This window comes from Elaeis guineensis, chromosome 8 (genome assembly GCF_000442705.2).
Source record: "Elaeis guineensis isolate ETL-2024a chromosome 8, EG11, whole genome shotgun sequence".
Taxonomy (NCBI): Eukaryota; Viridiplantae; Streptophyta; class Magnoliopsida; order Arecales; family Arecaceae; genus Elaeis; species Elaeis guineensis.
In genome coordinates this window covers 127,468,674-127,523,430 of record NC_026000.2, presented here as the reverse complement: position 1 = coordinate 127,523,430, position 54,757 = coordinate 127,468,674, and the positions used below count along the sequence as shown (strand labels likewise).

At 35.8% G+C, this 54,757-nt stretch overlaps 2 protein-coding genes and 1 long non-coding RNA gene across 10 annotated transcripts; 1 reads left to right on the top strand and 2 right to left on the bottom strand.

Annotated features, from left to right (window-relative positions):
• Window positions 1–3,500: 3,500 nt before the first annotated feature.
• On the top strand, window positions 3,501–26,487 carry LOC105049668 (uncharacterized). Of its 8 annotated transcripts, XR_012143348.1 has the most exons (9): window positions 3,519–4,094; window positions 4,183–4,328; window positions 4,414–4,493; window positions 8,446–9,101; window positions 9,339–10,532; window positions 10,641–10,850; window positions 25,360–25,419; window positions 25,497–25,535; window positions 25,673–26,487. It is a non-coding gene; the product is annotated as an uncharacterized lncRNA (long non-coding RNA). The 8 variants fall into 8 exon arrangements; XR_012143345.1 differs by lacking the exons at window positions 8,446–9,101; window positions 9,339–10,532; window positions 10,641–10,850 and having other exon boundaries at window positions 3,501–3,632; window positions 3,937–4,094; XR_012143350.1 differs by lacking the exons at window positions 9,339–10,532; window positions 10,641–10,850 and having other exon boundaries at window positions 3,528–4,094.
• A 2,917-nt stretch (window positions 26,488–29,404) lies between these two features.
• LOC105049669 (auxin efflux carrier component 5) lies at window positions 29,405–33,057 on the bottom strand. Its single transcript, XM_010929402.3, has 5 exons — window positions 32,312–33,057; window positions 32,010–32,095; window positions 31,738–31,895; window positions 29,770–29,846; window positions 29,405–29,669 (listed from the first exon to the last, which is right to left on the bottom strand). Exons 1-5 carry the CDS (start codon window positions 33,001–33,003, stop codon window positions 29,597–29,599), a joined length of 1,086 nt encoding a protein of 361 aa, XP_010927704.2. The 5' UTR covers window positions 33,004–33,057; the 3' UTR covers window positions 29,405–29,596.
• A 3,812-nt stretch (window positions 33,058–36,869) lies between these two features.
• On the bottom strand, window positions 36,870–48,157 carry LOC105049670 (stearoyl-[acyl-carrier-protein] 9-desaturase, chloroplastic-like). The gene is made up of 3 exons (XM_073261536.1): window positions 47,912–48,157; window positions 38,191–38,692; window positions 36,870–37,688 (listed from the first exon to the last, which is right to left on the bottom strand). The coding sequence occupies exons 1-3, from the start codon at window positions 48,028–48,030 to the stop codon at window positions 37,128–37,130; spliced, it is 1,182 nt and encodes a 393-aa protein (XP_073117637.1). The 5' UTR covers window positions 48,031–48,157; the 3' UTR covers window positions 36,870–37,127.
• Between the last annotated feature and the right edge of the window lie 6,600 nt (window positions 48,158–54,757).

The window sequence follows — 54,757 nt, the reverse complement described above, 5'->3', positions numbered from 1 at the left end:
TAATATTTTTAATAATAAAATATTATTATTTGAAGTCATTTTATTATTATTTTATGCCCAGCTCCATTTCTCCTTTCCGTACTTAGAAAAAAACTCTTTATCCTAGTAGAGCCACTCTACCATAGGATGACTCATATAGTCGCCTACTATAGGACAACTCTTTTTTCCTATTGATAAATATTTTAAAATACTATCAAGATTCAATACTACATCATTAGAGTTTGCTGGTTTGATGCTGCTTCATTTTCAAGCTCTTTTAATAATTTTGAGTTTTTTCATCCTCATCCTCATTAAGCATCGCTAAACCCATTGCGCCTTGTGACATCAGAATGCGGCCACTTGTTGAATAAATTATTTATAGTGAGTCATTCTTTGAAAGTGAGACTTTTGAATAAATAATTATTTCTAAAATTATTTTAAAAATAATTTTAAAAAAATATTTTTTAAAAAAATATTTTTAAAAATAATTTTTAAAAATAATTTTTTAAAAAATAATTTTAAAAAAATATTTTAAAAAATAATTTTTTAAAAATAATTTTTAAAATATTTTTTCAAATTATTTTTAAAAATAATATTTATTTTTAAAATAATATTTTAAAAAATTTTAAGTGATGGGCGAGGTGTTTGGGTTTTTTTTCTAAGTGATGGAGAGAGGGGGGAAGCACTGAGTCCTAAGTCGCCCTACAATTATAATGATTAAATAAAATATTTTGATTATAATATTATTATTTTAATTTATATATAATAATTATAATAAAATATAAAAATATAAATTAAATATATAAATTAATTAGTAAATAAAAAGTTGCTCTATCATAAGACGATTCTACTCATAGAGTCGTCCTACATATGGTGACTTATAGCATTTTTTTCAATATTATATGGTTCTTTGGACTAGGGTGTAAATGGACTGGAATGGATTGGATTATACCTAAATCCAACTCAATCCAAAATATTTTGGACTTAAAATTTGGCTCTAAAATCGAACCAAATATTCTACTAGTCCTAATCCAGTCCAAAAAGTTCGGATTGGATTGGACTAGATTTTTGAATTTTACATATATAATCTGCAATTTGGATAATAATTCAAAAGCAAGTTATATGAATTCAAAACATATACTGTTTATAGGTACTCTACAATATTCCTTACATCTAACAAAAATATTGTAATAGTAATAGATAAAAATAAAAAATATAAATTTAATACCAGATCTCAACAAGTCATGTTATAATAGTATCATATCAAAAACATAAGTTCTAGATTTTCAAGAAAAACTACGTCGTCAAAATATAATAAGTTCTATAATATTTGAAAGAAACTAAAGTTGAAACACACACACACATATATATATATATATTATTATATATTTATGTATGTTGTGTCTATAAAATCCAAAAGTCTAACTAGAAAATGGATTGGATTTGGTTTGAACCCATAGTTTAAACTTTAGATTGGATTTAGATTTTATTATATTAAATCCAAATCTAAGTCCAAAGTCAAAATTTTTAAAAATTGACTCAAAATCAAAATCGAAGTCAAAAATCCGATCCAATCTCTAGTTCGATTTGGATCAGTTTAAATTTTGATTTTCTCCAATCCACTTACACCCCTATTCTGGACCTTAAGTATTTTTTTCAAAATATTTTTTAAAAATAATATTTTATCATTATTTTAAAAATATATTTTTTTTAAAATTTTTAATTTTAAATATTTTTTAATTTATATTATTTTTATTATTTTTTAATACTTATTATTATTATTATTTAAAATAATATATATTATTAATTTTAAAAAATATTTTTTAAAAATAATTCTTTTTTAAAATAATTTTAAACTATTTTTTAAATTATTTTTTAAAATAAATTTAAACAATAAAAATAATATATATTTTAAAATAATATATTATTATTATTTTTATTTTTTAATACTTATTATTATAATTTATTTTTTATTTTTATTTATTTTTTTCTTCCTTTTCCTTCCTCCGCACGCCACAACCCCCCCCAACCCCGCCGCTCCACCCCCGACCCCCAGGCATCTGCCCCTGGCTGTCGCGTCTCTAGCATCATCCCCGACCCCCAGCCATTCGCACCACCCCCTAGTCCCCTGACGAACCCACACCTCGTGCCCTCCTCAACCCCTCCATCCGCCCATGCGGCCACCCTTACCACCCCCTCGGTCTCCTATGGCCCCCACATTGCTCTCTGGCCACCCGCACTGCCTGCCAGCTGCCTGCACGCACCCCACCCCCTTCGCAGCTACCTCCATCCGCCCGTGCTACCGCCCTTACCCACCCCTTGGTCCCCAGGGCCCCCGCATTGCCCCCTGGCCACCGCACCGTCCGTCGGCCACCCGCACGCACCCCACCCCCTCCCCCCACGTCACTTGAAGTGGTGATTTCTAGAAATCGCTATTCACCTGGCATTTTTATGAAATCGCCACTTCAAATCGGATTTCATTTTTGTCTACCTCATCTCGCCAAGTGGACTAAAGATAGGCGTGGATGGCCGTGATATCGCCACTTGAAGTGGCGATTTTATGTGTGGAAGGTAGTTTTGGAAATAAGTTGGAGGAGGAGGTACTTTTAAAAATAAATAATAAAAAATAATAAAAAAATCTAATACCATGGGCAAGATGTTCCAGTTGGACAGTGCATTCGAGACCTAGGACATAAATGGAGCTCCTCGCTTGCTCCCTTCTATTATTTTTATATATTTAACTAGTTTTTTATCCTGCACGTTGCATGTGGGTTATAAAATCACATCATTATTATGTGATAAAAAAAAACTTATTAAAAAATATTCTGGATGAATTGTAAGAGCATGTCATTCATATTTCGAAGATCAATAACAGCAGACGATATCGTCTAATTAATAGACCAAAATGAATTTTAATATTATTCATTAATGATATAATGTTTGCATTTAATGCTGGAAGAATGGTTGGATAGAAAGTCCTAATACGCAGCATATGAAAAATAGTTTTGATCCATATGCATTCATGGATGAAAATTTGCTCCTGATGTGGACAGTTACTTGGCCACTCTATTTTCTCTCATTTTCTACTTTATATATATATATATATATATATATATATATATAAAATTGAATTAGCTGGAAGTTTAAGCGTAATTTGATTCAAAAAAAATTGATTAAATTGTCTGGACTTTAATATCTTAGGTTTGTATTTGACTCAGTAAAAAATCAAAATATTTGAACTCAAATTTGGTTCAAAATTATCCAAATTTTAATATCTTAGATTCATTTAAAAAATAGATAAAATTTGTGATCGATTTAAATATCAATTAATTTAAAATTAAAATTTAATCTGTAATGATATATAAATTAATATATATTATAAAAAAAATAATATTATTAAAAAATATATAAATTTAAGTAGATTTGTAATCTTTGGAATTGAGAACTTCAGTTCGATTAAAAAAATTATGCGAACTATTCGAAATCGATAATAATTTAATTGGGCTAAATTTAAATCCGGATGGAGCTCCACTAGCTCGCGAACAGATAAACTCGTTTACGCCCTTACTTGCGTTGGACGAATACGCATTGGCCCTGGAGTGGGTTTGCGCTCGTGGTGGGAGGCCAGGGAGGTTATGCCGGAAGGCGTCAAGGTATATCCCTTTCTCTCTCTCTCGCTCTTTCTCTCTCTTACGCCACTCCTTTGGATCTTGTCTTCGTGTTTTGGATCTCGTGTTCATCTTTTCCTGATAGGCGGCGCTGTCCCCTACGATTTCTTTGATTTCGAGGGTTTTGGGTTGTTGATTTTGGAATTTGGGTTATTGTTAGATCCTAGGTTTTTGATCTGACGGGGAATCGGAGTGAGTTTTAGGATCTGTTTTGTTTTTAATCCCTTTTTATTTGAGTGTATTGTTGCTGGTTCATTGATTGATTTTATGGTGGTGTGTGGATTTGAAGCGCATTCGTGTTTGATGTAGTAGTTTATTTAAAGGGGGAGCTGAGAGGTGAAAAGAGAAAGTAGACTATCAGAGCTTTTGGATGACAACGTTCTGAAGCTTCAAATTTGCACAAAAATATAGCAGTCTCAATCAAGGTTAGGACAATGGTGGAACAAGGTAAGCAGCATCATACTGGAAATTGCCTACACATCTCCCCTAAATTTCAAGAGAAAGATTAATTAGCTGTTGGCTGCCTGAAATTCAGGAACATGTGTTGGCAATTGGAGGCAGCACAAGGATGGTTGGCTTGCAATTAAAGGGGCATGATGAAAATATGGCAATGCAAATGTGTGGAAATATTTCACTGACCTATTTGACTGTCTGCCACTTGCAACTCTTATATAGAATGAGGTGCAGGTTTTATATTTGCACAAGATTTTTAACTATAGTTCAGTCTATGATTTATGCTAACAAGTGCTTGCAATTATCCTTTTAGATATTCTGTTTACATGGTGGTCTTTTTCTCCATCTCTGGATACACTAGATAATATTCATGCTCTTGACCGTATACAGGAGGTATGCATATATTTCTTTTCTTCTTCTTCTTCTTCTTCTTCTTTTTGCTTAACCATTGTATCTATTAACTTAATACTAGAAATATTTTGCTGACCAATGACAATATGGGCAGAGGAGGAAGCCCTTAGGCTAGATTTCAGGAAAAAGAGTGGGTTGAGGTGATCTGGGTAAAGGTGGGTTGATCCCTCGCCAGTTTTGGTGGGAGAACTAGATTGAGGCAGTGGGGTTGGAGGAAGGTGAGAAGAGAGGTTGACTGAAGTGGGTAAAGGAAGGTAAGGTGAATTTGAGGGAGAGAATGAGTTTAGCAGGTGGAACATGGTTGAATTGGTGACGTAACTTAGCCAAGTTTTGACACTTCAGTCTGATCTTTTATGATCAGTGAGTCACCCAAACTCTGATTATCATCATGTATGATTTGCATCTATGTTTTCACATTGACATTCAGACAGCGAATAATTGATGGTCGATTGAGATTATTTTCACTCTAGCAAAAGTGACTAGAATAGTTCATATTTAAATTATCAACAAATTCTAATTCTATAGAATTTTGATTTTTCTGCAGGAAAGGATTAAAGATTGTTATTTTGGTTATGGTTCTAAGTGCAGTACTGGTGTGTAATGTTTTCAATATTATTAATTGATCAGATGTTAGACTTAATGATAGATCCTTCACAAATAAATGCTCATTGTGATGCTTACCATAAGGTTAGTGGCAATGAACAAATGATGCTTACTTGTGCTATAATGGTATTTTTCCCTCCTTTAAGAAGAGCAGTTTGGGTACTGAGATCTTGATGTTTTAGTTTAATTTTTTTTCTTATAACAGTTGACTGCTGAAGTGACTTGTTCAGTATTCATCTGTCTATTGCACATCATATTTTTATGCAATAATTGCATTAACTGAATGTTATGGTCTAGTTTTGTCATATATTTGTGCAAAAATTGCTGAAGTAAAACCTATGCTTTCCTATCGGATCAAGCATAAGTTTTTTTATTATAATTCGATATTTAAAAATAATAGATATTATAAAATAAAATATTTCATAAAATAAATCATATAAACCAGTCATATATGCATAAATCATAAATATTTCGTAAACATGATTATTCATAAGTTGTTTGGTCATGTGTTCACATCATGTTTCAAAATTTTGCTTGCAGATATTCATGCTATGGTCACTTTATACCTGTGATAGGATCAATATTCTTAATCGACAAAGTTCTTATTTCGTATGCCAACTTTATACTTGCTGGTAGATCTATTGTTTTTATGGATGCTAGCTCCGGATTTTGATCTTCTCAAGTTTAGATATTCGTTATAGTTATATGAGAGCTTTTAAAATTTTCATATATTTTTTTTTAAAACATATATACATGTAGGTGAGAAAAAATAAAATTCATACTTCATAAACATATCATTTTCATAAAACATATTCATAAAATCACTTGTCAGAATAAAATATATTTTTTATATCTCATATACTGTTCTTATTTTATAAAAAATATGATTTCATTAGTAACAATCAATTGCATACAAAACATGATAATTTAAAATAAATAAGGAGCATGAGATCATTTACCTGTTTGCCCTAGATCTTCAGACTTCGTTAAAAAAATCATATTATCCTATTTAAAATATTAAATCATAATCAATTTTTTTTCAATTAATTAAATAATAATAACATTAGGCCGTTGACCAGATGATTGGTCTGATAGACTATCTGAGTATCAAAGCTATTCGAGATGTCTTGCTTGGGTCAATTTGGATCCTTAGAAGAGAAAGGGGGACTCTATCTTGAGTGCATAAGTCTTTTTAGAGAGAGAAAGTGGAGAGAATCGTCGTATACCGTAAAAGAGAAAATTATGATCGAGATCATCAAGGGTCATGCTAGGGTAACTTGGTGGGGATTAATGGTGATAGATCTATGAATATCTGACGAGGATCGGGTTGGGATCCGACATATTGCATGGATATCAAAGCAATTTCGGGCTTCCTTTTAAAAGAATTCCTTGGTCCATAATAGGGGAGCACGACAACAAAATTGGGGTTCATGGATCAAATAGAGAGTGTTAGAGAGCATATTTAACATGTATTTTTGACATATGTTATTTCCTATTATTTCTTTATGTTTATAGTTTTCTATTTCTGTCTTTTCTAATTAGACTTTTTCTTATTGTATTTTTTTTAATAAGGTTTCTTTCTTTAGAAAAATTCTATTTCTGTATACTCCTATATATAGGAGTACAAAATCATGGAATATAATATATTAATTTTCTCTATTTTTTGTTTTATGGTATCAGAGCTTAGAGTTCTCTAAGTAAGATCCACCACCATCTCTTCTCCTATCACCTTCTCTACTCGTACATCGCCTCTCCTCTCTTTTCTCTCCTTTCTTGTTCTTCTTTTTTTGTTGATCTAGACAGAGGAACTTCCTTTACTAAATGATTTAAGGGGGAGGAGTCGCTTCTTTCTCCTTTTCCGTCTACTGGGATCGGGTCTATGGCTCGTCGCATAAATATGTTCTGCGGCTTGCCATCAGTTTAAGTATCTTCTGTGCCTGCCTATATGTGATGATTTTGAACTACCGAATCTACCACATTGACTGTTTGCCTTCATACTAATTTGATGGTTGATACTACTCCAATGATGCCTTCAACTGTTGGATCTTTGCCTCCCTCATATTTGCAAAGTCTTACCACAATTAAACTTAATGGTAAAAACTATCTTGTATGGGCTCGAGCATTCAAGAAGTTTGTTAGTGCATATGGCAAGCTCCACATTTTGATTGATGATCCAATTCTTTTTAATGATGTGAAGTATAAAGATTGGCTCACGGAGGATCATGTGTTTACATTTGGTTGTTGAACAGCATGGAGTCGGATGTTAGTGCTAATGTGGTGTTTCTAAACACTGCTAAAGAAATTTGATGCTCTTAAGGAGATGTATTCTTATGGCAAGAATTTATCTAGAGTATTTGAGTTGTCTTAGCAACTATTTTTCTTATGCTATACTGGTGGATCCTTGGTCAACTTTTATGCCAAGTTCAAAGGGCTCTGGAACGAGCTCAATATCTATCAGCCATCAACTACAGATGTAAGTGTAATAAATAGCAAAGCGAGGAGTTCCAAGTGTTCAATTTTTGGTTGCCCTTCCTCCTGAGTATGCTCTGTTCGTAATCAGATTCTTGATAGTGACTCCTTGCTTTTCCTATATTCTATTTTTTCTTGTCTTCAATCAGTTTTGGCTCCACTTTCAAAATCTAAAACTACTTTTGTTGAGTTTTCGACACTTATTGCTGGTAGTCATGGTCGCAATTCCTCGTCCGACCACAGTCGTGGACGTGGCCAAGAGAAAACCGTGGTCGTGGGACTAGTTCCAGTGGATGAAAATGTACTTACTGTGGCCGCACTAATCATGTGGAGGAAAAGTGTTGGGAGAAGCATGGTAAGTCCGATTGGGCTAACCAAGTTATTGCTCCAGAGTTGGGGGGAGCTGAGACTACTGTTGCACCCACTAAAATCGCTTTTGATACTTTAATTATTTCTCGGACGAACTTGGAGCAATTGGTCCGCCGGACGATTCAACTGTCTTCTGCTTCTTCCTCGACTCCTCTCGTAGCATCCTTTGCCTCAGGTATCACTGCTCTCTTGTCTGCCACTTGATTTGCGCCTTCCTCTTGGGTCATTGATTTAGGTGCTACATCGCATATGTGAGGTGACTCTAAACCGTTCTTCTCTTTATTTTCTCTTTCAAACATCATCCTCCTATCTTTTAACTGATGTTAGACAATCATTAGTATCTAGTTGTGGTTCTATATCATCCACTTTCTCTTTGTCACTTTTCTCAGTTCTTTATGTGCCTAAATTTTCATTAATTCTTTTGTCAGTCAATTTTCTTATCAAGTTTTTAAACTATTCAGTCACTTTTTATTCTTCTTATTGTGTTTTTCAGGATCTCTTGACGAAAAAGAAGATTGGTGGGGGCCATGAAGGTGCTGATGGCCTGTATTATTTGGATGTACCAAGATCGAGAGCTTTTCATTTGTAGCATGTCCTCAGCAATCATACTATCAGCTTGGGCATCCATCTCTTCAAAAACTGTATCAAATTGTCCCTCTTAGTCAATCGTCGGTCCTGTTTAATTGTGATGCTTGTCAGCTTGAAAAACATCACAGGTTAATGTTTTCAAGAAGAGTTAATAAAACATGTACAAGGTTATTTGAGTTGGTTCACTCTGATATTTGGGAAACCGTGGTCGTGGGACTAGTTCCAGTGGATGAAAATGTACTTACTGTGGCCGCACTAATCATGTGGAGGAAAAGTGTTGGGAGAAGCATGGTAAGTCCGATTGGGCTAACCAAGTTATTGCTCCAGAGTCGAGGGGAGCTGAGACTACTATTGCACCCACTAAAATTGCTTTTGATACTTTAATTATTTCTCGGACGGACTTGGAGCAATTGGTCCGCCGGACGATTCAACTGTCTTCTGCTTCTTCCTCGACTCCTCTCGTAGCATCCTTTGCCTTAAGTAGCACTGCTCTCTTGTCTGCCACTGGATTTGCGCCTTCCTCTTGGGTCATTGATTTAGGCGCTACACCGCATATGTGAGGTGACTCTAAACTGTTCTTCTCTTTATTTTCTATTTCAAACATCATCCTCCTATCTTTCTAACTGATGTTAGACAATCATTAGTATCTAGTTGTGGTTCTATATCACCCACTTTCTCTTTGTCACTTTTCTCAGTTCTTTATGTGCCTAAATTTTCATTAATTCTTTTGTCAGTCAATTTTCTTATCAAGTCTATAAACTATTCAGTCACTTTCTATCCTTCTTATTGTATTTTTAGGATCTCTTGACGAAAAAGAAGATTGGTGGGGCCATGAAGGTGCTGATGGCCTGTATTATTTGGATGTACCAAGATCGAGAGCTTTTCATTTGTAGTGTGTCCTCAGCAATCATACTATCAGCTTGGACATCCATCTCTTCAAAAATTGTATCAAATTGTCCCTCTTGGTCAGTCGTCGGTCCTGTCTAATTGTGACGCCTGTCAGCTTGAAAAACATCACAGGTCAATGTTTTCAAGAAGAGTCAATAAAACATGTACAAGGTTATTAGAGTTGGTTCACTCTGATATTTAGGGTCTTTCTAGAGTCAAGAGTTGTATTGGTCATAGATATTTTGTGACCTTTATTGATGATTTTTCTCGTACCATCTGGATGTTTCTGTTAAAGAAACGGTCTGTGGTCTTGTCTATCTTCACAAATATTTATAAGAAATAAAGATACAGTTTTCTACTGATATTTATTCTATTCACACTGACAATGCTCTTGAGTTTGTCCAGCAGGAGTTAAATGCATTTTGTGCTCAAATGGGATTCAACACCAAACTTCTTGTGCGTACATCCCTCAACAAAATGAGGTAGCTGAGCGCAAAAATTGCCATCTTCTTGACATTGCTCACATCATTCTTTTTCATTCTTGACATCTTGGGAAGATGCTTTTTGATTGCTTGCTATCTTATTAACCATATGCTATCTTCAGTACTCCAAGATAAATTTTCATCCAATTTCTATATCCACATCACCTATTATTTTCTTTGCCTCGTATATTTGGATATATAGTTTTTGTCCATGACCTCCGACCGGGCTTGGATAAACTATCTCTTAGAGCCATCAAATGTGTTTTTCTTGGCTATGCTAAAACTAGAAGGGGATAGATGCTTTGATCCTGTGAGTTATAATGTATTTGTCAATACTGATGTCGCATTCTTGAGGAGCAGCCTTACTTTTCATCTATAGGAGCATCTGTCTAGTGAGTTACTGGTTCCACCAACATCTATTCCTACTCCGGTTTTTCCTTCCACTTTAGAAGAGCTGTAGTTATGCTTGCTGCTATTTCTCCACCACCCCTGAAGGTGTATACTCGACGTCCATGAAATTAAGTTTCAGCACTTTCGCCACCACTATCTTCACCCTCAAAAAGTGATCCAATATCTTCGCCACCTGTATCAGATTTTCATCTTCCTATTGCCATATGGAAGGGTAAATGTTTTCTATTCAATATTCTATTGCTTCATTTGTTGTTTAGGATCATTTTAGTCCTGCCCTTCAATAGTTTTTCTTGGCCCTTTCTTCTATTTCTATTTTCAGAAATGTAGAGGCACTATCTCACTCTGGTTGGCGACAAGCAATGGAAGAGAAAATGTCTGTCTTAGAGAGCAGAGGCGCTTGGGAGTTGGTCTCTCCACCAACTAATTGTGAGGTTGTTGGATGTCGTTGGATTTTCTCCGCCAAGTATCTGTCAGATGGCACCATTGAAAGGCTTAAGACATGATTGGTTGCAAAAGGATATTTTCAGATGTATGGTATTGATTATTTTAGATATTCTCTCCTGTGGCATGTTTCTACTTTATTCAAATTTTGATTTCTGTTGCTGTCAACATGGATTGATCTCTATATCAACTTGATGTGAAAAATGCCTTCCTTACGGCGATCTTGAAGAGACGGTGTATATGGAGCAGCCTCCGGGCTTAGGGGGAGAGCTTTAGAGTATATCATCTGAGAAAAGTGATATATGGGTTGAAGTAGAGTCCAAGGGCTTGGTTTTAGAAGTTTAGTCAGATTGTTTGTCAATTTGGCTTTATCAGAACTCATGTGGACCATTCGATGTTCATTATGTGCACCTCCATTAGAGTGGTCATCTTAGTTGTTTATGTGGATGACATTATTATCTCAGCAATGACCAAGCTAGCATAGAGGCAATTAAAAGGCACTTGAAGCAACATTTTGCTACTAAAGATTTAGGTCGGCTGAGGTACTTCCTTGGAATAGAGGTGGCTCGAAATCATCAAAGATTTGTACTTTCTCAGAGAAAGTATGCTCTTGATCTACCATAAGAGACGGGCATGCTTGGTGCTCGACCAGCAAATATTCCTCTTGATCAAATAGGAGCGCTCTAGAAAGAGGATTTTGAAGAACTATCAGATAAACTACATATAGGAGACTGATTGGTAAGCTTATTTACTTAATAGTTATTGGATTTGATATTTTATTTGCAGTTGGTGTTGTTAGTCAGTTTATAGACAAATCCAAGAAGTGCCATTGGGAGGCTGCATATGGCATTCTCAGGTATGTTAAGAAGGCTCCCGGACTTGGACTGTTTTACAAAAAGAATAACCATACTAATATAGTTGGTTATTCTGATGCTGATTATGTTGGTTTGAAGATAAACAGACGATCAACTTCTGTTATTGTACATTTATTGGAGGAAATTTTTTGACTTGGAGGAGTAAGAAGCAAGACGGATGGCTAGATCTAGTACAGAAGCAGAGTATCGAGCTATAGCTCATGCTGCTTGCAGTTAATTTGGATGCATTCTTTGATAATGGAGTTTGGATTTCAGCATAATAAATCTATTCCTATGTATTGTGATAATCAAGCAGTCATTTTCATCACTACAACAAAATAAGATATTAGCGTCGAAAAAAATTCGTGCTAATAATGAATTTTCGTCGCTAATAGTTATTAGCGATAAAATTATCGTTACTAATATTTAGTCGTAAATAATGACGTCGTTAATAATTTTTTACAACGAAAATTTTTTTATCGTAAATAATAAATATTATCGATAAAAAACTTTCGTCATAAAAAAATTATTTTTTGGAAATCTATTTACGATGAAAAATTTGAGTCGTAAAAAAAGATAATTTACGATGAAATGTTACGTCACTAATAAAAAAATAATTATTTGGGATGAATTTTTTTGTCGTTATTAATTTAATTAAAATTTTTATAAAAATTAAATTTAAAAAAGTATTAGCGATGTAAATTTTTCATCGCAAATATGATAATTTTTGATGTAATTTTTATCGTTAATAAATAATAAATTAATAGTGATGAAAATATTTTCGTCGCTATTAATTTAATTAAAAATTTTTATGAAAATTAAATTTAAAAAAATATTAGCACATAAATTTTTCATCTCAAATATAATTATTTGCGATGAAATTATTTTCGTCGCTATTAATTTAATTAAAAATTTTATAAAAATTAAATTTAAAAATATTAGCGACGTAAATTTTATGTCGCAAATATTCTAATTTTCGACATAAATTTTTTCGGTAATAAATTTTTAATTATTTGCAATGAAAATAGTTTCATCGTTATTAATTTAATATAAAATTTTGATATTTTTAAATTTATTAAAAAATTTATTTACGATCAATTTTTGGTCGCTAATATGTTTTTTGACGATCAATATTTCATCGGGGATAATTCCGTCATTAATAATTTACACATATTTTTTTAAAAAATAATTTATGAAAATATATATTTAATTTATATTTATAATATTTTTTATAAATTAAAAATAAAAAAATTAAATAAAAAATTCACACATTAAATTCATAAATAAATTTTATTATTTTATTATATTAAATTAAAATTATAAGAGATCTAAAATAAAAATAAAAAGCTACACAAATAGGCTGTCAAGTGTCGGCATCTGTAGAAGGGAACGGACTGGGAAAGGGAGCACTCGGATGAGCTCGGATCGATCTGCTGCTGCCTCATCAATTGCATCATCTGCTCTATCTGCGCTATCCGCTCTATCATCTGGATGTGGAGCCGTTGGTACTCGTCGATGCGTGCAGTCAACTCATCAGCTCGCTGCTCAATCTGTCTCTACACCTTCATCAGTCGAGCATTGTAGGCAGTATAGATGTCAGCTCTGGACGAGCATGAGGATGAGAGAGCAGTGATCCCATACCCTAGACCTCTAATATAACATGATTTGTACCAAGCATCTGATCACAGATCTCGTCATCTGTGGGTGCGATCAAGCCCTCAGGGATAGGTTGGAATCTGATGTCTATCATACGGTCTTGAAAATTAAAGTTATAGCTATTTTAATTTCGTACGAAAAATCAAACTGTGAACGAAAAAAATAATTGAAAAAACTTACAAAAAGCTCCTGGTTCTCCATGTCCACTCTCTGACTATCGCTGGTGGGTCCGCTGGTAGATATCGATCCTACCAAGAAGTTCACCACTCTCAGTATCTCTCTGCAATTTGAGAATAATTAATTAAAAAAATTTTAAATAGAGTTAAAATATACTAATTAGAAATTACTTACATCTACTCCATGTGACGAGCGAATGACCTCGAACCTCCACAATGCGGTACGATCTGTCTGTTCGATTCACGGTGTTCTGGGCATATTTTTCTGTACAGTTAGCAGTCAAATTAGTAGGTAACAAGCTAATTTAAGAATAAATGATTCAATCATTAAACTCTAAAAAAAATTTGGATGTGTAACCTGATATGTCGGATCTCGTAATGCCGGCATATGACAGTCCAATCATCCATAGTGATGCTGTCATAGGGCCGCTGCCGCGCTGCTTCCATCCCATGATTTGCATCACATGGTACCAATGCTGATGGATGGGTGGCGATACTTCTTGAAAGCAAAGATAAATGAGCGTCCACAGCTCGCCGCACGCGATCCTCCTAAAATAATAATATCAAATACACCCTACCAATAAAAATATCAGAAGAATACTATGCTAATTAAATATTTACAGTATAATTTATTTTACCTGTAATGGATGTAGAAAATTTCTCTAGCTGGTATAATGTGACGCCAATCGAAAAGTTACGGGGGCATAGCTGTAGCATATAATGCAGCTCGGTCTGTCATGGCTCGCACCATCCCCTAATGGGCTTGGTGTAGCCAGGTGGTATCTCGATACGGAGACGTTGTCTCAGGTGCTTGCATCTCCAATGCTCTAGAGGAGGTTCTTCGATGGACTTCGCCCTCGTCTGACTACTGGTAGAGACTGGTCTGAAATAACAATAAATAAATCATTAGTATGATAGCTACCAAATAAAAAAAATTAAATTTTATTATATAAAAATATAATAATACCACTCGGATCTGTCTCATTCGGACCCGTCTCATTCGCACCTGCCAGTGCATGACCCTCTGGCGATGGAGCTGGTGCGGCAGTGGAAACGATGAAGGGCCTCAGCCTTCAGGATAGACTGCAAACGCAAACGTCGTCATCTGTCTCCTGATGCCATATCTACAATTTTGATATATAAATGAATATAATATTGAATAATAATAATAGAAAATAAATTACATTCTAATGAATAGAATTATATCGCATACCATTATTGCAAGAGAAGATTGAACAAAGAATATAGATCACTCATCAATATTCGTATCTTCTCGATGTTTAGATCCTCCTCCGAATCACAATAATCGACATGTGTCGTCTTCTATCTCATCGTCATTTATGAACAGATGTCGTCTTCTGACTCATCAAGATTAAATACAAAATCAGCTTCAACTTCGTTGGGCGGCAGATAGCCCTATTCAAAGAGTTGTTACAAGTTCTTTATCAACAAAAGCTTGGCTAATGTTTGTTCTTCCTCTTGAAAAATTTTCTCTTCATGTAAATTTGAATTTTCATCATTTCTAATGGGTTGGTATGTCATATACCTTTTAGGTGTTATTTTTTGTACGACATGCAATTACCTCGATACTTTAGATCCTTCAAATATATTATTTGTTTCGCTTGAGTTGCTAAATATACGGCTCATTCTGGTATCATGTTCGTGCAAAATTTACATGATAAAGTGTAGATCGATATGAATATCGATTTTTTATCGCTAATATCCACCATTCACACTGAAACAAGAATACAGAATTACTGGACCCATACTTCAATTCTATGATATTATCAGTACACCATAATATTCAATCTCTTCTTCTCCTTATATCCTATCTTAACAATCTCACTTTCTGGGTTCGTCGTTGCATCTCAAGCTCTTTGTGTGAAATCTCATTCCTCCGATGATGCAAGATGCATAGTGGTTAACTCTTCGATCGGGACCATATGCTAAATCATATAACTCATCGATCGCACCTTTTTCTTTATTGAAATACTTATATTTCATCTACACCATAACATAAAAAATTATTGGTTAAATAATTATTTTATAATTATTAAAATAACGTATTACTAGTGCAACTTACAAGATCACCAAATCATTTTGCAAATTTTCTTTATGTCGATCATCAGCATCCGTATTATTTTCTCTGCATGGTATACTTTTGTGCTTACTGCAACAAATCATGATTTTTAATTTTACATCGACATGAAAAAATTGCTTAAATATTAAACAGTATGCTAAGATGGTATTACTCAATGAAATCTTAATTTCTTCACAATTATTTAGAACGTAGAAATGTGCCTTGGATAGCTCATTTACGTCCATAAATTCATATCTCTTCCATAATAGGTCGAACCGTTTGTTTAAATATAGACAGCATCGGTTCATTTCATCTATTAACGGTTTGCGTTATGATCTGTACGATTGAATTTGTTTCGATATCGTTAAGATATATCGAGCAGAATGTGACACTCCGTAGCTACGTATGCTTCGCTATAGATCCTTCAGGCCACACTTTATTGCGCACATACTTTTTTAGGATACACAAGAATCTGCAAATAAAAATAAATTTAAATTTTAAAAAAATATTTACATCTTATAACTGATATGACAAGTGTGTACAATTTTTTTACCTTTCAATAGGATACATCACCGATAATGTACAGTCTGCCAAAAGCTCTAGAAAAATACAATACCAACATCAAAAAATGGTGAAATTTTTTTTTTAACTTACAAAGAATGAGTACGATATCTTTCTTAAACTTCTCAAGTAAGTTAATTTCAATTTTCGAGCACAATTCTCGGAAGAACACTTTCAACTCAATCAATGTAGTTTGAACATCACACCCAAATAGCTACGCATGACCACAAGAAGCAAGCGTTGCATCATCACATAGGAGTCATGACTTTTCATATCAGAAATATTCCGTTGTTGTTTCAATACACCACGATATGTTTGAAGCATATGCGTCAGAAAATTTTACGGTTTTAAACCATCCACAGAAATTTTTTTTCCTCACTAAACAACGAATAATATACAGGTGGCATAAAAAATTTATCACCTCGACGAACTAAATGCAACTCCGATCGGATTTTATTTTCTGCAAATCAAGACGAGCTTTTATACTATCTTTTATTTTTTCTGAGGTTCAATACAATACCGATAATATTATCAAAATATTCTTCTCAATGTGATTACATCCAGATTATGACGAAGTAGTAGCTACTTCCAATACGGTGTTCGAAAAAAATATTTCACTTCGTCCAATTCAGCTCAGCTTCAGTATGCTTCTGCTTGTGAGTATCCGATGTTTTCAAATTGGACGTTTTCAATGACTTCAAGTTCTAAAACTTCTGCTCCATTTAATTCCTTAGGTTGGACGTCAGTCAGACTTACCATCAAATATTAGTTGTAAAGGTTCTCTAAGAATGATTATCAGGTAGAAACCGTCGATGACCTATGAAGCATATTTTCGTCCATGCTTTAAATATAAGAGAATGCATCCTTGTTGCATATTGGACATACCAGATATCTTTGGTGCTCCACCTAAGTTTCCATATGCAGGAAAATCATTTATGGTCTATAAAATCAAAGCATACAATTTAAAATTCTTTCAACTCACAGAATTATATGTCTGTACTCTTTTTTTCATAGCTCCTTCAGATCGATTAACGGTCGTAGATATACATCAATTTCATTACCCGTGCTTTTGAATCTGGAATTAATAGTGACATAAAAATAAATGGTTCTTTCATGCACTTCCAAGTGACATATTATATACAACCAGCATCACAGGTCACATGCTGTAGAAGTACTCAAATTGCCAAAGGAATTAAATCCATCTATCGCTAGACCAAGCTGGATATTGCGTGGGTCACTCACAAATTGCGGATGCTTTACATCGAATCTTTTCACACTACAGAGTCGGTCGGGTGGTATGTTCTCCTCCGGAACTTGCTGCTTATGATGCCATCTCATTTCTTCTGCTGTTTTGTGGACATATACAGCCTTTAAGTCTTGGAATCAATGAAAAATACCTCAAAATCTTTGAGGTATTTTCTTTCTTTTCTATTATCGATTTTATACCTAGGCTCACTGCATTTTGATATTCAGTTGTCTGTTCGTTATCCTTATAAAATAATATACAGTCATTTTTGCAGGCATGCATAGAAATATAGCCAAGTCCCAATTCCTGCATGTATATTTTTGCTTCAGAATACGATTTTAAAAGTCTTCTCTATCGGAAAGACTGTTTTAATCAATATCAAATTTTGATCAAATAATTTTTGACTCCATCGGTCATGATTTTAATATGAAGCAATTTTATCAAAAATTCTAACTTGAAGAACTTTGCACAATTTGGATAGAGTGGCTCTCGTGCATCCTTTACAATTTGCAAACTGTTCAAAAGTCTCTTCTATCTCAGGTGGATATTTGTTCATAATCAGAATTGCCTTTAGATGCACTAATACTTATGCGTACATTTGAACAAACATCTTGATGTAAATCATCCAATAGTTCTCCTATACCACATGTTCGACAGGTTCAGCAGCATCACTATCATCTTCAGTATCGTCATTGTCGCGCACAACTTCATTCGGATCACCCCCCTATGCTATATCTAGCAAGTATACTTTCATCCATACCATAACGTAGCAGATGCTCCTCAACAAGTGTTATGTGATGATATACTATATTGACATATCTCTTGCGTGGACACTTTATCCGACTAGCACTATTAGCCTTATGCCGTACAAAGTCAATAAAATCTGAATATCTTTTCGATATTCAGACAAAAAAATGTCTCTAGTATTTATCCAACTTTTGTTGATATCCATCTAACAACAAACACGAAAATCATTAACAACAAAAAATTTTCAGTGGTATTCATCCGAACCGGATCCATCCAGATTTGGATCGAATCCCGATCCAAATTTCAGATCAAATTCGATTCAGATTCGGACACGGATCATTTTATACAAAACAGCATGCATTAAAAACACAGACTAAACAATAACATAAAAAATATTCTTCCACCATTTTAATGAAGCAAAAATGCATTTCTTATCCATTTCAAATCATTATAACAGGTGTGGTCTATCCCTTTCAGAAAAGTAATAAGCTTATTATTGTTATTAGTCGATATTTTATTTCATTATTGTAGAAATTTCGCATCATCTCCCTATGGTTCTCTAAGTATATGAGTGAATATGGTGCTACGCACCCTATCACCATATATCCGGAGAACAGTGGACAAATAACTGCTGAGTATCACATAATGAAACAAAATATCAACTATTAACAACAATAAGATTATTATTTTTTAAAAAACCAATACGGGACATTCAAGAGTCAATCTCGATCAGATTGACTCTTGAACAAAATCTACGGCTCAATGCAATTTAACTACCATATCTGAACGTACATTCAAAGATGAATTTGTAAATCATCAAAAAAAGTAACTCTGTATTGAAATTTTTTCATTAAAAATTTTAGTAGAGTTTTCTTTAAAATAAAAATATTTTTTATATTTAATTGTAATAAGCAAAAGCATACAAAACAGCACATAAAATAATTAAATTGTAATAAGCAAAAGCAATGTGCATTGTGCTAGTGGAACAAAAAAAAATTATAAATTTCAGCAATAACACTAAAAAATTTATGCAATAAATATAAAATAAATTATAAGTAGTTGAGCATATAAAATAATATTAACGCAAAATAATAACACAAAACTAATCTCGAGGGCCTATGATTTTTTTATTTTTTTAAAATATTTTTTACTTAAAAATAATAAATAATTTTTTTATTTTTTTAAAAATATTTTTTATCTAAAATATTTTTTTCTAAATATTTTTTTCCCTAAACGAGCTTCTGACTCGATCGCCCACGGCCTCGCTCCCACGGTGTCGGCGCCGTCCCCCACCTCGCACCGTCCAGACTCGATTCCACGACCCCGCTCTCGCGGTGCCGCCGCCATCACCCACCCCCGTGTCACCGTCGCCCTCTCCAACCCCCCGCGATCCGGATCCCAACTCGGATCTGATCAGATCCCGATCTGAATCCCATCCGAATTGGGATCTGATCTGGATCCCAATCTCGATCCAATTCAGATGTGATTTAGATTTTATTTTTATTAATCAAATAATAAAATATTTGATTAATATTTATTTTTTTTATTTTTTTTAATTTTTTTATTTTTTTCTCATTTCTTTCCCTTCCTCCCAGCAGTCACCCAACCCCCTCCCGCAGTCACCCACCCCTCCCCGACCGACCCCCTTCGTGCCATCACCCACCCTTCCCTGGTCGACTCCCTTCCGGCCGACCCCTCCCCGACCTCGTGGCGCCGTCGTGGCGTAGCCGTGTCGCCCTCGACCCCATCCCCGCCCTGTCTCTCCCCCGGCCGCCCACCCCCACCCTACAATCTCATCCCCGACCGACCCCCTCCCCCGGCCAACCCCATGGCGCCGCTGTGTCGCCTCCGACCCCATTCCCGCCCCATGTCGCCCCGGCCGCCCACCCCCTCCCCGGTCGACCCCCTCCCGGCCGACCCCCTCCCCGGCCCCGTAGCGCTGTCGTGTCGCCCTGACCCCATCCCCCCCATGTTGCCCCCACGCCCACCCCGACTCTGCAAGCCCCTCCGTCGGCCGACCTTCTCCCTAGCCTGTGGCACCGCCGGCCGCCCACGGCCATCCTGGTAACCCCCTCTGCCCCCCGGTGGCCGATCAACCCAAAAAAAAGGGTTGGAACTTACCTCCGACGGACGGCGACGGCAACAACGGCACGGCAACGGTGTAGATGGCGCGATGGAGACGGGCTCGCCGGCGGGAAGAGAGGTGGGAGAGCACGGAGAGGGAGAGGGGAGAGGGGAGAGCTCAGGGAGAGGAGAGGGGAGAGAGGAGAGGGGAGGAGGGAAGAGGGTTTTGCGTGAAGGGACATCGAGTTGACGTGCATTGAATGTAGAACTATTAGCGACGAAAATTTTCGTCGTCAATAATTTCTGTCAAAAAAAAATTTTTACTAAAAAAATTCTCTCAAAAAAATTTTATCCAAAAAAATTATTGACGATAAAAAAAATTCATCGTTAATAAGATTATTAGCAACGAAAATTTGATTTTCATCGTAATAATTTTTGCAAAAAAAATTTTTCACTAAAAATTTTCTTCTAAAAAAATTTCATCCAAAAAAATTATTAGCGATGAAAAAAATTTCTTCGTTAATAAGTTTATTAGCAATGAAAATTCGATATCCATCGCCAATAATTTTCGTCCAAAAAAAATTCTCACTAAAAAAAATTTTCTCTAAAAAAAATTCACCCAAAAAATTTATTGCGACGAAAAAAATATTTTATCGTTAATAAATTTATTAGCAATAAAAATTTTATTTTTGTCATCAATAATTCTAGTCAAAAAAAATTTTTTCCTCTAAAAAATTTCATCAAAAAAAAATAATTCGCAAAAAATAATTCCAAAATAATTTCATAAAAAATATTTTTTTAATAATAAAAAAATTATATAAAAAGTTAATTTACGATTTGTCCTTCAAAAAAAGCTTTTTCCTCCAAAAAATTACGTACATAAAAAATATAATTTTGATGAAAAGTTCAATTTACGTTGCTAATAATTGTTATAAGAACAGCTCTTTGACTTCTGCAATGGAATGGGCATTATGGGAGATTGATAGCTTTGAGGTCTTCGATCTCCAAAGAGCTCGTCTTCTTCTTGGAGTCCTTGTTCCGAAAGTCGGATACGAGAATATTGCGAAATTGTGTGTCTCAAAGATTTAGCAATTAACCAGAATCAAAGCAGACCTGTGGATAGTGCAAGTTGTGTTATAAAGCACAAGCTCATATTTATGCTTTATATTGCTAGGAAGATGAATGCTCGTATTGTATGTCTTCTCATGATTGGACTCCTACAGAGATACATTTGAGCGTCGATTAATGCGGAAAGTGCGGTACCTTTCGAGATCGTGGAAGTCATGTTAGAATGCCTGTTTAACTATATATGGTTTCTGCATGAAAGAGGTTCTTTCATGCAGCTTAAGGTAGATACTCCTTCAGAAAAATTCATTGATATCACTAGTAACGGTGACAGCGATAAACAGATAAATTTTACGTCACAAATAAATGTATAGCTCATTTCATTCAAAAGGATCTATTCATTTTAATTCGTAAATAATAATTAATTTTTGATTTTTTTTATTTTTTTAACTATTGATGACGAAATTTTTTGTCGAAATAATTATTATTTACGATGAAAATTTATTTTCATCGTAAAAATTATTTATTTACGATGAAAAATTTTCGTTGCAAATAATTACCAACTTTTGATCTTTTTTAAAATTTTTGATTTTTTTTAATTATTAGCGATGAAAATTATTTTCATAAATAATCGATATTTACGATGAAAATAAAGATTTCATCGTAAATAATAATTATTTACGATAAAAAGTTCTGTCGTAAATAATCTATAATTTTTAAATTTTTTAAATTTTTTATTTTTTTAAAATATTGACGACGAAATAATTTGATCGTAAATAATTGAGTATTTACGATGGAAATCATTTTTCATCATAAATATTCGATTATTTACGATGCAATATTTTCGTCGCAAATAATTTATAATTTTTAAATTTTTTTATTTTTTCAAAATATTGCAATGAAAATTTTCATCATAAATAATTGAGTTTTTATGATGAAAAATAATTTTCGTCGTAAATACTCGATTATTTACGATGAAATTATTATCATTGCAAATAATCGATAATTTTTGAATTTTTTAAATTATTATTTTTTTGAAATATTGGTGACGAAACAAGTTTCGTTGTAAATAATTGAGTATTTACGATGAAAATTATTTTTTGTTGAAATACTGGATTATTTATGACGTAATATTTTCATCGCAAATAATTATAATTTTTAAATTTTTAAATTTTTTTTTAAAATATTGGCTTTAAAAATTTTTATCGTAAATAATCGAGTATTTACACGGAAATAACTTTTCGTCGCAAATGCTGAATTATTTATGACGCATATTTTTATAGTAAATAATTTATAATTTTAATTTTTTAATTTTTTATTTTTTTTCAAATATTGGGATGAAATTTTTCATTGAGAACAATTTTATTGCCATGAAAAAATATTTTTCATCGTAAATACTTAAATTATTTATGATGAAAATATTTTCATCGTGAATATTTAAAAATTTAAAATTAAAATAAATGATGCATTATTTACGATGAAAATATTCATCGCAAATAATGCGTATTTACGACGGAACTTTTGTTCGTCGCTGATAGGAAAGTATTTGCGATGAAAAATTATTTTCATCGTAAATATTTTATTATTGACGATGAAATTAATTTTTCGTCGTAAATACTGTTATTGTCGACGAAAATATTTTCGTCACAAATAATTCCATCGCAAAAACACTCTTTTCTTGTAGTGATTGCAACAATCCAGTATTTTATGAAAGAACAAAACACATGGAGGTTGATTGTCACTTCATCAGAGATCAAGTCACAAGCAAACAAGTATGTACTCCATACAATCATTCTGAAGATTAGGTGGTTGATGTGTTCGCTAAGCCTTTGGAGGTAGTAGGTTCTCTTTGTTGCGTGGCAAGCTAGGAATGTTGGATATCTATGCTTCCAACTTGAGGGGGAGTGTTAGAGAGTATATTTAACATGTGTCATTTGACATATGTTATTTTCTATTATTTCTTTATGTTTATATTTTTTCATTTTTGTCTTTTCCTAATTAGACTTTCTCTTATTGTATTTTTCTTTATAAGACTTTTTCTCTTTAGAAAAATCTATTTCTGTACACTTCTATATATAGGAGTACAAAATCATGGAATATGATATATTAATTCTCTTCCATTTTCTGTTTCAAATAGAGAGTAGAAATAAAGAGAGTAGAAAGGAATCTTAGAGAGAGAGAAGAGAGAGAACTCTTCTCTCTCTTTCTCTTTTTTTTTCTTTTCTTCTATTCTTCTTCTTCTCTCTTTGGCCAAACAAGGAGGAAGGAGGTCGCTGGCCAAAGGCCAGCGGGGGTGGCGATATAGGTGGCCAGTGGCGATGGAGCAGAGGACAGCCGATGGCAAGTGGCCGGCCGATGAAAAGAGCAAGGAACAGGGCCAAACCAAAGCCCTTTGCTCGGTTTCCTTGGGTCCCAGCCCACTTGCTAGCTGCTGGGGACCAGGTGTTCGCCATGGCTCGGTGCAAGGTGGAGGCCGAAGCCCTCAGTGATGATCGCCGGCGGTGGAGGCAGCCTGAGGAAGGAGATAAAGAAGAGAATAATGATGGAAATTGGGGATTCTGATTTTATTGATTTCCGACGAAGCCGGTGGCCGGCGATAGCACCCAAATCCATTGGAAGAAGGGCAAGAGAGAGAGGAAGGAGGACTAGGGCTTTACCTTAGCTCCAGTGGTGTCTCCGGGTCCAATTTCCCGTCGCCATGGGTCTAGGGAAATAGTTAAAATAGGAAAGAAAGGAGGAAGAAGAGAGGGGACTGGGCTAGTCGTGGACTGCTTTGGAGGGAGGGGAAGATGGCTTTATAGTGGATCTCCTAGGGTTTTGGCAGCCCTAGGAGTCTGATTACATGCCGGACTCAGTAGAGAAGAAGACTCCCATTGGGAGTCTTCATCTCAGTTTTTTTTTTGGGCTGCCGTTTGGGTGGGGTTTGGGCCATCTTGGTGATCGGCTGGTCCAATAGACCAAGCCATCACAAAAGTAGCTTGTTCTTACTTTTTTTTTTCTTTTATCTTAATGGAAGATATGCAAGGAAGCAAATAAATATGGTAGAAGATTTTGACCTTCCTCATTCTTTAGCATCTTTCATTTTTCTCTGAGTCATTTTCTACTAAATGACAATGAAACGAGGTTGTCATTTGATCTAAGGTTGCTAATTCATTGATCGATTATAGGTGAACCAAAGTTTATAAGAAGAAATGGTAGAAAATGGTAGCTTGCTGACAAGGAAACAAAAGCATTGGGGTGCTTAAAAGAGAGCCTACTAGAAACTTATCTATTTCATTCGAAGACCGATGGAATAAATGATGATTTTGATAGCATTTTGATAGAATATTGTGGCATTATAATATATAGATATTTGAATTACTTTGTAGAGTGGCCAAAAATTGCGGTATCTCCAAGCATTTAAGATTAACATGTTTCCCTAACCTGTCCAACATGGGACTATCCCCTATACGCACTCTCACATGCAGATCCCCATGGTTGAAGCCCGAAGAGGGGCGACAAGTGTATTAGCGAGTGGAAGCATGGAGGCATCGGTAGGTGAGAGGGATAGCTGTCTCTAATATCATGTCAAAGACCAATGAAAAAAAAATTTAAGCTATTTGGTGGATGGGCCCATGAGTATGCAAGACGAACTAGAGTCTGTAACCTGTCCTTTCATCTCATTCATGAACCTTGTGAACTTCTAAATGTTTTCATCTTGTAAAATGAGTAAATCTGTTTATCAGTTTGCCTATTTACTTTCAAGTAATGCTCCAGGGCATTTGTTTCATGCACATAAAAAGTCCCTCCTGCTATGTTGCATGAGAGCATTGTTGTGAGTTGCAGGAATAGATGCAATAAATGAGGGGTCTTGAATACTGAATTGCCATGCCCACATAGGTGGGTCTGACAAATTTATCATCTGAACTTACACACAATTGAACATATTTTCCTACATTTGTGTGCCCGAACAAATGCCTGAGCAAGATAGAGTGAACAGTTGCTGCTGTGTGAATGTGTTTTGTTCTTATCCTTCCACATTGGACAAGATTCTACTTAGATAGTTTGTAATGATCTATCAGATGTTATATATTGAAACTTTTAGTCCATTTATGCCTAAACTTCAAAAGTCAAGTTGGCATTCCTTGATAGCATTCTCTTTTATGCAGCACAACACGGATAGTCCTAGTGGTGCATTTCAGACAAAGCCTTCTAACTTGGAAAAAGTGGTAGGTTTGCTTACTAGTGCTTGAGTTCACATTATCAATAAGTTTACTGAACTGTCTGCATATTTTTGAATTGGCAGGTGCATCATAGATCTTCTACTTTAAAAGACAGATATGCAGTAAGTATTTTACAGCTTGTCTTTGGCCTATTCATTTTATCACTCACCTTGTTTGATGTTCATGCCCATGTTTTAGTCCAAATAATTGACAAAATTAAAGGCCCATTACAAATTGATCTTCTACTTCAAATTCACAGATTACCTTTGGCTTGTGATCGTTATATGAATGCTCCGGAAACTAAAGCAGTGCCTCCAATTATAGGGGATTATATTGAATGGTTTAAATGAAATCAAAGTATTGAAGATGGTGATTCTTTCTGAAAAGTCAGTCGAATGCACGGATCGATGTTGAGCTTGTAGACTTTAAGGCAACCTGCATACACCTACAGCTTCTAGAGTTTAAAGAGTCATTTTTTTTTTTTGGGCATTTGCTTTGCTCTCTATAATAGTGTTTAATGGGTTGAGCTCTTATGCAGGTGAGGAAGCAGTCTTATTTCATATTGGATCTTTTCAGAAAGAGATGGCAAAGGGCTATCACATAGGACAAGTGCTGGATCGACCCATACCCTGAACCCTCAAAGAACTCAAGTCAATAGTGCAGATTTTTGTGTTTTTCCTTTTAGAACTTTCTCAACATCCTTTGTGAAGTTTATCTCAATTCATACAGTATGAAGTTAATCTCAATTCATACACTGGTGTTCCATCCAATCAGGGAACCACAGGGCACCCGTTGAGTACATAGATACTATCTACAGGCTGGCATATAGGGATTGTTAGTGTCTGAAATTTTCAGTAGAGCAGACATCTACAAGTATGAAGTTCCTGAGATCTACACCTAGAAGGCTAGAATACATAAGCAAAGAATGTAATAATATTTTTCATTCTTTTTTAATAACAGCAAATATATCTTGGAAAGTTGTGGAATGTTGCTTTGTACATTCCGTTGTATTTTTAAAACATTGTTTAACATAACTTTGTTTATGATGTCTTAAAGTAACTTCAATTTTGAGCATATGAGTGCAGCCAAGGAATATCTGTCATATAAAGGGCCGTTTATGTGATTAATAAAGTTTGATCAGGAATTTTATTTCTTATTTGTTAGCCAAGTGTGGGATCGGGTGAAGAGCATTAGCTTCTGTTATTACTCCATTTTTGTAACTTAGCTGTATCTAAGACCAATTTGTGGAATAGCTTCATAATATTTTGCACTAAAGGCTCGATTCATTGCCATTTATTTGGATCTATGATTGGTGGATGATTGAAGATGTAAGAGTAACATGCAGTCATGTTACATAACTTTTATATATAAACTCTTTTATTGTTCTTCTGTTGAAGATCTTTTTTTGTCTATCAGCTTCAAACAAAGGGGCAGATGTGAGCAATTTCAAACTTTATAAATTCCTCTTCCAGCCTACCCGTCCCTATGGGCAGAGGCAATCTTCACAGATGTCCTAGTCTTGCTTCCCATGTTATTGCTACTGTTACACAGGAGCCATGCAGACTTTGACATCCTCCAATCTTTTTCTGGAATCAAGTCGGCAGTCCATGGCAGTGGCAACACCTCTTTCTTGGTCTTGTAGTGGGTAGGTCACCGATGAATCTAGCAGCAGTTCAGTGACAAGTTTTGTCAGAATAATTATTTTATTATGATTTAATTTATTAGCTAAGGTCATATTACTTTGCTCTTATCATACATAATGTTATGGAATGTAGACCCCAAGGCTTTGAATTTTGAGCCTTCTTGGTTCCAAGGTTAAGAAGTTTAAACCAAGGCATGAGCAAAGTTTCTCCTTGACAAAAAGACATGAGAAAGAGTCAATGAGGCTTAATTGTCGAAATTATTGTGCTTAATAGAGAACAAATGATTCATAGATACTTGAACAAATTAATAAGAACTTTATCATAGGACTTATATATTCTCTTCTATTCAACTTGATTTGTCGCTTCTCTTCACCTGTCTCATTCAAGTTTGTGCAAAGAGCCTCCGAGCTTTTACAAGAGCTTTGAGGACACATGATCCTTAGTTTATACAAGAGCTTTGAGAGCTTTTGCATATTCTAATGAATTCGTTTTCAGCTATTTAGATGTGAAGGCATAACCATCTATAATTTGGAAATCACTTGTAGATAAGTGATTAAATGTGGACTTAATCATCTATTGATCAATATTTCTGTTACAGATTGTGTTGTTATCTTATCCAATCAGTATATGTTTGCCATAGTAAAATGCCTTTTAATTATACCATGCCGGCAATTCCTGATGGAACACCTACTTATTTCTTCTTAGAATTTGTGCTTTTCTAGTGAAAAATAATGCATCACTAAATGTTTTTTGTATCATAAACCTGTTATTATAATGAAGCTTAAGTTTTTCTTTTTTCAAATGTTTTTTGACCATAATAATTTTTCCTGTTTAGTGCTATAGATGATGAAGATCTGGAATCTTAATTATTGGGGATCTGTTATGCTAAAAATTCACCCATCCATTGCACATAACGACAGGATTAATGTGCAAACAGTAACCTCTATTTATTTGGCCAAGAAAGGAAGGTTTATGTTTGAATCTTCATCCACAGGTTTCAGCTCCAATATGAGAAAAAGTTTATGGGACCGAGCCATGGTTTTTGATTTGTTTCTTTAGTTGCAGCAGTGCAGTGGAGCCATCACTAAGGAAAGTAGTGATCCTTTTTTATCTGTTGGATTGTTTGTGGGAAAAGCAAACATCCTTCTAAGAGGACAAAACAAGCCAGAAAAGCTCCATTCAAGCATTCTATTCAATTTGACTTCGCCTAGAGCAAATATACTTCATGGCGATGGAAGATGGTCATACTTTATTGGTAGAAGCGCTGCACTGTTTTTAATATGTTCCAATAGATTTTTCAACTCCATTGGTTTTTGTGGAACAGAAATTATTTTTGATATTGTGAAGTATTTTTAGTTCTCTTTGAATGAACTTGGATGTTTGCTTGTATCCTTGTTATTTAATAGTTACACCTTATGCTGGAAGATCTGTGTAGGGGTATAATTGGATTGTATATATTTGGACAAAATGAGTTATAATCTGGGTGTGGTTTGTACATAAACATAGTAGTCTAATTTCTCGATAGGTTTGGTTAAGTACAGTCCAATTCAAATCACAAAGAGTATGATCTAAACTTCTACTTTTCTTCTTCCATATAATCCACCAGGTTGCAAGAATATGAGCAGTTATGTACAAAAGTTAAGCCAGAGAATGCTTTTACTTGTAAAATAGAACTCTGGGTTATGGTCTCCTAATTAGTCGAATGATTCCCAGAAAGCCAGTATTTCTACCAAAATTTGCCACCCAATTGGTACTCTTACTGTTAGATTATTGCTTGTGGAAGGTCAAATTGTTGCTAGTATAAACAAATAGATGAGTTCATAATAACCTCTAGAAGCTGTTTGCTTGCCTGAAAATCATTTTTTTTATAAATTTTTTTTTGGGTACAGATGCCAAACTAAGTTTAGGTAAAGTAGGAGACATGATTTTTAAAAATAATTTGCTTAGCTGGTCTGGAGCTTTTACATGCTCCACTAAATGGCATGGTATATGATGCAAGCTTGGCATGTCCCTCTAACTAGTCTGCTCATAGCATGTTGCAGGAAAGAAACTTGTTATGGTTTATTGGATTATGATGTGTGAAGCATATGCCTTACACAAGCTTGTTTATATCCCTCTGAATTTGTTATCCATGCATCAACTCAAAATGGAATATATTCGTCCATAATTCGAACTGATTTCTCGAGAATATATAACAAATTGGTTTGGAATATGCGCAGCTAGTGTCCTGATATAGTCATGAGCTCAGGTTGTTGGATTTGGATTCTAAGTGAGATCAAAGGAATGGTTCCTCTCACTGTACCAAGCCCCCAAACTCTTCATCATACTTCAGTGATAAATTAAAAAAAAAAAAAAACACACACACACACAAAGCTTATAGTATTACTTCATGTACATGGTTCCACTATACTCACCAAAACTCATTGCACTTGCAACAAGTGAGGGAACGTGGGTATAATATTTCTCGAAGGAGTATTCCAAAAAAGAAAGAAAAATGTATTCCAAAAGGAGGGGAAAGAAAAGGAGGTTAAAGTATGCCATTAATTCATGAAGCCTAGAACAAAATAGTAAGCAACCAACAGTGGCAAGGAGACCAGCATCCCAAATATGACCCTGCAAAAATGATCAACATCAACAAATTGGGTTAGAAAATACATCAATTGATGCATGCTATGCAATGCATGGTTTTTTTGATGTCATTGGGATGACTTACGCTGTGCTAAGGACGTCAGCATGCAATCCATACTCCCTGGCAAAAATAAATGAAGTGATAGATTGAGGTACTGCAGCCTGCACAACAACATTAAAAAAGCGTTGGACACCCCATTCTTGTTACATTTGGATATATTATAATACTATAAGCTTCGCAGACTTTTTGGCAAAGCTCAGACCTCTCCCACATTGAGTTGAGAGCATAAAACAAAAGAAGCAATTTAATTAAACAGTGAATTGAAAGCGATTCAAGTGCTTCTCATGTTAATTTTTGGATGAAAGAGTTGTCATACACATGAGTTGGCCTTAGAGCAGCCGATCGATCAGAAAACTATGAAAGGAGGGTATTAGTTTTTGGCCTCCTAGTGCATGCCAACAAAAACGAGCTACTCCCTATGGCACACCAATTTGTTGGTCTGGTAACACTTTTGGCTCCAATTATGGTATAAGATTGTGCCATCTCTTACTCGCACCCAATTATTCAGATGGAAGGAGCTCTCGAGTCTAGATGGATGACTACATGGATGCTCATGGGGGTGGAGCAATCCATATCCCATTCAATTTTTGTACAAACGTTAACCCGATCCAACCCAACTGACCAAGCCAACCCAAATCTAACTCAACTTCATAATTTCTAACTCAAACATGATCACTTGAGTTTAAGCCATATAGCCATGTTGAAATACGGGCCAAACTCGAACTAGTTTAAATTGGGAGAAAAGGGAGACAGAATTGGGGAGGGTTCAAAGGAGGTTGGTTTGCCCCAACCTTTGAACGAAACCTAGATCAACTTTACACTAAGTTAGCATTTGCCAACCTAAGCCCCATTTGCCCAAGCAACATATAGGTGGAACATGATGCTAAATAGGAGATGGGCTTGAGTTCCATTGTTAACCATTTCAAGTAGTTATATTGATCATGATTCTTAGGTAGAGTAAGAGGGCAATTCACTCCATCCTATCAAGTACTTGATCCAACTCGATCCTAATGAGATGGGTTTTTATCCGATGTACAGCAAATTCAGGGCAAGTATAAGAAAGGATAAAAGATGCAACTCCAAATCTAATCTGGATATTTATAATTCATAATTTTTCTCTCCAAAAGAAAAATTAATTTATATGCAAAAAAAAAAAAATAATTTTATAGTTTTACTCGGCCTGATCTATCCAACCTACCCTATCTAACTCTACTAACCTCATCACATCCCAAGGTAAGGATGGGACAGGGAGGTTAATAGCCGATCTAACCCATATATGACCTGTTGTCATTCCGAAGCTGGAGATCCTATTTGAATCAAGTGGGCCTCGCTCACTTGACATCTAGGTAACAATTTTTTAAAGTTTCAGTGGGTTCCCACATGTAGAACAATAGTATTAACCTTTAGACACTTATCGGGAATTGCTTGAACCTCCAATGTATTGGCATCCGATCCTCTCGCAAGTGAGGATAGAGGAGGAATCGAGTTCCACGTATGAAAAAGACGTGCCGATCCATTAGAAGGACAAAATAATCTTTAATCATCCACTAAACAATTATTGACAACCCCTTGAAAACGGCTACTAGTGATGCCAACCGCCAATATCTACAGCAAGGTATTCCTACCTTATTTTTGGGCTTTCTTAAGCCGATTCATCCTGAGAATTTAATAAAATAATTTCAAACCGTTTCCACCAGTTATAATCACTAAGCTGGAAAATAGATAATATTTTTATCAAGAAAGTTATATGTTATTTATATTGTTTGATATATCAAAATATGATGGCTTCTAGCTAACAACAACAATAACATATTTTAGAATACAATAAAAATTTTAAAAAAAATTACTAATGTCATATATTACTACAAACTGCATGCATGGCGTAAGCCTCATCTTGAAATCGTTACAGCAACCATTACAACCAACGTATGGAAAGCCATAAAGACCTCAGCAACCATATATAAGAAACTATTGAGTGTACACAAAGGTTACCTGTATTATCGCCACACTCAGAAGATCACCACGAAGTCCGACGGTGATGGCTCCGATCGCCATGGCTGCAGGCCCTGCAACGAACTTTAATGCCATTCCAAATGCCGTCAAGCTTGGCCCACATGCAACTATCTTCTCTTTCATCCCCATGAACAACCCTACCCACAACGTACAAAATTAAAACCCGGATGCATGGTTGGTTTTTTTCAATAAGGATTAAAGTATATATTAGTAGTTAGTAATGTGGACTTGAAGATTGTATGCATCCTTACCCATGCTAAACATCGCCAATCCAGTCCCCGTTTTTGACATGATAAGAATCGAACCCTCCATAATGTTCGGCATCTCAAAGTGCCACCTATCCCAAAAGAAGATCATCCTTGTAAAATAATTATAATAGTGCACAATGTCATATACTACGTAGTATTTAGTTTATTTGTTTACAATAGTACACGATATAATATAGTTTCTGTATAGAATATTTCTAGAGAGAAACTAAAGATTAATTGTTACTATATATACATATATATATATATATATATTGTGGTGTATCAGGTTAGAATTCGATGTTTACCGATTGGCAACAAAAGCCCAGGTGATGCCGGCGATGCTTGCATATGAGTTAGGATTCAGTGCAAGCTTGAGCCACACAGTCTTCATTAGTGACCAGAAGGCCGGCCGGCTCGCCACCACCTCGGTCATGTTCCCTTCGACATCCTTCACTGGCTGTTGGTCAACAGAACCACCACCACCACCACCACTAGAGGTGGCAGCCACCACAGCTTCCCCCATCCCTGCCTTCCTCAGCTCGAGCACGAACAAGAGTAGTGTCAGCCACATGATGGCTTGCACAACCGAGAGTTGCACCACGAGGTCCTGCGCCCACCGGCCATACATCTGGTTGACCAGCGGAGCGCCGACGACCAAGGAATTGGTGAGAGTGCAGAGCGAGAAGCTGGTGATGGACCAGCAGTAGCTCCCTTTGCTGCTGCACTTGGCCCATGCAGCTAAAACCAGCACGATGATGAGTTTTGAGATGACATCGGCTGCGATGACGCGATAATTCATGGCGAAGGGGTCGGTGTGGAGTGTGAACTCGAAGGTGAAGAAGGGAAAAGAGAAGTAGGCCACCATGCGGTTGATCGCCTCGCACTGTTCCGGTGTGAAGATCCGCCACCACCTCACCGAGCCATAACCAAGGCCGAGCGCCACATAGAGAGGCACCATGGCCACCACCACCTTATATATGTCAGCCCAAGCTATCATCCTTCTCTTCTAATTAATATAATGGGTTGCTAACAAGTTGAAAGGGTACTGTATGGTTATGTGTGAAATTAATGAGAGTGTTGGTATATATATATATAGGAGGAGGGGAAGGGAGGGAAGAAAAGATGGGGGGAGACAAGGAGCATGAGGAGCAAAAGGACGTGATGTGGATGATGAATTAGATTCTAAAGCTGTGGATTCCCACTTGGGCACCAGTGGGCAGAGATGGTTGAGGTTTAAGAGGGCAGTGAGGCGAGGAAAGGGGATTTTGGATGAAGCCATATAGAATATGGAATGGAATTAAGTGGTTATTCCACCCATGTTGGCAAGGAAGTGTTTAACTTATTGTTTGGTTTATTCCTTAATATGCTAATCCAATGTTGGGGCCGGCAAAGCACTCGATTATTGGAATACAAAGCTTTGCAAATGGTGGGAAGCTTGTTGCACTGGTGATTGTTTTATATATCTAGTTTTGCCAAGTAGGAAGATTCAATTATTGGGAAATGATTATTACATGAAATCCCATATATATATATATATAATCTCTGTCCATTGTTTTGTATAGAGCCAAGAGGTAGTAAAGTAGTTTCCTTATGATGATTGACTTCTCTTGCATCAGATTAGCCTTTCTCTAAGATCATGTTTGTTTCAGTCTTTGATACTTTGCCAGACTGAAATCCTTTTCCTTCCAAAAACAAAAAAATTAAAACATAGAAAACATTTGCTTCATGCACACACAATAAATTAAACTCATACAGCAGATTAATAATGTGGGGGTATTTATTGTACGTGTCCTTATTAATTGATATCGTTGTTTCTTCCATCTATCTGATGATTAGTTAGTCTGCAAAATCTCATCACCAAGTTGTTGTTTTATTCCTCCTCAAGAAAAAAAGGTTGTTTTATTTATTTTATCTAAATTCAGTTAGCATAATGACATCTCTCTCTTAAAAAGGCCACTTCTACTTTTATGAAATCAAGCGTGCAATGTTTCTTTTGATTCATTACTTGCATTGCAAAAGGATTGCACTCAGCAAGCTTTCTAGAGCACTACCTTAATCTAATAAATTTTGGAGTAGCGTCTTCTTCTATTCATGAAATTAACATGATTTTCATTGATCAACATTCACTTGATGCCATCATTTTCTTTTTCCTCTTTCGATGTCGTTGACAACTTTTAGAAATTTTCAACAAAAAAAGAAAATCCATGCATCCAAAATCTTTTATTTTATTTTTTTTTTTTATTTTCAAGATGGAATATCCCTTACCAGCTCATTAAGCAAATGAAAGGGCCCAAGTTAAGAGTGCGGCTTTCAGGTCCCATTTTTCCTTGCAGATAATTTGTCTTCCAAAAAAGATTGGATTTTGAATTGGTCCATTTCACAGCTGATAGCCTACTCTGATATTATTCTGCTTCAAGACTTGCTTAGGGATAGTATGTTGATGCTTGTGTCATCTTTTAACATATAATTGTCCACTATTCATATTCCCCATGAGCTCCTAGAGGTTCAAGGAATAGAGTTCCATTTGTTGGTTGTGTTCTGACGCAAACCCTTGAATGAGACACTGTCTCTTCACCTCCCTAGGCTTGAAAAAGGGTACTTCTTTTCAAGATTTTGTCTCCTGATGCTCCATTTGCCCTTCCTTTCAAACACCAGGTCTTTAGGCCAGGTGGATTCTGACCAATCACCATTATCCATCTTAGTGCTACACCTTTAAGCATCTACTTTCATGCCTTCTTTTAATCTAAACAGAAGCTAATTCTTTTAGCTTCTTTCATGGTATATGTCCAATGGAACAGCAGAACATTTTGGGGAAGACAACCACCCAATGCTATCAAAAGGCTAACTAATGCATGGATATGCATCATACATGATTGATGTGGTGCCATTCCAGGTCATCAAACACCATCATGTAGTTTGTTCCATGACATGGCCATGAACACCACCAAAAATACCATCAGCGCCTTACCATTAACTGAAAGGGAAGGCTGACAAGGACACGAGATTCTATTAATTGATTTTGTTAGTGGTTTAGAGTGGCCTGCTCATCAGAGCATTGAAGCACTTGCACTTTGGTGGGCAATTTATAATATGTAACTTGAGGGGACCATTAACTAATATGTTGCACTAATAATGATCCCTATTTTGCCATGTGTACTTATTATATACAATCTACATCAAAAGACATGGTAGCATATAATCAATAAACTAAATTCAAATTGGTAGAAGGGGAGAATGGAATCAGAAAGAGCTAATTCTTCGAGCAGCGAGCCCATAAAAGTGCTTGAAAGCAGCGGCAGGCAGAACAGAGGTTTCACATTACTAACAGCCAGATGCCAATACAAGGTTGCATCAAGATTGTGAGCCAGCAGCACAAGCATTTTCAAGACCGGAACTACCAGGCTTCAAGTTTTGATAAAGCTACAGAGGAGCACTCAAACCCCTCAAAGCTAGCTAGAAAGCTCCAGACCATGTAAAGTAGAATCCTAACCTTCCCGAGGGAAAACTGGAGACATCATTAAAATCCTGAATAAGAGAATCATAAAGCATCAAGACAAACACTTAAGTTCATTATTAATCAAGATTCATTATCTTGGCACTGGACCCATGCTAATACCTTCCTATTACACTTAAGCATCAATACAAAAGACGATTTAGTATATCAAGTATTGATACGCTCTCTATACCTTATACCAATTTGACATCGATACGGTCCGTATATACTGATACCAGTCAGAACAGTAAATCTTGCTATTAATAAACAAACTGCTACAAAAAAAAAAAAAAAAAATCCTAAATTATGATACACAGAAATGCTTTATGTATAATAATGATGAGATAAGATCTACTATTACATTTTTATTCATTTCTAAGCACCTGTATATTATTTAGTTTACAATCAAATAAAAAGCAGAACCCAACATTTTTCCCTCAAGGGACTCAAAAAATTGTACTTCCTGTATCATTGAGAGAGCTGCCAAGGCAAGCTGCAGAAAAGGCATGATATGATGCCATGATAAGATGCATCCTTTGCCGAAAAAATACGGCAGGGAAGCGCTGATAGCAATATATATGAATGATGATCTCCCATACCGGATTCAAAGCTCACAACAGCTCTATCCATTTATCAAAATTTTCCCCATATTACATCAGCACTGTTTTGCATTGTCTAAAAGTTGTCTAGTTTCTAAAAGTTGTCTAGTTTTAAGATCTTTCTTGACATACAGAAACCAAACATATTCTTGAATTTCCCAATAACCAAACACATTGCAAACAAGTTTTGACTTTTCTAAAAGAAATCTTTGAATTAAAATTTTTCATAACATTGTTGATAAATGGTCAAAAGCTTGTTTCTATACAATATGCAGTACAACAATAGGGCAGCCCTTCCTGATGCCCCAAAAGGGGAGAAAGGAAAAAAACTAACAAAAGAGGGTTTAATCCAAGGCATCTAGTACAACCTTCAGGAGACTTTACTAACATGCAAGTTAGCATCTCTGATATGAAATAGTATTAAGGTTAATATGTTGACTGTTTTAGAATATATACTTGTCATGATGAAGGTTTTTAAGTTATTTATTACATGATACAAAGAAGAAATATTTGATTGTTGGGTTTTCACCGTGTTTCCAATCTGTAGATTAAAAGGAAAAAGAAGGTAAAAAAATAGCTGAAGAGATTCCTAAGTATAATTCCTATCTGTAAGATACAGAGCAAGCTAGAAGAAAAACATTCCCTCACATGCCTTAAGCTTCAGAGACTGCGATTTGATCATTCCAAAGCAAGCATAAAAACATTTCAAAAAGATAACAAGAACTAAGTTCCAGATACGTATATCAGGCCATTTTGCTACATAGGAGCACATAAAATGAAAGAAGACATTAAAACGGGAAGGTTTATAACACCAGACACCACTTCAACAGCAGCCCTCACCTGCTCATAAGATGACATCGACGATAGTTTTACAGCCTCCCCCATCCTGACTCACCCATTAACAAAATAAACATGGATCTTAAGCTTTTTTCTTTCAAAACCCTATAAATAGCAGACAGACATGCAGATGTAAAATTTTTGCCAACCCAGAAGAACTGCCATTTTAATCAAAACTATCATTCATTATGCTCAGAGTTGTACTTCCCGGCCATAGATCCAACTGAAAGGTAAGCGTGGTGCTTGCTTGGCCCTTCCCTGAGCTCTTTCTTCAAGCCTCCTGATCCTGGGAGCAAGAGTGCAGACAAAGTCCTGGGCCCTCTTACCTTCCCCAGAGAGGCCAGTTAGCTCCCCCACTTTCCACCTATCAACGAGGAACTCAAGTATGTCAGCATAGTCCTTGGCCGTGTACACACCCAAACGCTGGGCCACTGCTGAGAAGTGCTCGAAGAGGTTATCATCCTGACCATCGTACATCAGATGGGCAGGCATCGAGATCTTCTTCTTCATCATGTCAGCAAAGGCAAGAACAGTACCATCTGGGTCAATCTCAAACAGTTTCTCCACTATCTTTGTATATGCTGTCTCATGGCGTTTCTCATCTGAGGCAATTATACCACATATCTGAGCCAACTTTAGGTCCCCATGTTCCTTGGCATGCCTGGCAGTATTCCCATGGGAAATGAAGGTCGCCCGCTCTTGAAACGAGGTGTATATAAAACCAAGGTATGGGCTGTTCTCTGTCCTAGGATCCTAAAGATGGGAAACAACTAACTCATTAATTGATGCGATGTAGTTGATTAAATATAAAATATCATGACTTCAAGCAAGCTAAAGCATTGTGATCGCCTACAGGCCACCCAAATTGATAATGGAAGTAATCACCGCATAGAACTATTTATTAACAAATACAAAATGATATATTTTAATATGTTCGATCCAGATAAATGGAACAATTAACCAAGAATGGCTAAAGAGACCTCAATGAACACATCAAAGAACTCAGGCATAACTTGGTATCAACTGAACTGTTTTTGGAGTGAGACAGAGTTGCTCAAGCAAGAAAGATGCCTGTATCTTCAGATAACAATTATATCTTGGTGAAGTTTCTCCATGATTGGTGACATATGAAGCCTTTTCAGGCAAGCATAATGCACCGTCACTATATATGAATTTGATAACGTTATAATCATAAGCAAGGAAAATATTACGTAAAGAAATTGAGCAAGTACCAGCATGTGGGGCGAAAACTTACCATTCCGGAACCTATCAGATATTGGATTGTTTTCTCAATTTGCTTCATGTCCACTCTACCAGAAAGGTATAGATACTTGTTGAGAAGGTCTCCATGTCTGTTCTCCTCAGCAGTCCAAGCCCTTGTCCAGATAGCCCAAGAAGTAAGGCTTGCCCCTGTCTCATCTCGAACTCCATCAAGTGTGTTAAGCATTGTTTGATATGTAGGAAGAGCTTCTTCAGTAATCATATCTCCAACCAGGCAAACATAATAATCATCAGGGATCTCCTTGGAGCGTTCTCTCAGTTCCTTAATCTCTTCATGAAATCCTTCTGATGATGGATCAGGCAGAAAATCCTGGGGCTGCCAACACTTCTCAACAGGCTTGAGATGCACCAATATATTATTTTCTGCCCAGTCCTCTAATGACTTAAAAATCTCAATCTTCTGGGGTGGCATAGAATGTGTAACTTGAAGATGTACCTCACGTGGAGGCATGAAGGGCTTTTTTGGAAGCTCAATCCTGATATGATAAAAATATAGCACACTTTTTAGTTTATACAAGAATACTTCTTAAAAAAAAAAAAAAACATAATATTCACAGACCAGAAAGCTTCATCTTGTGAGATCATAAAAATTTAATACATGAAAGTATGATTGTTATTCATGATGCACACATAAATGCAGCATGTCAGATAGAAAAAAATTGGTAATTGAGTTAATAAATTAATATGAGAAGCATTCACATATAACTCAAAATAAGATTGTGAAACAATGAAAGTTTAGAAAATAAGAAATAACCAGTAATCTAGTAATTTAGAGGGTATCCTGAGAGGAAAAGAATATTGGAGCTGACAACCTTGCACGAGAAAGTGAATCAGAAATACAAACACATAACACATATCCTTTCTAGATTTTGTAGTACAAGGTGAATTTTTTCTCTACAATGACATCACAGTGCCAGGGAAGGGAATCCATCTCTCAGTCAGACACTAACTAAGGAATATACTCTAGCAAAATATTAAATGTACATTCTAGCCCTGAGCCAAAGGCTAAGGTAAATATAAAAACTAATACTTCAGTAGTTCCACAAAATAACAAGATTGATCCACATTGTTACAATATCAAACACATTTGTGAGAGATAGATAGGTAGGTAGGTAGCTTACTTCTGATTTGCAGTTTATGTGTTGAATAAGCTGGAATCCAACAACTCAGAATCATAAAATATAGGACTTGTTTCCACTTCAAAAGTTTTTCCCATGGTAAAATGCATAAAAAACTAACATATACCATCATAGCCACTCCTTGAAAACCAAGCCTTCAGACAGGAAGTAAACATGCACTAACCACACCAGTTCTATATACTGCAATCATAAATTCATGGCAGCTGCTCAATTTCTTGCTATCAAATGAATCAAATGTGATCAACAGAATTGATTCAAATAGAACATATGCCAATATACTATTTTTCTAGAAATAAAATTCTCAAAATTAAACAGAATGGTGGTGATGAGATTGCATGGAAGTGTATTTGAGACCACAAAGGCAAAGAACAAGTAGTTCTCCAACCATGATATGATGAGAATTTTTTGATCAAATCACATGACATCATCAAGTCATGAGTGAAATTCAAGGTATTTCCTTCCCAACAATGGCCATTTCTATATAATGCACCCCAATTGTGATCACATTTTGCTATAATCTTTCTAGCAACCTAAGGTTTGCCAGTATTTTTAAGACAACTCAATCGACTATGAACCATATACCATGCACAATCAGTGGCCAACAAATTAGTTTGCATGATCTTCCTAACTGTAATAACTGGAGAGAAATCAGTACCAACCACATATAAGTCCATTGTTTCCTCAAATGTCAAAGGATCAACGGTAAAAACATTCAGCAATTGCACATTCACTGAGAACATATGCAAGAAATTGACCTGCCCTAAGTTTTCATTTCAGCATCAACTGGGTCTAATCCTTAGGATACATTTATTAAGGGTATCATAAATAATCACCAGATACATATAAGCATGCATACATACATACATACATACGTGTGTGTGTGTGTGTGTAATAAAATAAAAAAATAATATTACAAAAATAAGCTTGATGGTCGGTCATGGTCAGCGACCTTTATGACTATATGGCCTTTTAATGATGAAAGGAATACTTCACCTATGCATATGAAATGTTATGAGAAATAATAGGAGCAATGCCCTTGAAAATACACATAATTGCAAAGTCAATAAATGGGCAATAAATGGTTGAGCCCCCATCTAATGCACACGAGCAACCCTGTCTTCACTTACCTTCTTGTTAGAATGAAAAATACTCAAACAGGTCGTTGCGTTCTTGTTCAAAGTTTAAACATAAGACAGCAAACACATATGATCCTCATTTTTTTTGAAACATGTGATCATCATTAAATTAATATGAATTTTTCTCCATCCATAAGAATATCATAAGTATTTGTCCTCCAGAATGAGCTTCCTATCCAATAGACACGTATATAGCTAGAATATTTGCGGTCATTACTGCAATCTGATCACTTAAAACTTTTATGAAATATAATTAAAATTTGATGCCACACAGAACAGTTACATTTCCTCAGAGCTATCGTAAATCCTATTGCTATGAACTACTACATAACAAAAATAAAAAATAAAAAAAGAGAGAAGAGAAGAGCATTAATGCAGTCAAATACATCAACTACAATTCTATTGCTTATGGTGCTTATTGTGCTTACCATGCTCTGATTGTGTTGCCCTTTCATCTCCCATCCTCATATATGAAAACTTTCATATTCTCCCATCCTCATATATGAAAACTTATAATATAAACTCAATATATGGCTCTTATCCTTAAGACGATATTCAATTTGTAAAATAAGAATCTTTCATGGTTGAGATGACTTGTATGATTTGAAAAATAAGAATTTTTGAGGTCAAAACTATATAAATAAACCAAAATAAGTTCATTGCTTTTTCCCAAAATTTGTTTGGTCTACAACTTGTAAAAAAGTTCATTTCTTTTTCCCGAATTTGCTTGGTATATAGGAAAAGATTCTTCTTTCTCCATCAATTTTCAGCTTAGGAGAAATATCAGGAAGTTGATCTGAGCTGTAATAAGCTATCAGACAGAGATGTGGATTCAATTGGTTGACATTAGGGTCTGCAGTTTCGGTGCCGATACTGAGCCAGTACCTGATCGTTATGATATGGTACCTAACTTGACTGTATCGATACTCGGTATGAAACTTGTAGCGATTCAATACTTGTACAGCATTTTTTGACTGTTTTTATTTTTCCCATTTTCTTGTTTTCGAAAATTATTTTAAGGCTTATGCATGTTTAAAAATTAAAAGTACTGTAGTGTACTTTTAAAGTATCAAATAAGCCTTGGTTAATGTCCACAGTACCCAATTAAAGTTCATAGATGTTCAAAGTACTTTGTTCAACCTATAGTACACAAATATTTATCTAGTCAGGAACATTTTTCATGGATATTGCCCAGAGTCATATCAAGTGTTCAAACTATATTATTTGTTATTCCCAGAATCATTCCAGTGATAGTTGCAATCTTTTAAATTTGAAGTATTAAGCAAATTTTGCAGCACAAAGACATGCGATTTGGTTTCATTGTGAAGAGTTCAATTTCTATGGACTCATCAACATATAATAGCATAGTCTCTTTAATTTCTCATTGTTTTTTTTTTTTTTGTTAAATCAGATGACCAATTTGAAGTAAATCCATCGACAAGTTTCTATTTTGTTATGAGGCAAAACTAAACTGCCATCTTAGGTTTATCATCAACATATTTAAACAACTCTCTAATCTTGTCTTTGCTCTCTTTTTTGCATGAAACAGTTTGATGTAGGTCTATATGTGTCGGTGAAGCATTGTTTTTAAAGGATTCGAGGTTCCTACATGATATTTTTCTTTATTGAACCTGAACTTTTTATCTTGCTTTATGAAATAAGTTACATAAAATTGTTATTAAGACTTATTTTTCTGATCTATTCTCTCCCAAGGCCATTCAATGATGGACTCCTCCCTTGAGAGTGAAGTGATGCATAATTGGCAATATGCTTCATATAAGAAAGTAAATTACATGTATTCATTTGTGTCTAATGTTATTAAGACCTTGTAGGTGTTGATAAAGAGATAAGTAGGAACAGATACTATTGGATATAAGAGCATAAATGGAGGACGGTGGATTGTAAATTTGGAATTACGAGTTATATGAAGATGTCATGTTGGAAGCTGTTTCTGCTACTGCAAATACTTTTGAAATAGTAACATGAAGTGGTTCCATAGATAATTAATGTTTGATATGCAGCCTTTTTGAAAAATATTATGGCATTTTATTCCATGCATAAAGAACCTATCCAAGCGAGGAAAGAAGAAAACGGAAAGAAAGAAAGGAACGAAAGAAGAAGAAAAGGAAAAAAAAGAAAGGAAAAAAAGGAAGGGAAGAAAAAGAAAGGAAGGAAAAAAGAAGAAAAGAAAAGAAAGGGAAGAAGAAGGAAAAAAGGGAAAAAAGAAGAAAGAGAAAAGGAAAGAAAGAAGAAGAAAGAGGAAAGAAATGAAGGGAGAAAAAAAGAAAAGAATGAAAAATGGAAAGTAAAAAGAGTAAGGGGCTCAAACCGTCCTGAACCGAGTGGAACCAAGCAGTTCAGCCTGGTTTGAGCATGTTCAGACCCTTTACCAACCCAAACTGCCGAACTGGCCCAATGCCACGCCGGTTCGGGTCACTATGCCCTAAATTGAGCAGTTCAGGTCAATTAGGTGCACTTTGGCTAACAACATCTACAATACCATTGCACTAATACTGTTCAAAATAATTTGGATATAAAGCCCTTATTTAGGACAATCCCTAGGTTTCCTAATAGCAGGAATTTGAACATAGACTTGGGCATCTAGATTCCAGAGCATGGCACATGCAATGCACGTGGCCATTAAGCACATCTACTAGCCACCAGGGCTTGACAAATGCTCCACTCTAGAGTTTTATGACAGAATAGATAACCAAATGTCAATATCTTTTCAACCACATAACCTCAACAACACAAACTTCATTACCATGACTGGTCAACTGGACACCTCCAAAGACCATGGTTAATAGCCAAATAGTTTCAAGTTCAACCTTGATAATGGCCATAGGCCTAAAGGCTAAAGGTGTTTCATATCCCAATATTAGCATAAGTTAGGACTTCAATCATATAATTCAACTTACTGAAAATAATAAATTATGGCTTGAAAACCAACTTTAAAGGCCTGCATTACTGCTCTGGATTTTCTAAACTCAAAGTATGAAAATTCAACAGATGTAGAGGGGCAATAGCATCAGAAACTGAACTCGTTGCCAACACCAAGAACATGAACATAACAATAATGAGAATTTATTACATGTATGAAAAGATAAAGAACCACAATTTAGGTACAACAGAGTCAGCAATTACCAATGTGAAAGTCTAACAGAACAAAACGTTAGAACCAATACATTAGATAATTTGAAATTTCTGACATAATTGAAACAAGATCAGTAACTGAAAATAAAGTAATGTTAATATCATAAATAGATAAGATGAAGGATCAGCGGACAGCTGCATTTTACTGGGAGATCAACACAAAGGGAAAATGTGAAACTGTCAATATCCCTATCCATTGAGAAAATATTTCAGCAAACACAAAAAATTACAAATAAACAGCAGGAACAATAAAAAAAAAAATCAAATGCATCATCAGGAAAAAAAATGTAAGTAGCAGCATGCAGGTTAAATCACATTGGACAATTGTGATTGTGGCAGTTAGTGTATATACAGCCAATACAAATTGAAGAACTCAAAAATTCCTAAATATCATAATAAAAAAATAAATGATACTCTTATTTTCTAGATGGTAATATCACTATAATTAGTATACAAATATTTAACCTTGTGTTTAGTTTTCTCAAGCAGAAACGGGTGGAAGAACTACCTTCTTCAAAAGATACTTTCTTATAGGTAAGTGAAATGCATGAACCAGTGGACAAAATTCACCCATGCTAATATTGGCGATGATTGCTTAAAGAATGTCAGTTACATTGAAGCAACTAAGCAGAAGGTAACTATCTAAGCCTATAAAATATGGCATGAGAGTATATATAATACAAAGCATATATCTAGCTATCTTACATAGACATTCACATCCGGCTCCAAAAATCCATGTCAAATACATAACCGAGTCGGATTCATATCAGACACTTGGATACTTATGAAGTGCTATGGTAGCCACTTTCAAAGATGAGTAGAGAGTTGAACTCTTCCAACAAATAAGTTTGACTCTCCATTTTCATGTTAGAAGTGACCATTCATTCCCAGCCAAAGATGTAGGCATTCAAATAACTTTGCAAAATATTATTTCTCTTACATCCTTAAACTAGTTGGCAAGTTTGAAGGAGAAGCATGTATATTGAAAGACCTTAACAAACAATATCTTCTTAATATTTACTTCTAACATTTAAAAAACAACACTAAAGAATAGATGTGTGTGTGTGTGTGTATAATTTAGTTAAAATTATAATTATTTATCCTATATCCCCATATCTCCTTTTCTCTCACATCCTAAGTGAAACACTTGGATATGCATCCAAATCTGATTCTCATATCCATGTCCATGCAACAGTGCATTTAGGACAGCAGCCAATGGAACCTGGTTTAACAGTACAATATCCACATGTACGAGTACTTCAAGAGCCCTATTATGCAAATTAATATGATTCTTAATAATTAATGATATTTCATATTTTTACATCTCTTTGACGAAACTTTAGTAAGTTGATAACATCATAATGGGGTAAAATATATTAACTAACATTATGACCCTCCTATGAAGCCTTAAAAAAAAGTGAAATATCTTGGATTATTTTATGCCAAAGGCCTAGATGTTTGATCTTTGATCCATCACTGATTTAAACTGCACCAAGACCCTTTTTGATTTTACAAAATAGGGAAGAATCCTGCAGTATTAATGTCAAAGCAGAATTACTAAGATATGGACAATATTGCCACTATACCAGGCAGAGACTTACTTTTGACAAATTCAAATGACAACAAGGATTTTGAATCTATTGGTAGGAATGACTGCCTTTTCAAAGTACCACTTGAGAGTTGTAAAGTCAGGTAGAATAAAATGACTGCAGAATTTAAGCTCCAACACATGGTAACAGCTGAAACTCAATATTTTCTAAAAGAGGAATATATATATATATATATATATATATATATATATATATCAAAGATGCTTAGTTGCTTCTTTGTCAATTAGAAGTCAAAGATGCTTGGTTGCTCCTTTGTCAATTAGGGATTAAAGTAATTGACTAGTAGGCTGTTAAGGATGCTTCCACCACACAAAACTTGCATTAAAGAACCCATAGCATAATCTTGTGCAGAAACATGAACTGGTGCATCATATAGAGATTTGGTCTAATCACTTCTTCTAGAACAATCCAGATGGCCTCTTGACAAATCTAAACATTAAGAAGGGGCACCTTTCTCATCAAAAAGACAAAAGAAAGCTGTTTCTACTGGGTTTATTCTTCATTTTAATGGATCAAATAAATTGGTTGGATCTAATGAAAAATTGAACTATTTGAACCCAATCTATAACAAAAATTCTTAAAATTCTAAAGATCCACAATATTGCTTTCTCCAGACCTTCATTTCTGTATATGAAGTTTTCTCATACATAGAAAGGTATCAACTTTTTCCGCAGCTGTCAAATAAAATAATTTCAATCGGCAGTACTATATATGTATAATGGTCAGAGGGCTACTAAATATATGGTCAAAATGGTAAAAAGTATAAGACTATAGAAGCTTCTGGATGACTGATTGTGAAGAAACTGGACTTTTAGATGCTCCAAATAAGTGCTGAGGTGCATCCAGATCCTATTTTTTCTGTTTACAGAGGGTTTTAAGTTCTTAATTTTTAAGATTCTGTATTTTCATTTCAGCTCATTTGATTGACTATTTGCATCGAATCAGCCAGAAAGCCTCGTATATTCATGCTTACCATCTTATCCACAAGTTTGAGTTTCCCCCAGGCCTTTGTTATCGATGTTTTTTTGCACAACCAAGGGGAAATAACAAGAGGCATGTGATGATGAAGCTGAAATGCTGAATGCCAAATTACATATTAATCTACCACGTATGTTACAATGACCTTCCAGTAGTACTTCATGGGGAACATCCCATCCTGTATCCACAACAAGCTCTCTTACTTGGATCCTGGTTCCTCAAATACATGGGATAAATGGTGAACCTCTGGGTCTTGCAGCTACAATCTCTCCCTCCCCTAAGATGGCTAGTGCCCAAAATGCATGGGACAGGGTGCATTTCTATAGCCTTTTTATTCCGAGTTATAAATTCAACAGGAGATCTGTTCTCAACATTTTAATACATCACATGCATACATTCAGATTCACCAACAGATGTATTGAATTTCATTTATCCAGTAGTTAAGTATTTCCACATATGTTAATGAACACAGTTTATAAAATGAGACATCCCCTTTCCTTCCCTTGCAGTTTTCCCAAAGCCTGGTCTCTAGACTTGTAGTTGATTCATGTATTCTCAAATGCACGATGAGAGGATACAAAAGAATCATATCGCCAGGTACAGATATAAGAATGAGACAAGCACAAATACAATGAGGACGCATTCCTGTGAACCAGAATCTTTTATGCATCTCTTAAATGCCATTGCCGTTCTTTATTTGGTTACAGGACTTCATATCATAGAATATCCAACAATAAATGCTGACGAGACATGTTAGAGATAGAGTACCAGTAAACGCCTAACCAACACCTTCACTAAGCAAATCAACAAAGCACACATCATAGATATATAGCAAGGAGAACGTATAGTCTAAACCAATTCACAATATATTCAAACCCAAAGAAAGAAACCTGCAACCAACATACAACAACCATTCTCAATCTAGATGACATGCAGGCATTACCACACGGCAAGAAAAAATAAAACCAACTTGACCATGTGTCACATAACCTCAACACCGGAATATGATATTAAATTAAATAAAAAAAAAGGACTTCTTTTTACACAGCCAGGGTAAGCCAATGACAATATGTCAAAATTCGTCAAACGGTAGAGAAAATGAAACTTTGAAAGCAAAATGTAGCTTAATAATAAATCAATCCCATTAAATTATTTCTATACCGGACTGGTTCCAAAAAAGAAGAACAAGAAGAAAAGCATATACTCCACATACAACAAAAAAGGGCTACTTCCTCCACACACACATACACCAAAAAAAAAAAAAAGAAAAGCAATTTTTTTCTGAGAATTAAGAAGGATGGAAGCCCGGAGAAAATCATCTGGAAGGCCGGATCAAACTTCACCAAAACAAGAGACTTTACCAACTCGGCGAGTTGGCATCCTCAGAAAAGAGCAATTTTGACAACAGAAATTAGATAAGAAGGCCACCTTGACACCAATCCCAATAAAAAACATCCAGATTACAGAAGAATAGGAAAAAACGAAATAACAAAAAATATCCAAATTCACACAAACATATAGCTCAAAACATCAAGATCACCCAAAACCCCGCACAAATTCTCCGCAATAAAACAACAGAATCGATCAGGCAACAGCAGTCACCACTTGAATCACCCGCAGAAGAGAAACAACATCGGAATCCTATGCGGGAAGAGAGTATGAGAGATAAAAGAGCTCACTTGGTGGAGGAGCCGACGGTGGAGGCCATGGAAACCCTCGGAGATCTGGCACTTCTCTTGGTCGTGGGAGGAGAGAAGCAGAGGAACGCCTCCGGTCGGAATGCCACCCTCGACGCCATTGCCTCTTCTCCTTTTCTCCTCCCCTTCTTCTTCCTTCTTTTCTTGGGGCGGTGGCGGTAGGGGGGGCTCGTGAGAGAGAAGAGAAAGAGACGAGAGGAGGAGAGCAGAATTTAATCGAGTGCCACAGCCCACAAACTAAATCTTTCGATTCAAAATTACACTTTCCCCTTACATATTTTAAATTCCTGACACTCTTTATTAGCATATAATATTATAAATATTAAAATAAACTTTATTATTTTAAGGGTTTTTGTCGGATTGTGAATTATATAAACCCAAATAAATCCTAATGCATCGCAATTAACGATTGAATTGCCAGTGTGTAAATTAGATGCACATATAACGCATTCTTTTAGCACATTAATTAATAAACTTTCAACAGTGCTACCGCACAATTAATGTATACAATTTCTAGATGCTAAAATTTAAGTTGCTTTCGTAATAATTAGTTACACACTTTGCTCTTATTTTTTTTTAATTTTTTGAATCTATATATGAAATTATGGTTAAGTTCAACTTACCTTTAGTATAATTCTCATAGAAATATCTTTTTGAAATTAATGATCCGAACCATTGAATAAAATTTACTATCTAAAAATCGTTTATATACTAAAAAACTCTTGACTATGTTGAAAAACTGAACATTTAAAATAATATAAAATAATATATATTTTTAATCACTTGATATATACAAGCTAAGGTCTCTTACATCAAGTGTAACTCGAACCTGATCCATAAAATTAATTTGTAGATTTTAGGCTTGCTATGTGCTTCTGAACTTATTTAGACTAATTAGCTATATGTGATGTTATAATCATAGATCACTTGTTTTTGTAACTTAATATGTTAAGTAAAAATTATGGTTCGGGATGCAGTAATAATTATGCTAATTTATTTATGATATTTTACTTATTTCTATTTCTCTTCTACACCTCTCAAATTCTGCATCAAATTAGTTCGCACCAAGCATGACCATCAGAGCCATATTGGCCACCATTGAATCCATGGCCATTTTGAAGGCCTTTCGATGGTGATATACGATGCCGCACCAATGTCTTAACCAATGGCATCCATCTTTCTCTTGCTTGGTGATTGTAGCAGCCAATAGAAAGGTGACGAGAGGGATATGAAAGTGACTCGTAGCCCACCTTGCATGTACTTGGTCCAAAAGAAATACATCTTTAGATGAGAAATTAGTGATCCTCGTGCTTTTAACCATTAGCCGCAGACCAGCGAAAGTATTCAACCATTCTTAACGTTTATACACCATCAACAGATGAATCTATTTGTGTCTTAAAGATTAAGAGGAGTTGCATGTAAATTTTCTTGCAGTTTCCTTGTTCAATATTGCAAAAAAGACAACACAGAGTGAGAATATGAGCATATTTTCCAAAGTTCGCTAGGATATTCTGTCCACATTTAACACTTTTTTGTTGTTTTTTTCTGCTTCCTGAATGCCCTGAAGTCTCTCTTCTAATAGTTTTGTATATGAATCCCAATTGTGTAGTTCCAAGAGAAGGTGGTGGCAAATGGTCGAGGCAAGGGGGGGCTAAAAGAGATCAAGTTCGCCAAGGAAGCAACGGTGGCCGCGCGAGTGTAGCTCAACTTAGACGGTGCAATAAAAGCTGCGTACCAGGAAACTCTTCCTGGCTCTCCGACGACCACCGTCCATATACTTTTCAGATGGCCCTACACTGGCTCCCATACCTTCCTCGCTTTTCCTGCCACCCAACTTGTCATCTGGAACTTAAATATGTGGGTCACTCCCCCATGCATGCACTCCTCGACCTTGTTATATGGTTATGTTTTGGAGGGGATCCCAATGTTGATATACGAAAGATGCTGGTGTTGATTATTTAAGTTAAGATTTTGCATTTTTATAAGGTGTTTGAATCCACCGACAACTTTTTTATTCCATGGAAGAAGATAGGCAGGACAGCATCAACTGGACCATTGGACCCCTTTGTCGTCTGCAACTTAGTTTGTATATGGGAAGATTTTGTTGGCCAGCTTCGAGTGTAATTTGGAGCTATATCATTTAGCAGGTAAGGAATCTCAAGGAAGAGCAAAGAAAGTGCTGACTTCATTTATCATGTGTTGTAATTTATCTAATAAAATATATCCGGATGTGGTCTGCACTAACACATATCGAGATTTGTTTTATACATTTTAATTGATCTGGAGTCTGATCGAAGATAAACCTCTGATAAAAAATAAAAATATATTTGATGATTTGATAAAATTGAGCTTTACACAATCATCATGGATAATGTCCATTTTCTAATCTTTGCAACTAATTCAGATACTGCCTCTGATGGATGAGGCATGTTATAAAAAAACTTCTATAGACTTAGTCCCCTATTATAGAAATCAAGATGCTACTCGACAATAGCGAGGAGCATTCAAGATTGAGTCTGTTATAGTTGCAGGTTGCAGATGGTTACAAATTAATTCAACAGGATTTGAACAACAATGATTGGATGTATGATTATTTTATATTCAAGATTAAATTTTTTATGTCATAATCTCGTTAAAACCTATTGAATAAGAGATTTCCTTCTTAGCGTGAGCATTTTGTAGATAGTACATTATACTATTGCATGCAAGTCAAATTTATTTTCTATAGGTGATAGTAGATGCATGCACCAAGAAAATTCCAACCTTGTACCAATTTGGAGGCATATGGGTGAGTAGCATTTAGCAAGCATGTTTACTATTGCTGTCGATCTCCTCATCTGAGGCCGAACGTCGAGGCGGATGTGGTTGAGGAGAATCCATCGCTGGAACTTCACCTGAGCACCTGCAAAATAAGTCCACACCGAGAGGAGTGATCCGGCGTTGACCCTCCGATGCTCAAGTCAGAAGATGGAGAACGATGAGAAGAGAGAATTAGGAGTTGATTGATTACGTATCTTGGAGGGTCTTGAGTTTTTAATTTAATTATAGGAGAGGAGTTTCAGACATATTCGACTCGGAGTCTTGACGATTTTCGAATTTGTCATATGGATAGATTTGAAGGACTTTCTTTTTACAGAAAATTGATCACGAAGGAATTCTTCTTTATCTAAACTTTCTCAGTTTGGAAGAAGAACGGACTTGCTAGTAGAGGACTAGCTCGGACACAGCCGACCTAGTTGGTCGTCTTCATCCATAGCCGATCTAGTAAGTCATCCAGACAGGAGATCGAGTTTCGGAGCGGGTGCTTGTCGTCTTGCTTATTGAAATAGGTCGGTGATATGAAGTAGGTCGCCCACATCTACCCTTTAGTCTGGTGAGCGCCACCTCCAGTAGCTTAATTGTGACTAGCTCGACGATGACGAGGATCTTTGGGCGAAGTCGAGGTATAAGTCTACAATAGATCCTCCTACTCTTGAGGTCGAGCTACTAATAGGTGGCTGAAGAGAGTATTTGATCCTAGGTTGAGGTTGACATAGTCGAACTATTCATTAGGACACACGTCAAGAATTGAATAGTTGAGGTGAACAGTCTTTAAATCTAGAACGTAGGTTCCTCTATTCATGGGAGCCAGTCCATTCAATTACCAGGCGACACTTGTCGAACATTGATCGGGGAGGTAAATCGTCAATAGATCAGAGTCATTCCAAATTTCTATAAATAGGATGATGGTAACTTCCTTTTCACTACTTTACTGTTCAGAGGGGAACTCTGCACTTGGTGGTTCTACATATTTGCTTGGGTAAAGTTGAGCTACCTCTACACCTCATTCCTCGTTTGCTTGGCCACTTCATTTTTAGGTCAGTTCTTTTCTTCTCAACCATGAGTGAGTCTAGCTCATCCCCCGACACCTGAAGCACAGGTGAGGTTTTAGGAGTGCAGGTTTTGAGGTATTAAGCTCGGCGATGATGTTAGAAGTGCTACCCCCGAGATATTGAGCTCAAGAATGACATTAGGAGTGTAGACCTCGAATTCGACATTGCTTGTTCTTCAAAAAACTTGAGGTTCTGGACTTCGATCATACAGAGTAGATTCCATCCTCACCTCTAAGGACTTAGAAATTATCAAATGAATTCTGATCGAATTTAGACTGGAGGTGCCGTTTGGATGAAAGAATAGCTCTTCCTCGTCCAGACTGAGTTGGCTTGTACGAGGAAGCTCTGAAGGTCGAAGTTCAGCTGCCTTTTCACTATCTCATAGTGAAATTTTTTAAATTATATAGAGTAAGTTTCTGTAGTATCACATTGAATTCATGACGCAGATTGTACGTTTCTTTGTTTATTGCCTTCTCCTCGGGGTCGAGCCAACCTCCCATCTTCTTTGGGCCTCCTTCATATTAAAGGAGCATCCCACAGAGAACGGATGGTGGTATGTTTCTCCTCATGGGGATATCATCTCTTCTGAGGTACTCCTTCTTCAATTCACAACTAGAAGGAGTATTTTTTTTCATCTCGGTCGAGCAACCCTGGGACTTCTGTATGTCATGGGTAGACCTCATAGGTCGGTGGTCAGGGCTCCAGTTTTGTCTGACACTGAGGAGGAGGTGTTGAATGAATCTTCAGTCAAACTTTCCCTTCACTAGCTGAATTTCTTATCAAGGATACTTTATTCCGGATCGGGTTAAGTCTAGCTGACCCAAAGAGTGAGTTGCTTTTCATACATCTTTTTTAGCTCGTCATTTTTTATATTTTTTACTGACCTCGTATGCCACATAGAAATGAACCTCAAGAACATCGAGGCTCTTCACCGGGCCCTGAAGAGAAAGAAGATGAGCACGGCCCCAGCTCAAAGCTAGCCGCACCGAGGCTGTTCTTGCTCAACCCATTGCTGGGGGCTCCTCGAGGCCGAGCGGAACCCTGAGGAAGAAGTCTTCGCACCTGCGAGGGTGGTGGTGTGTTACAGTCTGTCTTCTGGAGGAACCTGCCCCCTGACCTTCTGCATCTTCATCACAAGAAGCTCGGCAGGCTTGAATTTCTATGATGATATTTTCTCATATGGCCAAAGTACAGTCGGGTCTTCTGCTCCAGTGGGAGCTTTTTCGAGCCCCGAGGCCCAAGACATTAGGATGGGTATCAACAATTTCTAAGTTGCCGATCCTTGGTCCAGTCGATCCTCCTACCAACCGACGTCGAAGCCTTCAATGTTGAAGGCAATGCATTCCGGATCCACGATGCATACGACTCCATACTTTGAGTAAGTGACGATCTTCCTCATGTTGCTTAGTTATTACCAATCTTGATATTCGATACTAAATTTTTTTTTAGCTCGCCCATCATATAGATTATTATACCAAGGCGATATGTGAAGCTGCGCATCTCGAGGGAAATTGAGGAAAAGGCCAGCAGGCTAGTAGAAGGACGGATGACGCCAACTGGAAAGCTTAAGGTCGAAGAGAAGTTGGATTTGTGCTCTAGAAGCAATTATTAGCTGACATATTATGTAATTCTTGAGCCTATACTTGTACTTATAATTTTTTATTATCAATAAAAGTTTTTTTTTTCAATCATATTTATGTGTCTATGATTTATTCTAGAATTAATAAAGATAATTTTTGTATATTCTTAAAGAGCTAAGAATTTGAGACGTACATTAATTAGTGGTTAATTTCTAAATACTCTCAATCAAAAGATCGTCACGGAGGACAGTGATCAATCCATTTGAGATCGGTGCACGATTCACCTCCCTTATGGACAGATGAGTCTCAAGTCTGCGTGTAAAGATACTGACTGGATGAAGGTGCAGGTGGTTGTTAGAATAACTTGCATTGAGCGTAACCAATACGAGAACTACATGGATGTCTACTCACTCGTCAGTGTCTTCTCGATGCTGCAGTGGTGTGAGTGGTCCTTTAACCTGGTGTCATTGGCTATTCACAGTGAGGCTATTGGTTTGACTGTATGTTTCTTGTCCCTAGCCATTTGGATCCTTGCTGTGTATGTTGCTTCAGTAAGTTAGATTCCTGTTTGGAGTAGGATGCACTAGATGGGATCTATCGATCTTGGTAGAAAAGGAGAAGTCCTATGCGATTTGTGAGACTGAGTTAGAAAGTTTTTGATCAAAGCAAGTATAAATACTAGAAAAATTTTTTACGAATTCACAAATAAACTCGAGTCGAGCCAATCTATCATATGACTGACGATGAGATCTGACGAGCTCTCCATGACCTCCGTCAAGTCGGAATCATGATAGAAAGACTGAATCATACGATAACTGTACCTAAAGATTCATACTTTCATCTTATTGGATTGTCACTATATACTACTAGTGTCACTGGTGGATTGTGAGACTCATCGAGCATCATCTTGATGATCGATGGCCCTCGAAGGATAGAATTAAAATATTCCAATCCATCGAAAAGAGTTTCGATGATATTGTGATAGAGATCACGATATATCTCACTGCCAGATAGAATGAAAATATGGGGTCACACATTAAGAGATTTAATCTCGAATTTATCAATTGAGCTTATGAAGTTCAATTGGGTTAAGATTTATTAAATCCTATTAGGTTTATGAGAATCATACTAGCACATGGTTAAACCTAATTCTTCTCAAAACTTTGATTTGATTAAATCCATAGCCTTGAACCTAACCTAAATTTATTTAGATTTAATTGGATTCTTAATTGTGAGCCCAAAAAAATTTGATTAGGTCAATTAGTTGACATAATTATTCTAATATTATCTCTTCTTTATCTCCTAATTATCTCTAAGTATGCATGTGAAATAGATGGAGAATATGTGGTACATTTTTTTCTTTTTGAAAATTATTG

Bases quoted from the DNA above. Each gene is read 5' to 3' on its own strand.
- LOC105049669 (XM_010929402.3), bottom strand. From the start codon at position 33,003: ATGATAGCTTGGGCTGACATATATAAGGTGGTGGTGGCCATGGTGCCT. The intron at 31,896-32,009 runs GTAAGGATGCAT...CGTTGTGGGTAG, and splicing joins ATTGGCGATGTTTAGCATGG to GGTTGTTCATGGGGATGAAA. The intron at 29,847-31,737 runs GTAACCTTTGTG...GTTGTTGTGCAG, and splicing joins TGAGTGTGGCGATAATACAG to GCTGCAGTACCTCAATCTAT.
- LOC105049670 (XM_073261536.1), bottom strand. From the start codon at position 48,030: ATGGCGTCGAGGGTGGCATTCCGACCGGAGGCGTTCCTCTGCTTCTCT. The intron at 38,693-47,911 runs GTGAGCTCTTTT...TTATCATATCAG, and splicing joins ACCGTCGGCTCCTCCACCAA to GATTGAGCTTCCAAAAAAGC. The intron at 37,689-38,190 runs GTAAGTTTTCGC...TCCCATCTTTAG, and splicing joins ATCTGATAGGTTCCGGAATG to GATCCTAGGACAGAGAACAG.